This window comes from Silene latifolia, chromosome 7 (assembly GCF_048544455.1).
Source record: "Silene latifolia isolate original U9 population chromosome 7, ASM4854445v1, whole genome shotgun sequence".
Taxonomy (NCBI): domain Eukaryota; kingdom Viridiplantae; phylum Streptophyta; class Magnoliopsida; order Caryophyllales; family Caryophyllaceae; genus Silene; species Silene latifolia.
This window is the reverse complement of record NC_133532.1, coordinates 34,986,272-35,058,360: the sequence shown is the minus strand read 5'-3', so window position 1 is coordinate 35,058,360 and position 72,089 is coordinate 34,986,272. Positions and strand designations below refer to the sequence as shown.

Below are 72,089 nucleotides of genomic sequence, written 5' to 3'. Positions count from 1 at the left end.
AGATGTGAAAATTACCTCCGGATAATCATGTAGTTGCTCAACAACCGGAGTAGAAGTAATATTTTCCACCATAGGAGAAGTAGAGTCTTGAATTTCCATCCTTGCACTTTGAACCACCAAAGCCTTTGAAGCTTGTAGAGCTTGTTGCCTTTTTGAGAGATTCTTCTTTGGAAGTGCCTTGTTTCCACCTTTTGTCCTAGCCATCTTCTCCTTGTATGTAGTAACACCCAAAGATTTGCTTGAATTTCTCAAGTTTCAATAAGACCCAAATCGATTTAGGAAATTCGAATTTTGCCGTAGTACCCTAGAAAATCGATTCAAACTTTGAGGATTTTGGTGTTTTAATTGCTTGTTGTTGACAAAGGAGTGATTTGTTTGGGTTTTGAGGGAGTTTGGAATTAATTTGGATGAATTTGGTTGAGAAAGTTGATTTTTATGGGTGGAGGGATTGAGGGTTTTAAGGGTTTTGGAGATGTGTTTGTGTTTTGAATGAGTAAAATGAATTGGGAAAAGGAGGGTTTTAATCCCGTTATTTTTGAATACAGCAGGGGAGACTAGCGTCTTTGGGTCGGGACGCTCGGATTCTCTGTCAGCTTATTTTAGAAAAGAGAGCCCGTGGTAAAACGAGCGTCTTTTGCAGGAGATGAGCGTCTTTCTAAAGGGAGACGAGCGGATTCTTCTGAGGACGCTCGAATTCTTTGTCAGGGAGAAATCCCAAATTTTAATAGCAGCAGGACGAGCGGATCCTCAGTGAGACGAGCGTCTTGGCTGAGACGAGCGGATTCTATATGGAGATGCTCGGATCTTCAGTTAGACAAAAAATTACCTTTCCAGCTCTCTCAGGACGAGCGTCTTCTTCACAGGACGCTCGGATTTTCTTCCAGGACGAGCGGATTGCTGTCGGGCCGCTCGGATTGTCCTTGTACCTCACGGATTCAGTTCCACCCGTGGGTATTTCATAACCCGAGTCATTTACTCTTCATTCCTTTGGTCTTCATTGTGGGGGCACTATGAAGGCTTGGATAGCCTAGGCAATTGCTATCCCCACACTATGTCAAAACACTACACATCAATAAACATATAAGTCCCTCCCTCACTTTCTCTCAAAATGAAAATCTTGATCAAAGCATAAAAATACAAATCCAAAATTGACAAGAATGCAATACAATAAGTAAAATGCAAGTTAAGGGGTTAGAATATTTACAAATGGTGGTTTAGGGAGGACTCCACCAAACTCTCATCCATGTATGAGATGTCAAGGGGGCATCACCAAGGTGTTGTTGATGTTGCTCAACACCTTGAAGAAGTAGTCGAAGGCTTGTTCATTGTTATTATAAAGATCTTCAATAGACTTTTGCACACTTTGTTCTTCATTTTGGTGACTTGAGTGGAAATGGTCACCAAAGCCTTGGTCTTGGGTCATAGCATTACCAATATATGACTAACCCTTCAAACTCATCATCCCATAGACCGCATACTTCATCTACTTGTTCCCCAATAGTATCATGAGTTGATGAGAACAACTCCTCTTTCTTCTTGTCATTATGGCCAATGAGGCCTTCTTATTCTCTTGTCATGAGTGGTGTTGAGCTATTCAAGCTCTCATTCTTGTTGAAACATTCTTGCTCTTTGGATGGAGCATCTTGGAGATTACCCATTTTCTTCTCCCATATGGGTGGTGATTCTTTACCCATAGCTTGTTCTTTGCATTGAGATGCCAACTTCTTCCTATCACTTTCTCGGCTATAATGATCAATCATGAAACATGGCTCATGTAGTCGGGGAGCTCTCATTGTCTTGTCAAGATTAAAAGTGATCGTTTCATCTCCTACTTCGAGTGTGAGCTCTGCAAGTTTCACGTCAATCACCGCTCCCGCGGTGTGTAAGAAAGGTCTTCCTAAAATGATAGAAATGTTGGAGTCTTCCTCAATGTCAACAATAACAAAGTCCACCGGGATGAAGAACTTGCCAATTCTTACCGACACATCCTCCCATACCCCTAAAGGTGTCTTCGTTGATCGATCCGTCATTTGAAGTGTGATATTAGTGCACTTGAGCTCTCCCATTACTAGCCTCTTGCACACCGAATATCGCATGACACTCACACTTGCCCCAAGGTCACATAGAGCTTTGTTGATTGTGGTATCGCCAATGGTGCATGGAATAGAGAAACTTCCCGGATCCTTTAGTTTTGGAGGTGAACTTCCTTGTAGGATGGCACTACTCACCTTAGTGAAAGCAATAGTCTCAAGCTTCCGGATGGATTTCTTCTTTGTAAGAATATCTTTCATGTATTTCGCATAGGCCGGAACATGATTGATTAATTCCGTAAATGGAATTGAGACTTCCAAGCTCTTCACAATCTCCATAAACTTCCCAAGTTGTTCATCAAACTTAGGCTTAGCTTGACGACTTGGAAATGGAAGTCGAATCACAATAGGATCTTTCTCTTTAGCCTTCTCTTCATTCTTCTTTGAAACTTCTTGAATGGTGGGTTCTTCTTCCCTAGAGTTTTCCACAACTCTTCCCTTGTCACTAGCATTCACAACATCTTCATCAACGGGCGTCGTTGGACCTTCATACCTTGTACCACTCCTCAAATGGATGGCACTCACCGACTCATGTCTTGGGGAATTACCTTGAGGTGGTAATTGCCCCTTTTATCTTTGTGAACTAGAAGATGATAATTGAGACATTTGGGTCTCCAACATCTTTGTGTGAGCTACTATGTTGTTGATGGTGACGTCTTTTGCTTGACTATCCTTTTGCAGTTGAGTGAAAAATTCTTGTTGGTTCTTTTGCATTTGGAGGACCGCTTTTTGAACATCAAAACCTTGGTCATTTGTTTGATTGTATGGAGTTTGATTTTGATTACCTTGGTTTTGATTGTAAAAGGGTCTTTGAGCTTGGTTTCTCATTGGAGGTGGGGTGTATGTTGTTTGAGGGTTTTGAACATTTTGACTTTTATATGAAAGATTGGGATGGAATTTGGTGTTTTCATTATAATAGTTGGAATAAGGGGTGCCACTTTTGTATGCTTGGAAACCATTCACTTGTTCCCCTACATTCACTTTGGTCATGTCCCAAAGTTCCACAACTCTCACATACTCCACTTGGAATTGATGATGATGCTACCATAGCATTAACATGTTGCTTGGGGGATTTGGAGGCCTCTTCAAGTTTAGCCATGGCCTTCTCAAACTTCAAATTAATGGTGTCAATATGAGCACTAAGTTGAGCACCCAATTGAGTAATAGAGTCCACCACATGCTTTCCTCCTCTAGTAACCTTCCGAGGTCTACCATATTGTGAGTTATGGACCGCCATTTCTTCAATCTTGTTCCATGTTTGATTGACATCAACTTCGGTAAACATACCATTTGATCCCATATTGAGAATGTTTCGGGAGTCTTCATATAGACCATTCCAAAATTATTGTACAAGGAACCACTCGCTAAGTCCATGGTGTGGACAAGATCGACAAGTATCCTTGAATCTCTCCCATGCTTCGTACAAAGATTCCTCGTCCCTTTGTTTGAACCCGGTGATTTGGGCTCTCAACATGTTAGTCTTTTCCGGAGGATATAATTTCTTGTAGAAAGCAAGTGCCAATTTCTTCCAAGAGTCAATACCAAGAGTAGCCTTATCTAGGCTTTTCAACCATTATTTCGTGGAACCAATCAAGGAAAAAGGAAATAAGACCCATCGAATTTTATCTTGAGTAACTCCGGTTTGAGAAATCGCATCACAATAGTCACAAAAAGTCTCCATATGAGAATGAGGGTCTTCACTAGACATCCCCCCAAATTGACTTCTCTCAACTAGTTGTATAAATGCGGATTTTGCAATGAAATTACCGGTTAGATGTTGTGGGGTAGGAGTACCATTTGGTAGGTTCTCCTCGGTTGGTAAGGAATGTGATGAAAATTTAGGCATTGTGGGTTGATTTTGTGGTTGGTTTTGTGTTGGGTTAGATGTCCACAATCTCACCAATACCTCTCAATGTATTTCTAGCAAGTCTTCTATTGTTGGTCAAAGTTCTTTCAATTTCAAGATCAATGGATAACAAGTTACCTTGTGATCTCCTAGACATGCAAAATATCAAACAACTCGAAAATAATTAGAACAAACCTTGAGGAGTTTAACATCCCCAAGGTAAAGAAAGACACAACTAAAAACAATTAAAGAAAATCAAATCAAGTTAACACCGTCCCCGACAACGGCGCCATTTTTGGTTCGTCGGTTTTGTTACTCGTCGTCAAAAGTTACCTTGACCAAAACAATATTTATAACGTCACAAACTACTCTACTCTTAGTAAAGAGATAAGTAAAGGTCGGATCCCAAGGGACGAGTATTGATGTAGGATTTTCAATTTCAATTGGTTGTGTCTAAGGGTGTCACAATTTGGGTTGAGATAGGAGATCGACTAAACTAATCAACAATGTAAATAAAGTAATGAAAGCAAGCAAGATGATTAAAACGAGATGTAGACAATTGATTAAAAGCACTAGGGTGTCATGGGTTCATAGGGGATTCATGGGATTTGATCATACAAACATATTTTCTACTAGATGCAAGCACTTATTGTTGTGATGGGATCGAGTTAGTGTATATCTTACAATCCCTAAGAAGGTTTGGGTCCCGGAGCCGAATCGATTAGATTGTACAACACCTACAAGTCGACTTAATCCTTCCTATCCAACTATATGCACGGTCTAACGAGACTCGAGTTGGTTTATGTCTTACAAGTCTCATTGAAAAGGTAAGTGATGGGTAAAAAATGCAAGGATCCATAGGCTCTCATTTCATCAAACAAAACATGTGCATAAGTTGGAATCACAACAAGCAAGCAAATTAATTATGAAAACATATTAGATTAAGCATGAATCAATCCTCATGTTGGTTTTCCCTAATTCCCCATTAACCCTAGTTAAGGAAACTACTCACTCATTATCAAGTTTAACATGCTAACAAGGTTGTCAATCATACTAGCAAGGCAAAACATGATGAACAAATGAAAATGATTAACAATTATTAAAAAGGATTAAGAGAGAATTATACCTATGAAGATGATTCCAAATAATAAAGCAAAAAAAATAGAAGTACTTGATGATTGATGGAAGGTTATCAATCCTCCAAATAAACCCACATAATCTTCTGATTACCCAAAATAAATGATGAAAAATAGAGAAATTAAGGAAAGATTAAGGAATGAGATTTGTATTAATAATAGATTAAAAGTTGATTACAAGATTAAGACCAGATTAAGATAGGATTAAAATTTTATTAAGATGACATGCTAATCTAGGTAGTACAAAGGGGTATTTATACTAAAGATTAGGTACACAGATTAGGGTTACTAAGGGCTTAAGTGACTATTAAGACCCTTAAGAAAAATTGAGGAAGTGCTCCTCTCCATGGAGATGCGCATCTCCGTTTTGCTGGTTGGTCGGTGTATGGATTTCGGTTACTTGTCGTTAAGAGTTAACTAGACCAAAACAATATTTATAACTTCACAAACTACTCTACTTTTAGTAAAGAGGTAAGTAAAGGTCGGATCCCAAGGGACGGGTATTGATGTAGGATTTTCGATTGCAAGTGGTTGTGTCTAAGGGTGTCAGAATTGTGGTTGAGGTAGGAGATCAACTAAACTAAATAAAAATGTAAATAAAGTAATGAAAGCAAGCAAGATGATTAAAACGAGATGTAAACAATTGATTAAAAGCACTAGGGTGTCATGGGTTCATAGGGGATTCATGGGATTTGATCATACAAACATGTTTCCTACTAGATGCAAGCAATTATTGTTCTGATGGGATCGAGTTAGTGTATATCTTACAATCCCTAGGAAGGTTTGGGTCCCGGAGCCGAATCGATTAGATTGTACAACACCTACAAGTTGACTTAATCCTCCCTATCCAACTATATGCATGGTCTAATGAGACTCGAGTTGGTTTATGTCTTTCAAGTCTCATTGAAAAGGTAAGTGATGGGTAAAAAATGCAAAGATTCATAGGCTCGCATTTCATCAAACATAACATGTGCATAAGTTGAAATCATAACAAGCAAGCAAATTAATTATGAAAACATATTAGATTATGCCTGAATCAATCCCCATGTTGGTTTCCCCTAATTCCCCATTAACCCTAGTTAAGGAAACTACTCACTCATTATCATGTTTAACATGCTAACAAGGTTGTCAATCATACTAGCAAGGCAAAACATGATGAACAAATGAAGATGATTAACAATAATTAAAAAGGATTAAGGGAGAATTATACCTATAAAGATGATTCCAAATAATAAAGCAAAGAATAATAGAAGTACTTGATGATTGATGGAAGGTTGTCAATCCTCCAAATAAACCCAAATAATCTTCTAATTACCCAAAATAAATGATGAAAAATAGAGAAATTAAGGAAAGATTAAGGAATGAGATTTGTATTAATACTAGATTAAAAGTTGATTACAAGATTAAGACCAGATTAAGATAGGATTAAAATTTTATTAAGATGACATGCTAATCTAGGTAGTACAAAGGGGTATTTATACTAAAGATTAGGTACACAGATTAGGGTTACTAAGGGCTTAAGTGACTATTAAGACCCTTAAGAAAAATTGAGGAAGTGCTCCTCTCCATGGAGATGCGCATCTCCGTTTTGCTGGTTGGTCGGTGTATGGATTTCGGTTACTTGTCGTTAAGAGTTTGTTGGGAAATGTGTCCTCAACAATAGTGCGATCATATGATTTAAATATCATTATTAAATCTCATTTCAAGAATACGGAAGGGATGATACATTACATATATAGTCAACTGGTCCACACATATCGGTAATGATTGGTCTGGCTAGAGTTTGACATTACTGTCGTGCGACGGTGGTGATCAGTTGATCCCTTGAGGTCACACCTAAAGGACGATTCCCTTAATTGAAAAGTTTAATTAGTTGTATACCGATACAGATTAATTAATTCCTTAAAATTGAACGATTCGATTTCTGAGAGAGAATATTGATATCTTATTGTAATGGGATTAAATAAAATTTATTTTAGTAATAAAATGCTTTGTTGCTAAAATTGTTTATTGTTTGAGAAACAATAAAGATAAGAATGAATGGTTAATTATAATTACAAGAAGTTGTGAATTATAACTATATGACCCATTTTATTTATGTGATCAAGTATCACTTGTCAATTTGTTGTATGTAATTTAATTAATTCATGAAATGATATTTATGTGATAAATATGCATTAAATTAATTAATAACATGTATCATATAACATGTGACATATTGTGTGACAAATGACAAATTGACAAAAATAAAATGGTAGTCCATTTTAAGTAAATGGACCGAAAATGAAGGTGTGTTAGTGGGTTTTGGTTGTTTTATTTTATTTGATAAAATAAACATAATGATGCCTACCTACAACTAGTCTTACACATCTTACACACCTACTATTTTTGATAAGAGAAAAAGAAAAGCAATGATGCTCTTTGAGCATGAGTTGGGCGGCCACACTACTCTTAATTGAGTAGTGTTGGTTCTTTTCTCTTATTCTTACACTACCATTAAATTAACATGCAAAATGTTCATGAATATTCTCTCTTCTCTCTCCTTAATATTCATCAAAAAGATGAGTATTTTGATTCAAATTGTTCATATAAATTACTAAGATTACTAGAAGTAGTATATGAGTATTAGTAATAGATTTTAAGGTAAACTACATTACAAACATCTAGTACATGTTTATTTGTGGGATTAAGGGATTGTCTTGGGTGCTACTAATTGGAGAATCTCTACTTTGGAATTTTTGTATGTTCATCCATTATTGGAAAGCTCAAGAACTAACAAGAAGGAGATCTTGTTGGTGCCCAATATGACCGAAATTATTATGGTGAGAAAATGTTTTCTTATCTTCTTTTATTAAAGTTTGCATGCATAAAATCCACCTTTAATTTTATGACAAATTAATTTCCACATATATGAGTATGTTAGTATGTATATGAATCTACATTTCCTTCAATCGGTATCAAGAGCCATGGTTGTTTGCATGCAAATCGGTTAAAAGTTTTTCCGAGTTATAAGAATAACAAATAAAACTTGTAAAATTTGTGTTATTATGAGATATCACGAAATTAATCCATGCATGTTAATATTTCTGGTCCTAAAATGTTTTAGGATATTTTGGTTAATTTTACGGATTTTTATTGTTCATATTTTACAATAATGGCATTTAAATATGATTTTATGAGTAAAAATGTCATTTTTGGTCGAAAATTAGCTATACTTCGAATTTTCAGTTGGTTTTTGGATATGTTGTCACATATATTATTTTGAGATAACCTGTAAATTTTCATAATTTTTGGACTTGTTATGCTCGAAAAATGAATTTTTCATTATTAAATTCGGATTTAGGTGAAAAATAGGTTAATATGAGTTAAATTTCGAATCTGGTCGTAGAAAATTAATATGTTGTCACATGCAATTTTACAAGATGTGTGTAAAATAATTGGCTATAAAGAAGTCTTTTAGCATGATTTTTGGATTTTTGAAGAAAAATAGCATAAATAGTGACATTATTAGTGAAAATTAATAAAACATAATCTATGACTTAGGAAAAACGTCTAATGTTGCATTTTATTATCTTTTTCAGATCTAAAATTGAAAAGTTAGTGAAAATAATTTTTCCATGTTTTTATGATTATTTTATTAAAAATCGATAAACCGCAACATTGTTTTTCCGGAAACTTTTCGAAATTTTTAACCTAAGATTTTGAACATTATGAGTGTCATGGAATTTTTCCAGAATGTTCATAAATTTAAATTTTGAATTTTGAATTTATTTGAAATTTTGTGATTTATTTGAAGTTTATGGCTTATTTTTGTAATTTTTGGTCCATTTATGAACAATTTTATAAAATATGGGTTAATTATGGTCAAATTATTAGTGAAGACTATATTTTGAGTCCTAAGAGGTTAGAGTAATTAACTTATGCATAAATATGAGTTTATGTATTTTTGTGATTATAAAAATGTTGAAATCACGCAAATCCGTAAAAACCGAGTAATATACGATATTGGCTATTTAAAGGCGATTTAGCATAAAATTGAGCATGTTCATACATATTATAATGCTGCATTTTCTTTATGATTGTCATAATTTTAATTTATGTAATTTTGAATTATGTAATTTTACTTAGTATGGCCTTAGATTTTAATTGGTATTTCCCGAAATGTATGGGAATATCGATTCGGTTGTAATTTTTATTGTGATCTCGTATCACCGTTTTGTAATTTAATAGATTTATTTTAATTTATAAGTTACAAATGTATAATAGGAAATTATGTAATTTATTATGTAATTTTATTCATTCCGGAGTTCCCAAAGACGGATTTTTTCAAGAATGGCGATACATATAGACGGTGTTACCTCGAGATGCGTGCCACAACCGAAGTTCAAGGGACCAATGGAGTTGGTTTCCGAATATGTAATAGATAAATAGTTTTTCTATTTTAGGAAAGGTCATACTAGGATTTATTTATCTTTATGCTTGCATTTTATTTTATGTCACATGCATCGCTAAATCGCCATAACTAAAACATGCATCTTTATTTTATCGAGTTTATCGACCGTGTCAATTAGAATTATCGTAGTTCACCGCTTTAGTTCACTTAAAACGTGATAGATAATAAATTGACATGACCTCTCGCTAAAACAATTAATTGAGACATAGCCTTACCAAATAGTAGAAACCATGAAAACCTATTTCGCGAGGGAGTGCGCTCGGCCCCACCGGGGTACAAACCTTGTTACGTAGGGGAAGTGGGTGATAAATGTCTATCCACCGAATTCATGTTGATGAGGGATGTATCGGCCACACCGTGCCCAAGTTAATGTGGGTTTGGATCATGGACACATTTATTCGAAATTTGGATTGAACTCAACAAAAGTATTTGATAAGGGATGTATCGGCCCCACCGTGCCCTTGTCGATGTGTTTTGGGCTATAGATAATTGTTAATGTAATATTATCGACCAAGAGTTCTAAAAGTAGAATCGATTAAACGTTAATCCACCGAGTTATATTGATAAAGGATGTATCGGCCCCACCGTGCCTAAGTCAATATGAATTTGGGTCTTGGAATCATTTATCATAGTTGGGTAGAGGTCACTATGTAAATGCTATACTTGTTTTTCAAGTATTAATAAAACGATAAATGTTAAGTTTTCCACTATTCCGTTGTTATTATTGTTCTATTTCTTTACCACAATTCATATACGATATCATTTCGTTTTTGATTCAAATCTCCTTTAAAACATCGTAACTAAAGACAAATATGGATTTGCTTCTAAAACCTCAAATGAACCATTGCTAAGGATCTCTTGTAAAGAGTATAGATTAATGTTATTCATTATCAAATAGGTTTTTGATTCTAGACTAACACATCTACTTACAATGGATTGTTATTCATATACTTAATTGAATTAAGTACCTTGAAGCGATAAATTGTTTTGGTAACTAGATTTGTTGGAAATCAAAATTGACCAAAATAACGCAACCACTTCAATGAAAGTTTTAAGACTAAAACGAACAAATGAAGAGTAATCTTCATGAATTCAATTTTGCTTCTCAAAGCAAAGACTCATTGAAATGAGTGGGAGCATTCTCTTAAACCGTTAAGATGAGGACGAGGTTCAAGAAGTAATGGAATTGATACAAGGTAATGTTAAAGGTAAAGTTGTTGAGAATGACGATACTAAACCTATCAATCCCGACCGATAAAGTTTCCAATGTCTCAAATGTTGGACACAAGAAAGGAAACTACCCCAAATTATTGAAGAATCAACAAGTTAGTTGTGGGACATCTAATTGAACCTTCTTCTTTAAATGTTTATTTGATTAAACATAAATTTTGCTAGTACTACTTCGTCAATATTAGAAACCAGTGGAGGTTTTCATCATTGTACTTGATACATAGGATGATTAGAATATGACGACTAGCAACAATAATGTCGAGAGATAGAGTAATTGTATACTCAATCTAGTTTTTGGATTTAAAGTTGTACTTAATTATGACTATTAAGTGCATAAACTCTAAATAAGAATATAAACTTGTTAAGATACAAAAGAGGTTTTCACTTTTGTGACCCTATACACCACGATTTGATGTATGGCTAGCCCATTATCAAGGTGATTATATTCTAAACCAAACTAGAATGATATATCATGTAGATGATGTAAGATTCAAATTGGTAACCCAAGATTAAACCTTAAATTTTGGAATGATGAACGCAAAGAGTTATCGAGTACTCTTGAAACCATTAGATTGTTAATGGTATATGCGTATCTTGTATTCAAAGCAAAATGTCTCATGCCTTTTGGTTGAAAAGGAGATCGAGGTTGTAAATCATCTATCCAAAATAGGTTGATCATTATCTTTTACCAACGATTTAAGTTGACACTAATATGTTCACTTAATAAGGTAAATAGAGAAATCCTTGAAGAATTTCAAAGAGTTCAAGGAATCACGATTTAGTCGTGATGGGATTAACAAAGTGAAGACTTTGATATAAGCCAAATGAATTGTGATATAGTATCACAAATTAATCTCTCTTAACACGCATTATGGGATAATGTATGATTGGATAAGAATTCAAACGCTATTCGATAAGGTTTGGACTTCGATCAAGTTACTTTGAGTTACTTGATCCTTTTGGGGATTTTATCATTTTGTCTAAATTGTTTTTCCACTAAATCGAATCATATGAGATATGAAATGGTAAGGGTACCATGTTTGTAAGTTTTCACAAGAAACAAATGCTCATTTTTCTCTTCAATTATCACGAGTACGACGGGTTTGCGGCTCGTGAAGCTGTCTTTCTAAAATACAAGTTTATTTTTAGAAGACGGAGTGGGAGAAATTATTCAAGAGCCACAAAGAATGCCACAAAGAATGTTATGTCGCAAGAAACTGGCCTTTCTTGGCTACATGAGACGTTTTGTGTAAGACGTTGTTTCTTCAAAACCTAGGAGGTTAAATTCGTCACTTGTTAAAAATGATGAATTCATGCTACTTTTAAGAAAGTAAAGAGCTTATAACTTACAAAAGAAATTGTTTGATTCAAGTTGATTACTTCTAGAAAGTAAACATATGACTTACATAAGAGTGTTTAAGTCACAACTCAATACAAGGCTTAGAGCCATGAAAATCCGAAATTAAAGGGCTTGATTAGTGACAAAGGGTTTTGCACTAATAAAGAGATATTTCAAAGTTTGATTGGTTGCAAAGGGTTTTGCACCAGTTGAAATGCTTAAGTCTATTTGGATCTTCTTAGGGATTGTGTTTCATTATTATGAAATACACAGCAAGTGAATCTAAAACCCACTTCTTCAATAGAAGGAATGTATTCAATACATGTCAAGAGTTTTGTAGATTCTTGCAATCCTAAGATAATGAGAAACTTAAGAGAGAATCTTAAGTAGGACATCAGTGAGTTGGAATCAACATTTTGATCATGTGATAAAACATTTCTCGATAAGTCGAAAAGTTGTGTTTATACATGGAGTTTAGTGGGAGTTACGCAAGTTTTAATTAGTCCGATATGTGGATGACATATTGATCATTGAGAATGATTTAAGACTCTTGGAGTATTATAATACATCTTGAATATCCGGATTTATGAAGATAAATCCACATGATATTAGCGTCAGTAAGAAGTCTTATGTTGATAAGATTCATGACTAGTTCAATTATATTGAACATATTTGATTGATTTCATTTGCTTCCGCTGCCGAATCAATTAAAAAGAAATTATGTATAACACTTCATATGCTTTGAGTATGATGAATTGTTTTCAAAATCGAATTTAAGTAATTTTACCAAGTAAGCCATAAAGATTACCCTTAAATGCTTGTAGAAGCATTAAGGCTATGATGCAAAGTGTTTATGATGCAATTTTGTGTAAAGGTGTTACACAAGTGACAATTGACAATTTAGATTGCGCATGGTTCCCGACAAAACCATAATCAAAACACATTAGGATGGTTAAGATACCATTGTGGCAATGTTAATTAAGAAGTAGATTTTCTAGAATCGTTCTAGGCAATAAAGAACAATGAGAGATATTTATAACGGAAATTGAGTACACTTGCGATCATGAGATGTGCAAGAAGGATGAGTCCCGCACACTGTGAAAACAGTGGGAGCTATTCTTAGGCTAGAGGACCTATGTCTTGATTGGATCTTGACACGTACTCAGAAAGTTTTGTAATGCAAATGTATACATTACAAAGGAAAACGAGTATGTAGTAAGGTTGAGTAAGGTACAAGAAGTTGATAAAACCTACTAACCAAAGCCTTCTCATAGGCTTAACATGATGAGTCATGTCATTTCAATTAAATTGAGATGAATAACTACATAAAAGATCAAATTAGATTATAGAATATGAAGTAGTAATCAAGCATTGACTATTCATATGTGATAATCGCATTTGTCGTTTGAGTTTTACTCTAAAACTCTTCTTTTATACTTTGTTACATCCAAACGGGTTGTAGAGACAACATTGAACCCCGTTAAAGTGAACACGGATTAGCATTGTATTCGCCCATAGTCACTTGTATGAGGTGACGTCTCGAAGTGACTAGAGTGTGATGCGATTGATGGCAAGTTCAAGTGCCATAGAGTCATGTGAGATGACTAGTCGATCACATAGGCATCATTAGGAACACTTTGTCGGGCAGTGACCGCTTATAGAGTTCTGAAAAATTTATAAAGCCTGGTCGTGGCGAGAGCTACTATAGTATTCAAATGAGTCGATTCTTTTGACTAAAGACTATTCTCCTAAGATGGCACAGTTTCGATTAACTTTGATTTGTGTTACTACGACCTTCGTAAATGGGGTCAAATGGGCATATTTTGGGTTATGATGGTGTGGCTAGTCGAAGGGAATGAGTGCGATAGGAATTGTCCATCCCCTTGTCAGGGTTAAAACAATATCTCAGGGCCACTCGAGGAGTAATGAACTGGAAATGCGTGGCCACGCTCGGAAGGTATCCATGGTGGATAAATTCCGGTCAATCAGTTATTCTCCAGATCGAGGAAACCACTCTCGATATGATCACTTGCAAGTACGACCCGAAAGACACCTTGCATTGAGTGGGAGATAGTAATAGGACAAGAGAATTGGTGACGCACACTTGTCGAGGACAAGTGGGAGATTGTTGGGAAATGTGTCCTCAACAATAGTGCGATCATATGATTTAAATATCATTATTAAATCTCATTTCAAGAATACGGAAGGGATGATACATTACATATATAGTCAACTGGTCCACACATATCGGTAATGATTGGCTGGCTAGAGTTTGACATTACTGTCGTGCGACGGTGGTGATCAGTTGATCCCTTGAGGTCACACCTAAAGGACGATTCCCTTAATTGAAAAGGTTAATTAGTTGTATACCGTCTGATTAATTAATTCCTTAAAATTGAACGATTCGATTTACGAGAGAGAATATTGATATCTTATTGTAATGGGATTAAATAAGATTTATTTTAGTAATAAAATGCTTTGTTGCTAAAATTGTTTATTGTTTGAGAAACAATAAAGATAAGAATGAATGGTTAATTATAATTACAAGAAGTTGTGAATTATAACTATATGACCCATTTTATTTATGTGATCAAGTATCACTTGTCAATTTGTTGTATGTAATTTAATTAATTCATGAAATGATATTTATGTGATAAATATGCATTAAATTAATTAATAACATGTATCATATAACATGTGACATATTGTGTGACAAATGACAAATTGACAAAAATAAAATGGTAGTCCATTTTAAGTAAATGGACCGAAAATGAAGGTGTGTTAGTGGGTTTTGGTTGTTTTATTTTATTTGATAAAATAAACATAATGATGCCTACCTACAACTAGTCTTACACATCTTACACACCTACTATTTTTGATAAGAGAAAAAGAAAAGCAATGATGCTCTTTGAGCATGAGTTGAAGCGACCACACTACTCTTAATTGAGTAGTGTTGGTTCTTTTCTCTTATTCTTACACTACCATTAAATTAACATGCAAAATGTTCATGAATATTCTCTCTTCTCTCTCCTTAATATTCATCAAAAAGATGAGTATTTTGATTCAAATTGTTCATATAAATTACTAAGATTATTAGAAGTAGTATATGAGTATTAGTAATAGATTTTAAGGTAAACTACATTACAAACATCTAGTACATGTTTATTTGTGGGATTAAGGGATTGTCTTGGGTGCTACTAATTGGAGAATCTCTACTTTGGGATTTTTGTATGTTCATCCATTATTGGAAAGCTCAAGAACTAACAAGAAGGAGATCTTGTTGGTGCCCAATATGACCGAAATTATTATGGTGAGAAAATGTTTTCTTATCTTCTTTTATTAAAGTTTGCATGCATAAAATCCACCTTTAATTTTATGACAAATTAATTTCCACATATATGAGTATGTTAGTATGTATATGAATCTACATTTCCTTCAGAGTTAACTAGACCAAAACAATATTTATAACTTCACAAACTACTCTACTTTTAGTAAAGAGGTAACTAAAGGTCGGATCCCAAGGGACGGGTATTGATGTAGGATTTTCGATTGCAAGTGGTTGTGTCTAAGGGTGTCAGAATTGTGGTTGAGGTAGGAGATCAACTAAACTAAATAAAAATGTAAATAAAGTAATGAAAGCAAGCAAGATGATTAAAACGAGATGTAAACAATTGATTAAAAGCACTAGGGTGTCATGGGTTCATAGGGGATTCATGGGATTTGATCATACAAACATGTTTCCTACTAGATGCAAGCAATTATTGTTCTGATGGGATCGAGTTAGTGTATATCTTACAATCCCTAGGAAGGTTTGGGTCCCGGAGCCGAATCGATTAGATTGTACAACACCTACAAGTTGACTTAATCCTCCCTATCCAACTATATGCATGGTCTAATGAGACTCGAGTTGGTTTATGTCTTTCATGTCTCATTGAAAAGGTAAGTGATGGGTAAAAAATGCAAAGATTCATAGGCTCGCATTTCATCAAACATAACATGTGCATAAGTTGAAATCATAACAAGCAAGCAAATTAATTATGAAAACATATTAGATTATGCCTGAATCAATCCCCATGTTGGTTTCCCCTAATTCCCCATTAACCCTAGTTAAGGAAACTACTCACTCATTATCATGTTTAACATGCTAACAAGGTTGTCAATCATACTAGCAAGGCAAAACATGATGAACAAATGAAGATGATTAACAATAATTAAAAAGGATTAAGGGAGAATTATACCTATAAAGATGATTCCAAATAATAAAGCAAAGAATAATAGAAGTACTTGATGATTGATGGAAGGTTGTCAATCCTCCAAATAAACCCAAATAATCTTCTAATTACCCAAAATAAAGGATGAACAATAGAGAAATTAAGGAAAGATTATTAAGAAATGAGAATTGTATTAAGAATTGATTACAAGATTAAGAGAGTCTTAGGACTTGATTAAGATAAGATTAAGATCCTATTAAGATGACATGCTAATCTAGGTAGTACAATGGGGTATTTATACTAGAGATTAGGTACAAAGATTAGGGTTACTAAGGGCTTAAATGACTATTAAGACCCTTAAGAAAAGTTGATGATATGCTCCTCTCCAAGGAGATGCTCCTCTCCGTTTTGGTGGTCTCCAAGAAATATGCTCGTTCCGAGCGTCTAGGCAGCAGGGACGGTTGGTTCTGCAGGGGGATCCGAGCGGATTGTGGGAGGGACGCTCGGATCATTTGGCCTCAAGACGAGCGTCTTGACATCGGGACGCTCGGATTGTAGCAGGGCGACGCTCGTCCTGGGCAGGGAAACGCTCGAATTCCTTTACAGTCACTTCTCTTCTTTTCTTTCCTCAACAATCCTCGGGGATCTTGTTGGAGATGCAAGGATCCTTTCATCATTGCCCAAGCTACTTTATTTCCTACATAGGCCTTCTTGCATTGTCTTCCCTTTGATGCTTGGTCATTGAATTTGATCAATTTAGCTCCATTTTGCCATGAAAATGCAAGGTTTGCACTCCTTTCCTACCAAGGGAACAAAACCTCAAAGAATATGCAAAACGGGAAACTAAAGGTAGTAAATGACCTAATTATGAACTAAAAAGCATAGGAACGAGCCTAATTCGAGGACTAAATATGCTCAAATATGAGTCACATCAAATATCCCCAAACCGAACCTTTGCTCGTCCCGAGTAAAGAGGTGACAAAAACTAGGACCCTTATTCAAACTAACCTACTAATATAGCCGATGTGAGACAATTAGCGGGTCTCACTCCGCCCCTTCAACTCACAATAAGACAACCATGAGGTAGGATGCCTTCTTGCAAGGCAAGGTGGGGCTTGCGAAAATGGCGATACATCCAAGCATTAAAGCACACAAGATCAAGTAATGGATGCATCTACAAAAGAATAGCCACTTTCCTCATCTAAGTGGCGGAAATTATCTAAAGGGGAAGCAATTCAAGGGTACACATTCCATCATAGATACGGTTTCTTTAAACTACTAAGCCTAGAAGGATACCAATAAATCACCTCCAAGTTGTGTCAAGCTAGGATACCTTTGTCCTCAATCGTTAAATGCTTTGGTCAAGAGTAGACTCCCTATGGTGTTAGAAACATTGGAGGATCGCGGAATTCCTCTTCTTGCCTAGACAAGAAGAAGGGTCGTCCCCTCTCTACCATGCACAAAAGTGGATACGATGGAAAAGGGATCAATAGAATTTTGAGTTTCATGTGGGAGTTTCCTTTTGTTGTTGTTTTTCCCCCCAATTTCTTGTGGCATTTGACATTTTTGTTAACAATTTCTTTGTCATTTCTTTTGATGGTTGGCATTTTCAACACTTGACAATTTTTCAACTTTTTTCTTGCATTTCTTTTTGAACATTTTCAAAGCTACCCCATTTGTAGGGAGGGTGCTTATATTTGAAGCATAGGAGTTTTCATTTTTGTTACTCCTCTTTTCTTTTGATGCAATTGCAAACTTTTTCTTTTCTTTTCATTTCTTGAACTCAAATTTTGAACAATTTTTGTGCCCATTCCATTTGATGACAAAATGTGGTAGAACATGGATGATGGTTGCATGGTTTCAAGGGTCACCTTGGAATAAACGGTAGCCAAGGAGTTATCACACCACAAGGTACTCTTGACTAGGCCTTAATCCATGGGTCAAAGGATACTAGCATGACACATCCTAGGGTGTTTTACAAGTATTCTAACAAGCAATGTCTTAAGAAGAAAAAGTATCTACAAGGGCCTTATATACACTTGTCTGTTGGGGTTAGTGTCCTTAACAGTTAGTGCAAGGACTTATAAACCTCTAAAAGGATCAAAGGGTATACTTTGTATCATAATCAGTTGATCCACGTTTATCAATAACGATTGGCTTGCTAGATAAGTTTGACGTTATTGTCATACTGATGGCGGTGATCAACTGGTCCCTAAAAGTCACACCTATAGGATACGTCTTGAGTGATGTGACGGTATGAAAATACAGTCATGTAGATGCCAAATTTTGACTAACCAGTTAGTCTGAGTTATTTGACTAATAATTAGTCAAAATGTGATGTTGAGATATTATATTTAATACGGATTAAATATCATGGGCTAAAGGCGAATTAACCAGTTAATTCGTAAAATTAAATATGAGCGTTTATATTTAATTAAATGTGTATTGAATATAATTATACAATACTGTTTTGTCGGACATGTATTAAGAATTCAACTGACCCGTATTATTAGTTGATGCCTTAAATTCCGATAACCGATAACAGTTTATAATGAAACCGCGTCGTATACACTTAGCAAGTTTTGGACCGGATCATGAGTTTAACTTAAGGAGAAAATGGAAGCCCATTTCCCCCTAAGTCCATTCGGCCAAACCGAATTAGAGGAACAAAAGGAGAGCTCTCTCCTCCCTTCTGACCTAATTCATTTTGCAAAAATAATTAGGGTTTTTGGGAATTGTGCCTCCTAAATTCCGGATCTCTCATCCAACACAAATTGACAAAAACTAATCCCCTCGATATTGCAAGCCAATTAGGGGATTGTCTCTAGCACAAGGGCATTACTCGGACATCTTGGGTGCATCGTTTAGGAGGAGATTTGCTTTAATCTCTCATTGCCTTATTGCACTAGGACCGAAGGTTATTCCTACAATCTTTGTCGTTTCTTTATGTTTATCGTTTTATGACAATATTCACATGTAAATTTTGCGTTATAATCCTTAATTCGAAGGGTAGTATACGGATATTGACCCACAAGTGGTATCAGAGCGAGGCCACGCAAATTTTTATATGTGTTTTTCATTAAACGATTTTGAAATCGATGAATTTTGGTAAAAAAATTGTCTCGGCTGGTTTTGTTTTGTCTCGGCACAATTTTTTTTTTTCCGGCAATAATTTTTTATTGCTGCGTTTTTCTTTGTGTTGGGATCCGTGTCTAGTTTACACGGTTGTGATTTTGTCTTGTTTTCATTTTAATCTTTGCATATTGCATTGTAATCGATATTCATTGCGATATAAAGAAGATCCGTCAAAATGATTGCATCAAATTTCGTGTGGCAAATTTTTTTTTTATCTCAAAAATTCTGGAAAACCGTGCCTCATGTATCACGGCCTGTTTTTTTTTCCTGTTTTTGCTTTGATTTGCGTGCCACACAATTTTGTTAGATCGTTCGATCTCTTGTTTTCGTTTTGTTCTTAGCGATTTGTTGTTTTAATCGATAATTACAACAAAAATGTGAAGAACATGTCAATTGTATTTTTATTTTAATCCGGATTAGAGTAAATTACAATTGTGTTTTTATCAAACCGTTTTGTTTTGATCTTTCAATGCTCACAATTTGAGCCGTGTAATTTTTTTTTTTTTTTGGCCTTTAGAGGCTCTCGGCAATTCTGCATTTAAAAAAAAAAAAAAAAAATTTTTTTTGGCCCCTGGTACTGTTCACGTACAGTACAGAGAAGAAAAAAAAAAAAAATTTTCTTTTGTTTTTTTTTTCGGCCTTTTTAATGCATAAAATTTTTTTTTATGCTCTCGCTTGATTAGTGAAACGGTTCACCAACGTAAAATAAAGTTACATTAACATGATTTATTGTAACGGATTATCTCGGATTAAAATTAACTTGACTAGACGGTTTTGTCATGTAATTTTAATTATCTTTGGTGGTTTGGATAAAAATTAAACATAATTACGGAATTATGTCACGAATAATTTTATTTTTTAGTTGATGCATTTTATTTATCGTTATTGTTTATTTTGAATGTTTTGAATGCCTTTTAATTACGTATTTAATTATTTTGCAAACGGTTGTAACTTAGTGTGGCCTTAGTAGAACGTGTTACCGTAATGATGGAACACGGTCTTGGTTGTATTTTGAGATCTCGTATCTCCATTTTATTTCTTTTAATTACAGTTTTTATTTAGAATGTAAATAGGTTTATATTTGTAAATTTTAAATTGTAATTTTTGAGAAGACTAAAGTTGGAGACCGGATGCTCACTCCCGCTACTTGGATCAAGATGGAACATCAAGACAAGCTCCTCGGGTCCAACGGTGGATTCCAAAGTTGTTTTATGTTTTATTTTACTAGGATAGGCCACACTAGGAATTTTTATTTACGTATTGCATTCATTTATTTATTTTTCGTAACGATAATATGCATCATATTCCGCCTAAAAACCAAACCACCTAATTATTGCATGAAAACTGACACATATAGAGGTCACGAGTTAGTTTTCATTGACATTCTCATGTCACACGATTTTAAGCCATCACCTAAATTGATTCATTCATGCAGACGCTAGTTATTCGTTCACTTAAAATGAATTATAATTAAGTTGATGGGATCTTCCTCGTATAAACAAAAATTGAGAACGGTCTTTATAGGTCAAACTCCAATGAGTCCCTTCTTCGTCGGTAGGCATACTATGACCCCTTCTACGTCGGGTAAGTTGGAACTGATTGACCTATTTTATCTCAACACTATGGTCACTCGTACGATCCTGTGACTATGGTGGACTATAGATAGGATTTACGGAAATCTATCGACCAAGAGTTCTTCCGGAAGAATTAGCTAAACAGTTGGCTTATCAATTTACAGAAATTGAGTCTTGGGATCACTTGTATTATTCTTGAGGGAGATCAATTATACAAGTGCAATGAGTCTACACGATTAAAATGTATTTTAATAGACTTAAATCACCTCGATGAGTTGCTTATTTCGTTTTTGTTTTCTTTCTTTTTCAGTGTAGATCACGAAATTTTAAAACTGCTAATTACAAATGGTGGTTCTCGATAACCCAATGCCAAGTGCCACATTGGACCGTGAGTCCTGGCTTCGGATCTTCATGAATCGGATGAATCGGTCTACTCGATCAAGAATGATGGATCAAACTTCGCGGGACCGGGAGGCGGCATTACGGAATGCTGCCGCTGCCGATGGGAAGCTCAAATATTTATTAGAGCCCCTCCCGGCAAACCCAGTCCCACGGCTGAGAGCTCTTTGAAATCACCAAGTTTAATGATTTCCGTATGGAAGCGGGTGCGATTAAAAACGTACTCATTTTTGCAATGGAATCCAATTTGCAGAAACGCTTCATAGCCCATGGTGCGAACAAGATTTTCACCACGCTCACTAAGGAATTCTCGAAAGCACCGAGAATCGTGACCTATGAGCATACCACTCGCTTCTTTGATGCGAGACTCCAGAAGGGCCAACCGGTTAGCCCACACATTCTCAGCATGATTGAGAATGTCGAGAAGCTGGAGACCTTTGATTGTAACATCAGCGAGAACATTGTTATCGACCGCATGCTTCATTCACTCCACGATGGTTTTTCGCAATTCAGAGCGAATTACTATATGAATGATTTGAAGAAGACTCCCCATGAACTGCACTCCCTTCTCGTACAGACCGAGAAGGACATGAAGTTCAGTGGGAGCTTGAAACAGGATGTTCTCGTTGTGTCCAACAAAGGGAAAGGTAAGGGCAAAGCTCGAGGCAAACCTAGCGAGGTAAACCGAAGTTCAAGAAGTCGGTTCGGGTAAGAGTGGTCCTGGTGAGTCGAGCAACTCATCAGGCGCGACAAAGAGCAAGGATGGTAACATGGAGTGTCACCACCGCCACAAGATCGGGCATTGGAGGCGTACATGTCCATTATACCATGAGGACTTAAAGGCAGGTCGTGTTAAACCTGTTGGTATGTCTTCTTCCTCTACTACTTTTATTCATATGATTGAGATTAACCACGCAAGTTACGGAACTTGGGTACTTGATACTGGTTGTGGTTCTCATCTGTGTAATCATGTGCAGGGGCTCCGAAACATCGAACCCCTCGTAAAGGGTGAGGTGGACCTGCGTGTTGGGAATGGAGCAAGAGTAGCTGCCATCTCAAAGGGGACATATGTGATCCAGCTTCCTAGCGGATTTGAGTTGTCATTATATGATTGCTATTATGTTCCTAGTCTTTCGAAAAACATTATTTCGTTTTACGCTCTTGACAAACTTGGTTTTTCATTTGTAATAGAAAATAATGCTTGCATTTTCTCTTTACACGATATGATTTATGGCAAGGCAGTCTCCATGAACGGAATTTATGTTTTAGATCAGACCACGGAAATATTACACGTAATGAATAAAAAGTTAAAGGTTGGTGACAAAGATCAAACGTATCTATGGCACTGCCGTATGGGACACATTAATGAGAAACGCGTAAAACAGCTCATCAAACATGGAGCTATCTCGGCCTTTGGTTTTCAATCATTTGGCACGTGTGAATCATGTCTCATCGGTAAAATGACTCGTATTTCCTTCAAAGGTGTTGGAATGCGCGCTGACCTATTAGGACTCATACACACGGATGTATGTGGACCTATGTCAATCACCGCACGAGAAGGCTATAGGTATTTCATCACTTTCACGGACGATTTAAGTAGATATGGCTATGTCTACTTAATGAAGCATAAAAGTAAATCCTTTGAGAAATTCAAAGAATACCCCGAATAGGGTGCGAACCTATTGGGTAGAAAGATTAAAACACTACGTTCGGATCGTGGTGGCGAGTATCTTTCTCACGAGTTTGATCATCACCTCAAAGACGTGGGATTGCCCTACGATTAACTCCACCGGAACACCTCAATTGAATGGTGTGTCCGAACGGAGAAATCGAACACTACTTGATATGGTTCGATCCATGATGAGTCACACGGTTTTACGATTCATTATGGGGTTATGCTCTTTGTCGCCCGCTCTAATACTTAACCGAAGTCCGTCTAAAGCTGTTGACAAGACTCCATATGAACTATGGAAGGGAACGGTCCCTAACTTGTCCTTTATACGGGTTTGGGGCTGCGAGGCTTATGTCAAGTGGAGACACGAGGATAAGCTCGGCCCGCGATCGGTCAAGACATTCTTTATAGGTTATCCTAAAGGAACCCTTGGTCATTACTTCTATTCGCCAACCGAACAACGTGTTTTTGTTGCGGCTAGTGCGACATTCTTAGAGAAGGAATTTCTCGAGAATGCAAAGAGTGATAGAACCTTCGACCATCGGAGATTCCCGAACCAAATACCGAGCAACTATTGGAGGAACCTATTCCTTCAATCCCGGCTGCGGTTAACATTCCTGAGGAACCTAGGAGGTCGGGAAGAGTCTCTATTCCTCCGGACAGATACATCGGTATGGTCGAGGAACATGACATAGATGACGTTCTACTCTTAACGAGTAGTGAACCCGCAACCTATAAAGGTGCCATGACCAGTTCTGACTCAAAGCTATGGCTTGAGGCCATGCAATCCGAAATGGACTCCATGTATGAGAACAACGTGTGGGATCTTGTTGACTTACCTGCTAAGGTTCGTCCCCTTCAATGCAAATGGCTTTACAAGATAAAGCATTCTGTGGAAGGTCAACAAGATATCTACAAAGCACGACTAGTTGCTAAAGGTTTCACCCAAGTGCCAGGTTTGCACTACGATGAGATTTTTGCACCCGTAGTCATGCTGCGTTCCATTCGGATTATCTTAGCGATTGCCGCTTTTCATGACTATGAAATTTGGCAAATGGACGTGAAAACCGCCTTCTTAAACGGCTTTTTGGAGGAAGAGTTGTACATGGTACAACCCGAAGGTTTCATCGATCCAGAACATCCTAAGAAAGTGTGCAAGCTTAAGCGTTCCATTTATGGACTTAAGCAAGCATCAAGAAGTTGGAATCATCGCTTTGACCAAGTGATAAAAGAAAATGGATTTACTCGATCGGTCGAGGAACCCTGTCTATATATCAAGTCGAGTGGGAGCAAGATTGTTTTCCTAATATTGTATGTTGACGACATACTCCTGATTGGGAATGACATACCTCTCTTAACTTCGGTGAAAGTATGGTTGAAGAACCATTTCCAGATGAAAGATCTGGGTGAGGCACAAAGAATTCTGGGCATCCGTATCTATCGAGATAGATCACGACGGATGTTATCTCTCGATCAGTCTTACATAGACAAAGTCCTAGAGAGATTCAGCATGACTAACTCCAAGAAGGGGTTTCTTCCTATGGCTCCGGGGTGCATTTGAGCAAGTCTCGAGCACCGGAGACACCGGAAGAGAAAGAGCGCATGGCACGGATCCCTTATGCTTCGGCTATAGGATCAATCATGTATGCCATGATATGCACACGTCCCGACGTGGCATATGCATTGAGTATGACAAGTCGATTCCAGCAGCATCCAAGTGAATCACATTGGCTCGCTGTCAAGAACATTCTTAAGTACCTCCGGAGGACTAAAGATTGGGCATTGACTTATGGAGGCTCTCAAAAGCTATGCGCAACCGGTTACGCAGATGCTAGCTTCCAAACGGATCGAGATGACTCGAAATCTCAGTCTGGATTCGTTTTTACTCTTAATGGCGCTGCAGATCACCGGAAGAGTTCCAAGCAAACGATTCTGATTCTACGACGAGTCCGAGTACTATGCCGCGTCTGAAGCTACAAAGGAAGCGATATGGATGCGTCAATTCTTACATGGACTATCCGTAGTGCCTAGTTCGAATGACCCGATCACCATCTATTGCGACAATAGTGGTGCCATCTTCCAGGCTAAGGAGCCAAAGTCTAGCAACAAGTCTAGACATGTACAACGGAAAGCTCATCTAATCCGGGATTACGTGGAGCAAAAGGAAGTAGTGATAGAAAAGATTGCTACAGATGATAACATAGCAGATCCTCTCACTAAACCATTACGACAAGATAAGCATAAAGGGCACGTTAATTCCATGGGAATTAAACGTGTTCCCAAGTTGTAGTACTCTTTTATGGATTAGATTCATTCGCTTTTGTACTCTATACAACATCATCGTTTTGATATTTATATATTTTGTTTTTCATGTGGATTTGTACGACAAATTTTGAACACCACAAAGTGAACTGAACGAACATTATATTTTTCAGGTCCTTAATTGCCCTCATGAGCTGATAACTCGGCAATTATTTTGTGACGTTGGTTGATGGTGGGTTCAACGAGCCATAAGTCAACCGGTTGACTGACCAATCACAGAGGCGATTTATACGGATATTTCGTAGGACACAATTGTGACATCGACGTGGAGTCCTAAATGTTTTATAACATTCGTTGCCTGGTCGTGGATAGGACTTCCATGGTGATCCTAAGAGTCGATTCTTTGACTATCGACTGTCTCTTGAGACTAAGGCAGATTTTGGGTGACTTTGGTTTCTTTCTCACGGTCATCCGTAACAGGGGGCCAAGTAGATTTTTTTTCTGGTCATTTCATGCTTTGTGCTTAGATCGGAAGGAGTTCGAGTTGAAGGAAATATTCAGCCTTTATCGGTACTCGATATTTCTCGGGGCCACTCGAGGAGTCAGAATCGAAATGCATGGCCATGCTCGGATACGGATTCGTTTTATCAGTTAAGTTACTCTCTAGTCGGGGAAACCACTCTAGATACAGATCGATTGTAAAATACGACCTTTGCGGATCCAGATCTGCAAATTGTTTTACATTGAGTGGGAGAAATTTTAAATGAATATGAGAATCGGTTATCGCACATACACTTGTACGGACAAGTGGGAGTTTGTTGGAGCTTGTGTCCTCCAGTTAGTGCGGATAACGTCATTGCACATACACTTGTACGGACAAGTGGGAGCTTGTTGGGGTTAGTGTCCTTAACAGTTAGTGCAAGGACTTATAAACCTCTAAAAGGATCAAAGGGTATACTTTGTATCATAATCAGTTGATCCACGTTTATCAATAACGATTGGCTTGCTAGATAAGTTTGACGTTATTGTCATACTGATGGCGGTGATCAACTGGTCCCTAAAAGTCACACCTATAGGATACGTCTTGAGTGATGTGACGGTATGAAAATACAGTCATGTAGATGCCAAATTTTGACTAACCAGTTAGTCTGAGTTATTTGACTAATAATTAGTCAAAATGTGATGTTGAGATATTATATTTAATACGGATTAAATATCATGGGCTAAAGGCGAATTAACCAGTTAATTCGTAAAATTAAATATGAGCGTTTATATTTAATTAAATGTGTATTGAATATAATTATACAATACTGTTTTGTCGGACATGTATTAAGAATTCAACTGACCCGTATTATTAGTTGATGCCTTAAATTCCGATAACCGATAACAGTTTATAATGAAACCGCGTCGTATACACTTAGCAAGTTTTGGACCGGATCATGAGTTTAACTTAAGGAGAAAATGGAAGCCCATTTCCCCCTAAGTCCATTCGGCCAAACCGAATTAGAGGAACAAAAGGAGAGCTCTCTCCTCCCTTCTGACCTAATTCATTTTGCAAAAATAATTAGGGTTTTTGGGAATTGTGCCTCCTAAATTCCGGATCTCTCATCCAACACAAATTGACAAAAACTAATCCCCTCGATATTGCAAGCCAATTAGGGGATTGTCTCTAGCACAAGGGCATTACTCGGACATCTTGGGTGCATCGTTTAGGAGGAGATTTGCTTTAATCTCTCATTGCCTTATTGCACTAGGACCGAAGGTTATTCCTACAATCTTTGTCGTTTCTTTATGTTTATCGTTTTATGACAATATTCACATGTAAATTTTGCGTTATAATCCTTAATTCGAAGGGTAGTATACGGATATTGACCCACATTGTCAAGCTTCCCAAATAGATGCTTTCGCAAAATTTTTCCTAAATGCAACTATATGCTATGATGCAACTAACATTTATACATCCTAATGCATATGCTTCTACCAACTAGTATGCCAAATAATCTAAATGCAATCCTAAATTCACATTGTTTATACCGCATCAATCAAAATAAAGCCACATAGTCAATAACATAAAGAGGAAAAAGGAGATTGGAAAGATCATACCATGCGGTCTTCAATATCCTCATGTCTCGGATGTGGCGTAGTCGATCAATGTGAAAAAGGATAAACAAACACAATATATACAAAACAATATATACAAGACTACACTACAAAGGAAATGAACATGTTTTTGGATTTTTGAAATTTTCAAATTTTTATGGATTTTGTTTTAATGAAATTAAAAGACATGTTTTTGTATTTTTCAAAAATTTTCAATTTTTATCGTTTTTGTTTAAAAAGTCATGTTAGAATTTCCCATCCCCACATTAGTATGGGCATTGTCCTCAATGGCCAATACGATAGGAAATTATGCAATCTATATGAAAATGCATGATTTCTAAGCTAAATGCAAACTATATGACATATAAACAAGAGTGAATGCAAACTAAGCTATGCTATATGATGCATGATTTTTGTTATGTTGGAGAGCATAATTTAGATTAGCTCCCAATGCATATGCATAAACTTCCCCAAACCAAAATAGACACTATTTCTAATGTCAAAAATTGGGGGAGTTCATGCATAAGGATGCTATGCATGAAACTACATTTGTCATTTTGAATTTTGAAAAAGTGGGAACAATTAAATTAGCACCTTTAAAGTTGCCAAGGTTGGATAATAGTCCTTCAATTTTACAAGGACACCACAAGGTGGGAACAATAAATTTTGAAACAAAACATGAAATTCTTGTCATGAAAAAGAAAGAAATGAGGGGAAAGAAAAAGAAACTTCACTTTGGCCTTGATGGGTGCCTCGCGCCCGCTCCATCTAGCTCATGAAGTGTTCTTCAAAGGTCGTCATCATCCCCTCCCAAATCACTATCCCAAGCTTCCCTCGATGCATCGCTTTCATGGAAATCCATAAACTCATCCTCTTCACTATTTAGCTCCACCGTGTCTCCACCATTTGAGTTTTCACTCCCTTCACCTTCTTGACCATGTGCTCCCTCATTAGCTTTTTCCGAATTTGGGAAAAGAATATGCATTTGAGCACTAGAGGGAAGCATTCCCTCTTCACTAATGATTCCTTGCCGAGTCATTTGGTGAAATTATCGATACAAGTCATAATAGTTATCCACATTGGCTTCAAATTGTCGGAGATGCATATTTTGAAGGATTCCCGTCACAAAATCATCCCTAGGGAGGATGAAAGGATTCAGGTGGTTGTAAGGTTGGTATTGAAAGGAGTAGAATGGTATCACAATATTTTCATTGTCATTCTTTTGTTGTTCATGTTGTTGTTGTTGTGATGGAGGTGGTGCTTGAGTTGCTTGATTCGCACTTGTTGGGCTGAGATAAGATGGTATTGGAGAGAGAGGGCCTCGTCTTGGTAAAATTCTTGCTAATCCTTCTATTGGTAGGTAAATGGGGATGTTCCCCTTAGTAAGCCATTTGATCCTCTTTTCATATCCCTCATGGGTCATCCAATGGTGTTGCCTAAGGATTAGCTCTTCATTGATCCTTGTGTTGCCTGGAAGGGGTACATACTCATTGTTTTCATTGAATTTGGGGTTGAAAAACTTGGCAAGCCTTGTGATAAGTCCCCCATTGACAATGTGTTTTACACCATCATCGTCCCCATTCCGAAATTTAGCCCATTTCTCTAGAAGAACAAGGGGGGCATTTAAATGGTACCCGCTCCATCCTTGAATTTCGAGGTAAGACTCCATTAATACAAGGTCAAGCTCATTCACTATTGCAGGATCCCGACAGGCAAGAAGAGTGCCGGCTAGAAATCGATAAGTGAGCCTAATGATAGGATTTTGAATGTGAAAATCCAAGCACTCCTTGATGTATGAGAAATCCCGACCCGTCATTGCTCTCCAAAGGGGTGCTATGCTATACTTTCTTGGCTTTGATGTTCGGGTAGGCAAAACATCTAGCCCAAGCACATTAGCGAATTCAACAAGGGTCATCATCCTAGTGGTGTTTTCCAATCTAAATTCCACACATATAGTCTTGTTCAAGGTAGTAATTTTCAAGAAGCTCCAGAATTCAAGAACTAAAGATCGATAGGTGCGCTCATGCATGTGAAATAAGGTTGAAAGACCAAATAATTCAAAGAGAGCTTCGGTTTGATGAAAGATTCCAAGTTTCCTCAAAGTCTTATGGCACATAAATTTAGTGGGTAGAATGTTTTTACCAAGAAGACGATGGAAAACGAGCCTTTGTACATCATTGACAAACTCTATGTTAGAAAACTCATCAAGTTTTGTAAGATCAATTATCTCTTCATGTTCCCTCCTCAAAGTATTAAAGTGAGAAGTACATGAGCTCCCCTTACCCTTGGTCTTCTTTTTTCTCTAAATAATGATCTTCTTGGCCCCATTCTTGAATGTAGATCTAGAATTAGGCTTGTTGAAATATGGAGATGTTCTTTGTGACTTAGATCTTCTTTTGAATCTTTTGAAACCCTAGATTTTGGGTGTTTTTGTTTTTGAGGGGCAAATGAATGCTTGAGATATGATTTGAGTTATATGAGAGGGGGTTTTATGTTTTAAAGTGGAAGGAAGGATGAGGTGTCATGAAATGTGTGGTGGGGAGGTATATTAATTGACAAGAAATTAGAAGAAAAAGACGGTAGGGTGACGAGCGGCTCGAGCACGGGACGCTCGGATTGTGGCTCCTGGAGACGAGCGGATCCTTCACCGGACGCTCGGATCTTCAGTCATATCAGATCCCAAATTTAGGAGTAGCCAGGACGAACGGATTCTCGTCGGGACGCTCGGATTTCGGCATGGAGACGAGCGGATCCTACTGGGGACGCTCGGATTCTCTGTCAGGATCAAATCCCAGAAAATGATACAATCACGACGAGCGGATGCACGGTAAGACGACCGTGTTGACTGAGACGAGCGGATTGTCTGTGGAGACGCTCGGATCATCAGTCAGACCAAAATAATTGCTTCCCATCTCTCTCAAGACGAGCGTCTTGGCATCGGGACGCTCGGATCTTGTGTCAGGACGAGCGGATTCCTCACGGGACGCTCGGTTTGGTCCTGTTCCTCCTTCATTCCTCATTTGGTCGAAAGTGCTTCCCCACACTTGAATTTCTAAATCCTTTATTCATAACAAATGATTAGTGACCCTCCCTCACTTACTCTCATTGGCAAGAATCATGCTTATGATAAAAATGCAATGAAGTTAAAGATACAAGTTAGAAGAGTTAGTATATTTACAAGTGGTGGTTTGGAGAGGACTCCACCAAACTCTCTTTTTGATGATCTTCTCATGGAGATGGAGGCCCGAGGTAGGTGACCTCGACTTCTCCAATGAATGCTCCTTCATAATATGGTTTCAATCTTTGACCATTGACTTTAAACTTGCTTCCATCTTCCGACCTTATCTCGAAGTCCCTATATTTTCCTACTTCGGTGATCACATAGGGACCCATACATCTAGAGTTCAACTTCCCGGGAAAGAGTCGGTATCGGGAGTTGAACAGAAGGACTTTATCTCCCTTGTGTAAGGCCTTTTGCTTGATTCTCTTGTCCTGAAGCAACTTTGTCCTTTCTTTGTAGATTTTGGCATTCTCATAAGATTGTAGTCGGAATTCCTCTAACTCTTGGATTTGCATCATTCTCTTTTGACCACTTAGTTTGAGATCAAGGTTGAGAGCTTTGATTGCCCTAAAAGCTTTGTATTCAAGCTCAATTGGCAAGTGACAAGCTTTCCCATAGACAAGTTTGTAAGGGGAGGCTCCTATAGGAGTGTTATAGGTCGTCTTATAAGCCCAAAGAGCGTCATCAAGCTTCACGCTCCAATCCTTATGAGTCTTGTTGACAACCTTCTCAAGGATTTGCTTGATATCTCTATTTGAAACTTCAACTTGACCGCTTATTTGAGGATGATATCCCAAGCCGGTTCTATGTTTCACACCATATTTGGTCAAAAAGGTATGTGATCTTCTTTTCATGAAAATGTGTCCCTCCATCACTTATGATTGCTCTAGGGACTCCGAACCTCGGGAAGATTATTTTCTTGAAGAGTTTGGTGACCGTTTTGGCATCATCGGTTGGGGTAGCAATTGCTTCTTCCCATTTTGAAACATAGTCAACGACCACAAGGATATATTTATTTCCCTTAGATGTCACGAACGGTCCTTGGTAGTCGATGCCCCAAACATCGAAGATTTCCACCTCCAATATCCCTCTTTGCGGCATCTCCTTCCTCCAAGAGGTATTTCCCGTTTTTTGACAAGCATCATAATGGAGGATGAATTCCCTAGCATCTTGGAACATAGTAGGCCAAAAGAAGCCCGATTGAAGGATTTTAGCAATAGTCCTTCGTGTTCCATGGTGTCCACCATAAGGTGATGAGTGACATCCTTCCAAAATACCATGAATCTCCCATTGGGGTATGCACCTCCGGTAAAGTCCATCACTACACTCTTTGTAAAGATTGGGGTGTTCCCAATAATATCTCTTTACTTCGAACAAGAATCTCTTCCTTTGGTTGTAGCTCAAATTTTGAGGAAGAACTCCTCCAACAATATAATTGGCATAGTCGGAAAACCATGGAGTAGTATGCCTCTCAAGTTGTGAATTAATGGCCATCAAAATATCATCGGGGAAAGAGTCATTGATCGGTGTCTCTCCCTCTTCATCATGAAATCGGATTCTCGACAAGTGATCCGCTACCACATTCTCGGCCCCCTTCTTATCTCTTATTTCTAAGTCAAATACTTTGAGTAGCAAAATCCATCTCAACAATCTTGGTTTTGCTTCTTTCTTTATCAAGAGATGTCGAAGAACACGGTGATCTGAGAAAACAATCACTTTTGATCCAAGCAAATAGGGAAGGAATTTGTCTAATGCATAGACAATGGCAAGGAGTTCCTTCTCGGTAGTATCATAATTCACTTGGGAGGAATCAAGAGTCTTGCTTATATAATAGATAGCATGCTTAGCCCTTCCTACCCGTTGGCCAAGAACCGCTCCAACGGCGTAGTTACTCGCGTCACACATGATCTCGAATGGTAGTTCCCAATTTGGTGGTTGAATGATCGGTGCCGAGATTAGTGCTTCCTTAATTCTATTAAAGGCTTCAACACACTCATTAGTGAAGTGGAATTGGGCATCTTTAAGTAAGAGATGAGTGAGGGGTTTCGCGATTTTTGAGAAATCTTTTATGAAACGGCGATAGAAACCCGCGTGACCGAGAAAACTTCTCACCCCTCTAACATTCACGGGAGGTGGGAGTTTCTCTATCACCTCAACCTTAGCTTTATCGACTTCGATGCCCTTTACCGAGATAAATGACCCAAAACAATACCTTCATTGACCATAAAGTGACACTTTTCCCAATTCAAAACGAGACTAACATCTTCACATTTTTGCAATACAAGAGAAAGATTGAAAGATCATAGATCCATATTACACTCTCTAATAAAATTAATTTATCTTACATAAATTGTCATTTAGGTGATCTATGTAACATGCATGCTAATATGAAAGCATAAAAAGAAAGTATAAGGAAAAACAATTTCCTTACATTGAATTTGTGGTAAAAAGGGAACAAACTAGTTCACCTTACTAGCTTGTTCTTGAGCTTATTCCAAATGGAAGATCCTCCTTGCAAATCTTCAAAAAGAGGATCTCCTTCTTGTTGCACCCAAGAACTAACCCAAAATAATAACAAGTATTGACTAGTAACTTGTTAATTTTATACCCTTGATAATATTTTAATTTTACTAACTTTCTTAGTAAATATTAATGTATGTATACTAACAACTTAGTAGTGATTAATAATTATTTTAGAGAGATGAATAAATATTGTTCACATGCAAGAAGGTAGAGTGAAGAAGTAAGGTAGTGTAAATTGTGAACAATAGATGGAGTACATAGGAAGGGAAGTGGCGGGTGGAGGTGGAGTGAGGGAGTGGAGAAATTTTGTCTTATGTTTTTATCTTACATCACATGCAAACTTTTAAATAAGATAAATTATGGTAGTATACAAAATAAGGTGAAATGATTATGTGAGTAATCATCCACTACTCTTATTTTACACGGTCCACTAGACCATTTACCGGTCCATGTTGGTTCTTATATTTGTCGCACAAATCCGTGTAATTTGTATTTTAAACATCGTATCATGTTTAAATACTTCCATAATTAATTCGTCCAATTCACTCCGTAAATATACGTGTACCACTACACATATTATTTACGTACTAATATTAATCAATTAGTACAATTTTAGTAAATTAACAGTTAATTAACTAAAACCCGTCTCCCAAAACTTATTATTCAATTATCGCATAATTAAATAATAACTGCCGCTCCTCGAGTTCGCAACTCGAAATCTCTCTAAAAATAATCGACTAACCTCTTAGTCTACAAATCAAGGGACTAAATAAATTATATCTCATACAATTAATTAGTTGTCTATTGGGGTTCGTTCCTTTAGGTGTGACCGAAAAGGGGTCAGTTGATCACCGCCGTCTCACGACAATAACGTCAAACTCTAGTCAGCCAACCGTTATCGATTTACGTTAATCAACTGACGAGGATCAAATAATTAAATATCTGATGATATTCCATTAATGAGAATTATTATGTTAACGCACTATTGTGGAGGACACTAACTCCAACAATCTCCCACTTGTCCGACACAAGGTGTGCGCTACCAATTCTCTTGTCCGTTTTAATCTCCCACTCAATGCAAGGTGTCTTTCAGGTCGCACTTGCACACGAACACATCGCGAGTGGTTTTCTCGATCGGGATTGTGACTACCTGACCGGAAAAATCTCTCACAGATTACTTCCGAGCGTGGCCACGCATTTGTAGTCATTAACTCCTCGAGTGGCCTTAAGATATAGTTACCCAACGTGGGTGGACAATTCCTGTATGCCCTATCTATCCTATTGCACAATACAGCTCACCATGACCTAGTAAATGCCCTTTTGGCCTCCTTTCATGGCACGACCTAGGAAAAAAACCAAAGTCACTCGGAAACTGCACTTGCTCAGATAATAGTCTCCAATCAAAAGAATCGACTCATTAGAACATCTTTGAGATCCCCGCCACGACCAGGCGTCTATAATAGAACTTAGGAACTCTCTAAATGGTCACTGTCCGGCAAAGTGTCACACACTCTGCCTATGTAATCGACTAGTCATCACGTATGACCTTATGGTGTTGAATAACCATCAATCGACTTACAATCTAGTCACTCCGAGACGTCACCTCATTAAGTGACTAGGGACAAAATACAATGTTCATCTTATTCACTTGAATAGTGTTCAACATTGTCTCCACAACTTATTCAGATAAACAAGGTATTAAAATTTAGTCACACTAAATAAAAGATTCATAAAAGAATGAATGCGAAAACAATGAATGTGATTATCATATATATAATAAAATATACACTATCCAAATATTACATATCCATAATCTAAAGAAAATCTGGTACTCGTCTCAATCCCATAGCGACGACATGACCATCATGCTTAGCCTTTGATAAAGGCTTGGTTAAAGGATCAGCAATATTACCATCTGTCCCAACCTTACAAATGTCAATTTCCTTCCTTTCCACATAATCTCTAATTACATGGTATTTCCTTTCAATGTGTCTAGATTTGTTACTAGATTTAGGCTCTTTGGCTTGAAAAATAGCTCCATTGTTATCACAAAATAGAGTGATAGGATCTTTGGCGGAATGGACTACTCCTAGCCCCTCCATGAATTGCCTAATCCAAACAGCTTCCTTCGCAGCCTCAGACGCTGCAAGGTACTCAGCCTCTATTGTAGAATCCACAGTAACACTTTGCTTGAAGCTCTTTCAGCAAACAACTCCTCCATTTAGCATAAACACATAGCCGGATTGGAATTTCATGTCATCCCGATCGGTTTGGAAAGTTGCGTCCGTGTAACCTCTTACACATAACTCAGTTTCTCCTCCAAACACTAAGAACGAATCCTTAGTCCTTCTCAAGTACTTAAGGATGTTCTTTACGGCTATCCAGTGACTCTCACCAGGCTAGGCTTGATACCGACTTGTCATGCTCAACGCATACGCTGAAGGAAATGTAGATCTATATACACTAATATACTCATATATGTCTTAATTAATTTGTCATAAAATTAAATACGTATTTTATGCATGCAAACAATATGATAAAATAGAGGAGAAATCATGTTCTTACATTGGTGATTTCGGTTTAATGGGCACAAGAGAGATCACCTTTCTCTCTTGTTCTTGAGCTTTCCCTTATGGAAGAACCAAGATCCAAGTATAGGATCTCTCCCTAAGCTTAATACCCAAGGCTTTCTCTTAATTCAAATTAATATTATAAGTACTAGTATAATATTAATCTAGTAGAAAATTGACCCAAAATTATTATGAACACTTAATAATTTCGGTATTATGGAGAAGAATAAGAGAGCTTTTTATCTATCTAGAAATCTTAATTTTTGGATAATGGTTGAATGAATAATTCACTAACTAAAACTTAGTAGTGTATATGAGAAAAATATAAGACAAAACCCTTGCCTTTCTTTTTTGGAAAACCGGGTGGGAGGAGGTGTTTAGGGGAGCCAATGCATGCCCACATTTGTCTTCACTAGGTTTAATAGGGTTGCATGGCTACACTTGCTTTTTAATCATTATGTTTACCACTTATAATATAAACACAATATTAAGCCTAATACTCCTCCATTTTCGGCACTTTAGTTAATATGGATTCCATATTATTTTTGTCAATTGTCAATATGTCACATGTCACATGTCACATAAATTTGTTATGTATTTTAACATATTAAAATCAACGTATTTATAAAAATACGTCACATACGAAAATCGACTTAGTAATTTCATAATTACTTGTGCCAAAATATATTACCAATTCATAAATCGTATTTATAATAATTCATTCAAATTTAATTGTTTCTATAAACAATAATTTCATCCGAGTAATGATACGATTCAATTACTCAGACCGTATCTCATTTAATCACATTTCAATTTGATACGTAAATTTTACTTCCAAAATCGTCCGTCAATTTTCAAGTAATTTAATTAACTCGTAACATTATACGATTAATTAAATAATCAATTAAGAGTGTTGCCCTATAGGTATGACCTAGGGGGTCAACTGATCACCACCGTCGCACGACGATAATGTCAAACTCTAGTCGACAATCATTACCGATATATGTTGACCAGGTTGACAAGAATAACAATATTACTTCCCAATTGTATTCTTTATAATGAGATTTAAACATGTGATCATCATGATCAACAGTCGTGATCGCATTATTGTCGGAGGACACATATTCCAACAATCTCCCACTTGTCCTCGACAAGTGTGCGTCACCAATTCTCTTGTCCTATTACTATCTCCCACTCAATGCAAGGTGTCTTTCAGGTCGTACTTGCAAGTGATCATATCGAGAGTGGTTTCTCGATCCGGAGAATAATGATTGACCGGACTTATCTCTCATAGATACTTTCCGAGCGTGGCCACGCATTTCCGGTTCATTACTCCTCGAGTGGCCCTGAGATATTGTTATAACCCTGACTAGGGGTGGACAATTCCTATCGCACTCATTCCCTTCGACTAGCCACAGCCATCATAACCCAAAATATGCCCATTTGACCCCATTTACGAAGGTCGTAGTAACACAAATCAAAGTTAATCTGAAACTGTGCCATCTTGGGTGAATAGTCTTTAGTCAAAAGAATCGACTCATTTGAATACTATAGTAGCTCTCGCCACGACCAGGCTATATAAATTTGCCATAACTCTATAAGCGGTCATTAGGCCCGACAAAATGTTCCTAACAGTCTGCCTATGTGATCGACTAGTCATCTCACATGACTCTATGGCACTTGAACTTGCCATCAATCGCATCACACTCTAGTCACTTCGAGACCTCACCTCATATAAGTAACTATGGGCAAATACAATGTTAATCCATGTTCACTTTAACGGGGTTCAATTGTCTCTACAACCCGTTTGGATATAACAATGTACAAGGTGAGTTAATAATAACTCAAACGACAAATGTCGACATCACACCCGGGTAGTCAATATCATATTACAACCTTGTGATGTATATCGTCAGTGTAAACACTTATTGATTGCAATAGAAGTTTAACATCCCATGTGTCCATGTGTTCAAACTTCTTACACTTGCAATCTCCTTTACATTCATGTTCTCTCTCATAACATGAATCTTACCAAGTACACATCAAGGTTCCCGACCTTGGTTTTGGTTCTTTAACTTGAAAGAACTTTCTTATCGACTATCACATAACGAACAAATTTGTGATGAATGATATAACTTGTACTGATCAAGTATTCCATCCACACACAATGCACTAGGTATATGTTTTGTAGATTCTTGTAACAATTTGTCAAGATTATTAGCCTAGCACTTCTCACAAGTCCTAGCTTAACTAGGAAAGATTAGTTTTGAATAACCTCTTATTCAACTAAGCATCTTTCCAAAACTTCTTATTTCTCTTTCTAGGCTTGAAAGATTTGGGATTCTCATAAATCCTTACATGTGCTCGGACTTTCTATAATATGTGCAACCTCTTATCACATAATGGAGTATTCCGTCAAACACCGAAATCGCTCATCGGATTCTACTTGAGAATTCATGACGTTTCTATTATGGCTTACCAATCAATCATCATGCTCTTATGCATATGATTCATAATTTGACATGTACATGATCATTCTAATGGCGGAAACATTAGTTACTAATAATCATGAGATCAACCTTTCATAGATTCAATGAACGACCATGACTGCTAATGGCAATTCCATTTTCATCTATATGAATAACCTATGTGAATGTTGATATGATGTGTATCTCTTAATACTAATCCAACATCCCTTGATGTAATTGGATTCATCATTGTCCATTTTCATCCAGAATTGAAAACTCAAATGCTTCTTTATGAAAGAAGGTATTAGCTCGTCATTCTTTAATGAGTGATGAGTCATAAACATTCAAAGGATGATAGCTCCCACTAAATTCCATGTCTTCACATGAGAATTTCCTAACTACCACTCAATTCTACACATTTCGAATTTGACTTTTCAATCGAAATTTATCAAGAATTGAAATATAAATTGCATTGCCAAGTTATTAGGATAAAACCATATATGTTCCCATCATATCCTTTCAAAATACCTATTTTGAAGTGGTCTCATCTTAACCTTACGGAAAGAGATTTTAAATCTCCAACACACTCATGTCACAATGATGTGTAGCAATGTCATTATTCAAATATAAATAATATATAGAATACGTCCTTCGCAAATACCCTTTTGGAAGGAGGTTTAACCATTTCATAATGAGGTTAAGCAATGACATTTGCGTGGTTAAAATTTTGGCCATTGAAGATATCGGTATATCAATCTTTGCAACTCGATCATAACTAGTATGTTACTATGATTCATTTAGGCTCTTAAGTAAATCTCGGTTGAAACTATAGGTCAAAATTTATCATAAAATAGTCTAAACTTAGTCAAAACTCTTATTAAGACTTTACATTAGTCATTTCTTCCAAAACTTTCTTTTGGTGTCCTCACGTAGTTATCTCAAGAATACTTTCTTTTGATTACTTCACGTGGTCTCTTTAGTCATATAGAACTTGCATGAAACCATAGATCTCATCCATTGGCTATACTATGTAAAATAGACATACCTCTATTCAAATCATTTTTCTCTTGCGTAGATCTCATTTACACAAGTACACAAGTTTAAACTCCCCTCGTGTGTTGTGTCCTCATTTTTCTCCCACTCTATCTTTAGAATAAATACACTAGAGATTCAAAGATAGCATATGAGACACAAATAATGATTTTTTGAAGTATAAGGAGAACTACCTCATAGGTTGACTAATATTTTTAGATTTTTGTATGTGTACTTGGTGATTGACATACCTTTAAAAGAGTTCATAGACTCAAATTCACTTTATAAATGATCATACACAAGCCTTAAGCATGTGGACATATAATGAAACCCGTCATTATATTTGTCTATTAGATCACTTTAAGTGAATAATCTTATGTTTCTAAGATCAAGCATTTAAATACGAATTTTAGAACATAAGGATAAAATGATGAAACGGGTGACTTGGGTTGCAAACCAAGTCACCATTATCCAAAATACAAACCATTATCCAAAATACCTTTCCATGTCGAACACGGAAACTTAAGGTTCTAAAATCCAAAACATAATTTAAAGTAAGACAATGAAAAACAAAGCTCCATAAAAGCTATCCCTAGCTTCTTGATGGTTTCTTATGCTTGCTTTTCTTTTCCCTTGTCTTTGCTTGGTGGAGGCCCTATTTACAATAAAAAGGGAGATACATTATCACAACTTTGCATCATAATACCATAGTTGAATTAGAAACATAAAAGAAGGTTAGTCATTTACCTACTGGAGTGATCTTTCCAGCTTTGATATCACCAAGGTATTTGGAACAATTTCTTTTCCAATGTCCCATACCATTACAATAATGGCATTTGTCAAGAGGACCCTTCTTGATCTTTGAAGTGCTAGCTTCATTAGGCTTAGCTTTGGTGAATGTGGGATCTTGCTTCTTGCCCTTTCTCCCATTCTTCTTGAACTTCCCTTTACTCTTAGTGCTTATGTTAAGCACATCCTTGGGAGGGTTCACATTTAACCCCATGTCCCTCTCGGCTTGCACAAGTAACTTGTGCAACTCTTCAAGAGACACATCCTTGTCTTGCATGTTGAAATTCACCCGGAATTGCACATATGCCTTGACTTTGGACAAGGAGTGTAGAATCCTATATACGATGAGTTCTTTGGGCATTTCAACCTTTTGAATTTTCAAGGTCTCGACAAGCTCCATGAGTTTGAGCACATGAGGGCTAACCTTTTGGCCCTCTTTGAAGTCGAGATCAAAGAATTCCGCGGCCGCCTCATATTGGACGATCCGCGGAGTTTGTGAAAACATGGTCACAAGTTTGGAGTAAATCTCATTAGCATTGCCCATTTTAAAGGCTCTCCTTTGGAGGTCCGCCTCCATCGCAAATATCAAGACATTTTTCATTGCGGCGGACTCCTTTTGGTAAGCCTCATATGCTTCCCTAGTGGCCGCGGTGGACCTAGTGGAGGGTTCGGGTGGAGAGGCCTCGGTGAGGTAACGAAGTTTGTCGTCACCTTCGGCGGCTAATTTGAGTTGGGCATCCCAATCGGAGAAATTTGACCCATTCTTTTCAAGTTTACATCGATCCATAAAGGATCGGAGCCATGTTGAACTAGCGAGAGGTGTGGCATTAGGAGTTGGTGTTGGTGTTGCCGTTTGTTATGAAAAAGAAGTGGTCTACAAAACAAAATATAAGGAGTAAAACAAATGTCGTTTTAATAATACTCGTAAAAATGTATGATTTAAACAAGTTTTATGCATTTTTCTAGTGACCTCTACCCAACTAGATAAATGATTCCAAGACCCAAATTCATATCGACTTAGGCACGGTGGGGCCGATTCATCCTTTATCAATACAACTTGGTGGATTAACGTTTAATCGATTCTACTTTTAGAACTCTTGGTCGATAATATTACATTAACAATTATCTTTAGCCCAAAACACATCCGATAAGGGCACGGTGGGGCCGATACATCCCTTATCAAAAACTTTTGTTGAGTTCAATCCAAATTTCGAATAAATGTGTCCATGATCCAAACCCACATTAACTTGGGCACGGTGTGGCCGATACATCCCTTATCAACATGAATTCGGTGGATTAACATTCATCACCCACTTCCCCTACGTAACAAGGTTTGTACCCCGGTGGGGCCGAGCGCACTCCCTCGCGAAATAGGTTTTCATGGTTTCTACTATTTGGTAAGGCTATGTCTCAATTAATTGTTTTAGCGAGAGGTCATGTCAATTTATTATCTATCACGTTTTAAGTGAACTAAAGCGGTGAACTACGATAATTTTAATTGACACGGTCGATAAACTCGATAAAATAAGGATGCATGTTTTAGTTATGGCGATTTAGCGATGCATGTGACATAAAATAAAATGCAAGCATAAAGATAAATAAATCCTAGTATGGCCTTTCCTAAAATAGAAAAACTATTTAACTATTACATATTCGGAAACCAACTCCATTGGTCCCTTGATCTTCGGTTGTGGCACGTATCTCGAGGTAACACCGTCTTTATGTATCGCCATTCTTGAAGAAATCCGTCTTTGGGAACTCCGAGATAAATAAAATTACATAATAAATTACTTAATTTCCTATTATACATTTGTAACTAAAATAAATCTATTAAATTACAAAACGGTGATACGAGATCACTATAAATTACAACCGAATCGATATTCCCATACATTTCGGGAAATACCAATTAAAATCTAAGGCCATACTAAGTAAAATTACATAATTCAAAATTACATAAATTAAATTATGACAATCATAAAGGAAAAATGCAGCATTATAATATGTATGAACATGCTCAATTTTATGCTAAATCGCCTTTAATTAGCCAATATCATATATTACTCGGTTTTTACGGATTTGCGTGATTTCAACATTTTATAATCACAAAAAGACATAAACTCATATTTATGCATAAGTTAATTACCCTAACCTCTTAGGACTCAAAATTTAGTCTTCACTAATAATTTGACCATAATTAACCCATATTTTATAAAATTGTTCATATATGGACCAAAAATTACAAAAATAAGCTATTAAACTTCAAATAAATCACAAAATTTCAAATTAATTCAAAATTTGAAATTTAAACTCATGAACATTATGGAAAATTACCATGACACTCATAATGTTCAAAATCTTAGGTTAAAAATTTCGAAATTTTCCGGAAAAACAATGTTGCGGTTTATTGATTTTAACTAAAATAATCATAAAACATGAGAAAAATTATATCCATTAACTTTTCAATTTTATATCTGAAAATGATAATAAAATGCAACATTTGATGTTTTTCTTAAGTAATAGATTATGTTTTATTAATTTTTCACTAATAATGTCACTATTTATGCTATTTTTCTTCAAAAATCCATAAATAATGCAAAAAGACTTCTTTATAGCCAATTATTTTACACACATCTTGTAAAATTTCATGTGACGACATATTAATTTTCTATGACCAGAATCGAAATTTAACTCATATTAACCTATTTTTCACCTAAATCCGAATTTAATAATGAAAAATCCATTTTTCGAGCATAACAAGTCCAAAAATTATGAAAATTTACAGGTTATCTCAAAATAATATATGAGACAACATATCCAAAAATCAATGAAAAATTCGAAGTATAGCTAATTTTAGACCGAAAATGACATTTTTACTCACAAAATCATATTTAAATGCCATTAATGTATAATATGAACAATAGAAATCCGTAAAATTAACCAAAATATCCTAAAACATTTTAGGACCAGAAATATTAACATGCATGGATTAATTTCGTGATATCTCATAATAACACAAATTTTACAAGTTTTATTTGTTATTCTTATAACTCGGAAAAACTTTTAACCGATTTGCATGCAAACAACCGTGGCTCTTGATACCGATTGAAGGAAATGTAGATCTATATACACTAACATAATCATATATGTCTTAATTAATTTGTCATAAAATTAAATATGGATTTTATGCATGCAAACAATATGATAAAATGGAGGAGAAATCATGTTCTTACATTGGTGATTTCGGTTTAATGGGCACAAGAGAGATCACCTTTCTCTCTTGTTCTTGAGCTTTCCCTTATGGAAGAACCAAGATCCAAGTATAGGATCTCTCCCTAAGCTTAATACCCAAGGCTTTCTCTTAATTCAAATTAATATTATAAGTACTAGTATAATATTAATCTAGTAGAAAATTGACCCAAAATTATTATGAACACTTAATAATTTCGGTATTATGGAGAAGAATAAGAGATATTTTTATCTCTCTAGAAATCTTAATTTTTGGATAATGGTTGAATGAATAATTCACTAACTAAAACTTAGTAGTGTATATGAGAAAAATATAAGACAAAACCCTTGCCATTCTTTTTTGGAAAACTGGGTGGGAGGAGGTGTTTATGGGAGCCAATGCATGCCCACATTTGTCTTCACAAGGTTTAATAGGGTTGCATGGCTACACTTGCTTTTTAATCATTATGTTTACCACTTATAATATAAACACAATATTAAGCCTAATACTCCTCCATTTTCGGCACTTTAGTTAATATGGATTCCATATTATTTTTGTCAATTGTCAATATGTCACATGTCACATGTCACATAAATTTGTTATGTATTTTAACATATTAAAATCAACGTATTTATAAAAATACGTCACATACAAAAATCGACTTAGTAATTTCATAATTACTTGTGCCAAAATATTTTACCAATTCATAAATCGTATTTATAATAATTCATTCAAATTTAATTGTTTCTGTAAACAATAATTTCATCCGAGTAATGATACGATTCAATTACTCAGACCGTATCTCATTTAATCACATTTCAATTTGATACGTAAATTTTACTTCCAAAATCGTCCGTCAATTTTCAAGTAAGGCCTAAGACACTCCGAATCTCTGCAACATTCTTCGGCGATTCCCACTTGGTGACGGCCTCAATCTTACTAGGATCCACAGATACCCCCTTCTTAGATATCGCATGACCCAGAAAAGCCACTTCCTCTAACCAGAACTCGCACTTAGACAGCTTGGCATAAAGCTGATTTTCTCTCAAGGTCTACAAGACTATCCTCAAGTGCTCCTCATGCTCTTCCTTAGTCTTAGAATAGACTAAGATGTCGTCGATGAAAACAACCACAAACTTATCCAAGAACGGTGTAAAGATCCGATTCATCAAATCCATAAAAGCTGCTGGAAACTGCATGGATATGTTTGTAATAGGTTCATTTGGGTAAAAACCTGTAATTTTTAAAACCGAAAACGAAACCTGAACCTGTTATAAAAATATCCAAATGGGAAGGTGTCAAACATGCAAGGTCCAAAATAAATCTCATACATAAAACATCGCTAGAGTCGCGAAACAAAGTTATACAACCCAAATATGAAAAAGGGAGACATATGTCCCTAAAACGTATATGACATAAAAGTGTTTAAGGGTCACAATAATATAAAACCAATCTAGGTCCCAAGGTTACTTTGCTCGCTAGCTCGTCCATGTACCCCATATATGCATCACCTACCTGTCCATCGCATTTTATACAAATACGAAAGCCACAGTCAGTGGGGAGTAACTCCGTGTCCTCCCAGCCACGAAATGTCATAATTAATATAACATGTAAACATAAGAATATGAATATGGGTAACACATAGCCTTAGCATATAGATCCTAGACAATCGTGCTTATCATGTGAACAAGAATATAAACAACACATAGTCCTAGCATGTGAATACTAGACTGACTCATACTACACTATCATGTGAATCACATAACATCCAGGAATCCAAACTCTATCAACCATAGCCGGCTTGCATCTCACCTTCTATGATTCATAGAATCATCAAACAAGAAAGGACAATATATCTAGAGACAGGAATAAGTTCATGGGACGGTCAATAGTCACTCTGTAACTCGAGTCTATACCATGAGGTAAGTGATACGGACAAGAGTTGGTCGTCACACATCCAATCAAACACAATTTATAGCTTCACAAACAACTCTACAATTAGTAAAGAGGCAAGTAAAGGTCGGATCCCAAGGGACGGGAATTGAGATGAGATTTCTATCGTAACTAGTGGTGTCTTAGGGGTGTCACAATTTGGGTTGATGTAGAAGGTCACTAAACTAAGTAGTAATGAAAGTAAATAAGCAAGATGAATTGAAAGGGTTGTAAACAATTGATAAAAAGCACTAGGGTGTCATGGGGTCATACGGGAATCATGGGAATTGATCATACAAACATGTTCTCAAATTATAAGCAAGCAATTATTGTTGTGATGGATTGAGTTGGGTTATATCTTACAATCCTAGGAAAGTTTGGGTCCCGGAGCCGAATCGATTAGATTGTACAACACCTACAAGTCGACTTAGTCTTCCCTACTCAACAACATGCATGGTCTAATGAGACTCGAGTTGGTTTATGTCTTACAAGTCTCATTGAAAAGATAGGTGATGGGTTAAAAATGCAAGGATTCATTGGCTCGCATTTCATCAAACATAACATGTGCATGAGTCGAGATCAAAGCAAGCAAGCAAATAAACCATGAAAGCATATTAATTTAAGCATGAATCATTCCCCATGTTGGTTTCCCCTAATTACCCATTAACCCTAGCTAGGTGACTACTCACTCATTATCATGTTGATCATGCTAGCAAGGTTTTAATCATACCAACAAAGTAAAACATGATGAATAAATGAAAGTAATTAACAATAATTAAAAAGGTATTAAGAGAATTATACCTACTAATGATCCAGTAATAAAGCAAAGATAAAAGAAGTACTTGATGCTTGATTGAGAGGTTGTCAATCTCCCAATAATAACCCAAATAATCTTCAATTACCCAAAATAAAGGATGAACAAATGAGAGATTAAGGAAATAAAACTTGTATTAGAACTTGATTAATTGTTGATTACAAAACTAAAGAGAGATTTGATTGATATTTACTACACTAAAGATTGCTAAGAAGAACATGCTCTCCTAATTAGACTAATGGGGTATTTATAGTGGAAATTAGGTGGATGCATTAGGGTTAACTAAGGGCTAAACTAGTAATTACACTTTTTAGATTTGAGCAGGGAAACGCCGGTATTTTTCGAAGGAAGGGCATCTTTCACGGAGGCTTGAAGAAGACGAAATTGTGCTGGACTGGAATCCGTGCGTCTTAGGCTCGGGACGGGCGGATTCTGGGTCTGGAGGACGGGCGTCTTTGGGAGAAGACGGCCGTCTTCTGGTGGTTGCTGCCCGGGCGTCTTTGAAGGAAGACGGCCGGATTATGGAGTGGAGGACGGGCGGATTCAGGGCAATCCGCTCGGATTGTAGCTCAGCAATGTTTCTTCTTCTTTTCTTCCCTTTTCTTCATAAAATCCTTGGGGATTTCCTCGGGGATGCAAGGATCTTTCCTCAACATTGCCCATCTACTATAATATGTACAAAGGCCTTCTAATCTTGTCTCTCCTTGATGCTTGGTCATTGAATTCAATCAATTTAGTCTCATTTTGCCATGAAAATGCAAGATTCTTACTCCTTTCCTACCAAGGGATCAAAATCTCAAAGAATATGCAAAACAAAGAACTAAAGACAATAAATGACCCAAATATGCACTAAAAAGCATGGGAACAAGGCTAATTCGGGGGCTAAATATGCGCTAATTATGGTCACATCAAATATCCCCAAACCGAACCTTTGCTCGTCCCGAGTAAAGAGGTGACAAAGACTTGGACCATTATTTAAACTAACCTAATAACATAGCCGATATGAGACAATTAGCGGGTCTCACTCCGCCCCTTCAACTCACAAAAAGACAACCATGAGGTAGGATGCCTTCTTGCAAGGCAAGGTGGGTCTTGCCAAAATGGCGACACATCCAAACATTAAGCACACAAAATCAAATAATGGATGCATCTACACAAGGAATAGCCACTTCCTCATCAAGTGGCGGAGGCACTAAAGAGGAACAAATTTTAGAGCATGTAATCCTTCACAAATACTAGTTCAACAAATTACTAAGGCTAAGAGGATGGCACTAAATCACCTCCAAATGGTGTTAAACTAGACTACTTTCGTCCTCAATTTCCAAATTCTTTCGTCAAGAGCGATCGGATGGTGGTGGAATGATGATCCCTATGATGCTAGTAGCATATGACATGACAAGTCTCGAATTCTCTACAAAATTAAAGGTCATGGATCGTCCCAAGCTCGACAAAGTGGCTTGACAAAAAGGTTTTGTTTTTGGGAATGAAATGCTCAAATCGTTATAAACAAAGGGTGGATATGACTAGTATTCAAAAATTGGCCTTATTTAACTTTCACATTTCAAAAATTTAAGATGGGGTTTGTCCCTTCCGGGCTAATGTCCTTTTTTTTCGCCAATCGCTTATTAGGCAACCCGTTAACCTCTAGACAATAGCTTTTCGGGGTGATAGTCACTCTGTCTCTGGGCGGTCGAATTCACAACCGTGTGGGGGCCCAATTCAATTGATCCCTCTCCAAAGCACATGGAAGTGGTACGCCTCCATCAAAACGACTAAAATTTCTCAACATTTCATAACATTTGAGGTTTCCTTAGCAATAAATTACTTCCACATAACAAAATCTTCGAAATGAGCACTTCAAACTTATTGATAGAAAGTATTTTTGGGCTGCCTTACCACAAGGTCAATCAAGAACTCCTAGACAAGTTAACCAAGTCCACATCGCATCACGGGGTTGGATAGGTGACTCACATGCAAACCCTTGACTAGGCCTTGGGTCATGGGTCAAAAGACACTAGTATGACACAATCTAGGGTGTTTTACAACCATTCTAGTAGGCAAAGTCTTAAGTTGAAAAAGTATTTGTAATGGCTTAGTTGCTCTTGTCAAAGTTCCCAATTAGGCATTTTTCAAAACTTTTTATCTAAATACAACTACATGCCATGATGCAACTATTATATACATTCTAATTCAAGTGATTCTACCAACTAATATGACATATAAACTAAATACAAGTCCTAAGTTCACATTGTTATACCGCATCAATCAAAATAAAGCCACATAGTCATTAACATAAAGAGGAAAAAGGAGATTGGAAAGATCATACCATGCGGTCTTCAATATCCTCATGTCTCGGATGTGGCGTAGTCGATCAATGTGAACAAGGATAGAACAATACATGACTACACTACAAAAGAAATAAACTTGTTTTTGGTTTTTCAATTTTTCAAATTTTTATGGTTTTTTCGAAATTTTTGAATAAGAAGTTAAGTTAGAATTCCCCATCCCCACACTAATATGGGCATTGTCCTCAATGGCCAAAATGATGGGAAATTATGCAAACATGATGCATGATTTCTACACTAAATGCAAGCTACACTAATCTACACTACATGATGCATGGTTTTTGTTTATGACGGAGAGGATAATTTGAATTAGCTCCCGTTGTGTATGCATTGACTTCCCCAAACCGAGTTAGACATTATTGCTAATGTCCTAAGGATGGGTGTAGTTCATGCACACACTATGTAATGCATGAAATTAATTTGTCATTTTGGATTTTGAAAAATGGGAACAATAAAATGAGAACACCTCAATGGGGCCGAGGTGTTAGTCCTCTATGGTTTTAGGACTACTCCAACAATGATCAAGAAAAATAATTAAAACAAAGAAAGAAGTAGAACAAACCTCAAGAAGGTAGGAGCCTCCAAAGCTTGCTAATCTTCCATCATATCATCACTATCATCATCTTCCTCATTAGAAGTGGACTCATCGCCACTTCCCTCTTCACTTTCTTCTTCACCTTGCTCATCATCCTCTTCTCCTTCTTCACTAGCTTCTTCTTCAATGTTATCATCAACATCTTCATCACCAACAACCTCATTGTCACCCGGAAGCTCACCCCTAGATGCACTCGGAGAGAAGACTTCCCTATCCGCCCAACTAGGTAAAGCACATGAAGGATCAAGTAGTCCTTGCCTAGCTAAGTGTAGGAGGGGTGGATATTGAGCTAAGTAAGCATCTTTCCGGTCCTCAAAAGCTTGCTTGTGCATCTCTTGCATAAGAAGAGTCAAATAATCATTTCTTGCTTCAACACCTTCGGGCTTGAACTCTTGGTACGCGAAAGGATAGGGTGGTGTGACAATGGAAGAGGAGGGCATTTCAATTTCACCCTTTTGTTGTTGGATGATATACTCGGCCTCTTTTGATAGGGGAAGGAGATAATTGGTTCGGTGGACACTTAAACGACAAATCTTCGAAGGCAAAGTAAAAGATCTAGCCTCACTAGTGAGCCATCCATACTTGGTGTCAAGAGGGTTATGAGAGACCCACTTGTACTTGTGCATCATAGTATCAATATCAATGATATGAACACCCTTCTTTGCCTCATACTTGTTATCCTTGTTGAAGTTCCGATCAAAGTATTTAGCTAGAATAGTGACTAGACCGCCATTCACAATAACGGTAGTGCCTTGCTTCCCACAATCAATGTTTAGCCATCTATCCACCAAAAGCCTTAGAGAGTTGAAAGGCTTGGTGTGTTCCCTTCCAATGTTCAAAGCCGACTCAAGAAGAACAAAATCAAGTTTGGTGAAATGGTTGGTGTCTTTTCTTGCAATGATAGTGTTTCCTATGACCTTGTGCCATACTCTAATGCCCGGATGAAGGACTAATAAAGCACGACTAGCATGAAAGCTCTCAAATTTCCTTCCGGAAATCGCCTCCCAAAGAGGAGCGGGGTCATACTTGCCAACATTCTTAAAATAACTCGGTGAATCATCAAGACCCAAAGCTTCACCCATTTCCTTAAAGGAGATGCGCCTACTAACATTAGCTAGGCGGAACTCGATGTTTTCCATGGTCTCAACCTTGTTAACATTCAAAGAACTCAAAAATTCTAAGGTAAGGGAGGGGTATGTCATTTCTTTTGACTCAAACAATTTTTCCAACCCCATGGCTTTAAAGAAGGCTCTAGTTTGCTCAAGGACACCCAAATTATCTAAGGCATCTTCACAAATAAACTTGGTGGATAAAAATGCTTTTCTAGCATACTTGGCAAAAGTGTCCCTATGGGATTTGGAAATGAAAATTACATCCGGATAGTTCGAAAGTTGATCAATTTCCGGAGTAGTAGATGTTGTTGTTCCCATGGGAGGTTGTTGTTGTTTCACTTCCAAGTTTGGGCTAGCTACCACCATAGCCAATGCTTTCTTTGCTTGAAGACTCTTTTGCCTTGATGAGAGAGTCTTTGCCTTTGGTGCCTTTGCTTTTGTTACTTTTGTTGCTCCCTTTGTCCTTGCCATTGATGATTAAACCAAGAAAAGAGTGAAAAATCTTCAATTTGTAGTGTACCCAAATCGATTCAAAGATGAAAGGCTTTGCCTTTATGAATTCAAAAATCGACTCAAAGGTTGAAAATTTTGTGCTTGGTTTTGATTTTTATTGAAAGAGGAGTGATTGATTTGTTGTTAAAAGGATGTTTTGATTTGATTTTGGTGAATGTTGTTGAGGAATCTTGTTTTTGTGATGGAGAGGATGAGGGTTTTGGGGTTTATGAGTAGTGTTATGAATGAAGGAATGAAGAAATGAATGTGTGAGGGGGTTTATAAAACCCAAAAAATTTGAAATGCAGGGGCAAGACGGGCGGTTTTTGCTCGGGACGCCCGGATTTGGCCTGTTCTGGGTTGGGAAAAACTCGCCTAAAGATGGGCGTCTTTCAGTGAAGACGCTCGGAATTGCTAACACGGGACGGGCGTCTTTTACAGAAGACGGGCGGATTCCTTTACAGGGATTTTTCTTGTTTTCCTCAGCCAAAAAGACGGGCGTCTTTCAGTGAAGACGGGCGACTTTCTGAAGACGGGCGGATTCCTTTGCAGGACGCCCGGATTTGCTTACAGTAAAAAATTTCAAAAATTCAGCTCAGTGCAGGACGGGCGTCTTCTACCCAATATGCCCGGATTTTCTGAAGACGGACGGATTCTCCTGAATCCGCTCGGATTCTGCCCCTTTTACCCGGATTCAGTTCCATCCGTGTACTATGCATATCCCTTGTCATTCTTCCATTCTTCTTCATATCTCGTGTTCTTCATTGTGGGGGCACTACTAAGGCATGGATAGCCTAGGCAATTACTATCCCCACACTAAGCTAAAGCACTACACATCAATTGAAATCATTAGTCCCTCCCTCACTTCTCTCAATCATGACAATTATCTTGATCAAAGTATAAAAATCCAAAAATAACAAGAATGCAATACAAGAATTGAAATGCGAGTTAGGGAGTTAGAAATATTTACAAATGGTGGTTTAGGGAGGACTCCACCAAACTCTCATTCTTGATGAGATGTCAAGGGGGCATGTCCAAGGTGTTGTTGATGTTGCTCAACACCTTGAAGAAATAATCAAAAGCTTGTTCATTATCGTGATAAAGATCTTCAATAGACCATGGCCCTTGTTGTCGGTCTTGATCAATAGCATTGCCAATGTAGGGATTAAAAATCCCTTCAAACTCGTCGTCCCAAAGACCACATACTTCATCCACTTGATCACTAAAGAACTCTTGAGTTGATAGAGACCACTCTCCCAATTTCTTGTCTTGGCCAATGAGGCCATCCTCTTCTTCTTTCCTTGACTTTGATGAGCTTTGCAAGCTCTCCTTGTTACAATTCACTTGCTTTTTGAATGGAGCATCTTCAATTTTCTTCTTCCATTGGAGTTCCGACTTCTTCCTATCATCCTTCCGGCTATAATGATCAATCATGAAACACGGCTCATGCAAACGTGGAGCTCTCATAGTCTTGTCAAGATTAAAGGTTATACTCTCATCTCCCACTTCTAGAGTGAGCTCTCCATGTTTCACATCAATCACCGCACCCGCGGTGTGTAAGAAAGGTCTTCCTAACATGATTGGAATGTTGGAGTCTTCTTCCATGTCAACAATGACAAAGTCCACCGGGATGAAAAATTTCCCAATTAAATGCGGAACATCTTCCCATATCCCTAATGGTGTCTTCGTCGATCTATCGGCCATTTGGAGTGTGATATTGGTGCATTTAAGCTCTCCCATCCCCATCCTTTTACTCACCGAGTACGGCATAACACTCACACTAGCCCCTAGATCACATAAGGCTTTGTTGATCGTGGTGTCGCCAATGGTACACGGTATTGAGAAGCTTCCCGGATCCTTGAGTTTTGGAGGTGAACTCCCTTGAAGTATTTCACTACTCACCTTAGTGAAGGCGATAGTCTCAAGTTTCCGAATCGACTTCTTCTTTGTGAGGATGTCTTTCATGTATTTCGTATAGGCCGGCACGTGATTGATTAATTCCGTGAAAGGAATCGAGACTTCCAAATTCTTCACAATTTCCATAAACTTTCCAAGTTGGTCATCAAATTTGGGCTTGGCTTGACGACTTGGAAAAGGAAGTCTAATCACAATGGGCTCCTTCTCCTTGACCTTGTCTTCATTTTTCTTTGAAATTTATTCTTTTGATGATTCTCCAACCTTGGAGTTTTGCACAATTTCTTCCTTATCACTAGCTTCCACAACTTCATCCTCAACTTGCTTCCTCGGTGCTTCATACCTTGTACCACTTCTCAAGTGAATGGCACTAACCGTTTCATGTCTTGGGGGATTACTTTGAGGTGGTAATTGCCCCTTTTGTCTTTGTGAGCTTGAAGATGCTAGTTGAGTCAATTGGGTTTCCAACATTTTGGTGTGAGCTAGGATGTTGTTGATGGTGGTTTCCTTTGCTTGACTATCTTTTTGCATTTGAGTGAAAAATTCTTGTTGATTCTTTTGCATTTGGAGGACCGCTTTTTGAACATCAAAGCCTTGGTCATTTTGTTGATTGTATTGAGATTGATTTTGGTAACCTTGGTTTTGATTGTAAAACGGTCTTTGATTTTGGTTTCTCATGGGTGGTGGGGTGTATGTTGTTTGAGGATTTTGAACATTTTGGCTTTTGTATGAGAGATTTGGATGGAATTTGGTGTTTTCATTGTAATAGTTGGAATAAGGGGTACCACTCTTGTATGCTTGGAAAGCATTCACTTGTTCATTTGTTCCCCTACATTCACCTTGGTCATGTTCCAAAGTTCCACAATTCTCACATATCCCACTTGGGATTGATGAAGATGCCGTCATGGCATTAACATGATGCTTTGGTGATTTTGAGACTTCTTCAAGTCTAGCCATTGCTTTCTCAAACTTCAAGTTGATAGTATTGATATGGGAGCTAAGTTGAGCACCTAATTGAGTAACGGCGTCCACTTCGTACTTTCCTCCTCTAGTAGCCTTGCGAGGCCTACTATATTGTGAGTTATGGATTGTCATCTCTTCAATTTTGCTCCAAGTTGGGTTGTCATCAACCTCGGTGAACATCCCATTCAATCCCATATTAAGGATATTTCTTGAATCTTCATAAATACCATTCCAAAATTGTTGTACCAAGAACCATTCGCTAAGTCCATGGTGAGGACATGAGCGACAAATTCCCTTGAATCGCTCCCAAGCTTCATACAAAGATTCTTCATCCCTTTGCTTAAAACCCGTAATTTGAGCTCTTAGCATGTTAGTCTTTTCCGGTGGATAGAACTTTTTGTAGAAAGCTAGAGCCAACTTCTTCCAAGAATCAATTCCGAGAGTAGCCTTATCAAGGCCTTTCAACCATTGTTTGGCGGTGCCAATTAGAGAAAAAGGAAATAAGACCCATCGAATTTGGTCTTGAGTTACACCGGTTTGTGAAATCGCATCACAATAGTTGCAAAAAGCCTCCATATGAGAATGAGGGTCTTCACTAGGCATCCCCCCAAATTGGCTCCTTTCAACTAATTGGATAAATGCGGATTTGGCAATGAAATTTCCGGTTAGATGTTGTGGTGTGGGAGTACCGTTGGGTAGGTTCTCCTCGGTGGGTACGGAATGTGATGAAAACTTAGGCATTGTGGGTTGATTTTGTGGTTGATTTTGTGTTGGGTTCTCCTCACCTTCTCTTTCAAAAGGGTTGATGAACTCAATAGTTGGTTGAATATCTACAACCTCACTAATACCTCTCAAATTTCTCCTAGCAAGTCTTCTATTGATTGTAAAAAGGTCTTTCAATTTCACGATCAAAAGGTAACAAATCACCTTGTGACCTTCTAGACATGCAAAATATCAAACAACTCGAAAACAATTAGAACAAACCTTGAGGAGTTTTACTTCCCCAAGGCAAAGAAAGACACAACTAATAACAATATAAGGAAATCTAAATCAAGTTAACACCGTCCCGACAACGCGCCATTTTGATACGGACAAGAGTTGGTCGTCACACATCCAATCAAACACAATTTATAGCTTCACAAACAACTCTACAATTAGTAAAGAGGCAAGTAAAGGTCGGATCCCAAGGGACGGGAATTGAGATGAGATTTCTATCGTAACTAGTGGTGTCTTAGGGGTGTCACAATTTGGGTTGATGTAGAAGGTCACTAAACTAAGTAGTAATGAAAGTAAATAAGCAAGATGAATTGAAAGGGTTGTAAACAATTGATAAAAAGCACTAGGGTGTCATGGGGTCATAGGGGAATCATGGGAATTGATCATACAAACATGTTCTCAAATTATAAGCAAGCAATTATTGTTGTGATGGATTGAGTTGCGTTATATCTTACAATCCTAGGAAAGTTTGGGTCTCGGAGCCGAATCGATTAGATTTGACAACACCTACAAGTCGACTTAGTCTTCCCTACTCAACAACATGCATGGTCAAATGAGACTCGAGTTGGTTTATGTCTTACAAGTCTCATTGAAAAGATAGGTGATGGGTAAAAAATGCAAGGATTCATAGGCTCGCATTTCATCAAACATAACATGTGCATGAGTCGAGATCAAAACAAGCAAGCAAATAAACCATGAAAGCATATTAATTTAAGCATGAATCATTCCCTATGTTGGTTTCCCCTAATTACCCAGTAACCCTAGCTAGGTGACTACTCACTCATTATCATGTTGATCATGCTAGCAAGGTTGTCAATCATACCAACAAAGTAAAACATGATGAATAAATGAAAGTAATTAACAATAATTAAAAAGGGATTAAGAGAATTATACCTACTAATGATCCAATAATAAAGCAAAGATAAAAGAAGTACTTGATGCTTGATTGAGAGGTTGTCAATCTCTCAATAATAACCCAAATAATCGTCAATTACCCAAAATAAAGGATGAACAAATGAGAGATTAAGGAAATAAAACTTGTATTAGAACTTGATTAATTGTTGATTAGAAAACTAAAGAGAGATTTGATTGATATTTACTACACTAAAGATTGCTAAGAAGAACATGCTCTTCTAATTAGACTAATGGGGTATTTATAGTGGAAATTAGGTGGATGCATTAGGGTTAACTAAGGGCTAAACTAGTAATTACACTTTTTAGATTTGAGCAGGGAAACGCCGGTATTTTTCGAAGGAAGGGCATCTTTCACGGAGGCTTGAAGAAGACGAAATTGTGCTGGACTGGAATCAGTGCGTCTTAGGCTCGGGACGGGCGGATTCTGGGTCTGGAGGACGGGCGTCTTTGGGAGAAGACGACCGTCTTCTGGTGGTTGCTGCCCGGGCGTCTTTGAAGGAAGACGGCCGGATTGTGGAGTGGAGGACGGGCGGATTCAGGGCAATCCGCTCGGATTGTAGCTCAGCAATGTTTCTTCTTCTTTTCTTCCCTTTTCTTCATAAAATCCTTGAGGATTTCCTCGGGGATGCAAGGATCTTTCCTCAACATTGCCCATCTACTATAATATGTACAAAGGCCTTCTAATCTTTGCTCTCCTTGATGCTTGGTCATTGAATTCAATCAATTTAGTCTCGTTTTGCCATGAAAATGCAAGATTCTTACTCCAATCCTACCAAGGGATCAAAATCTTAAAGAATATGCAAAACAAAGAACTAAAGACAATACATGACCCAAATATGCACTAAAAAGCATGGGAACAAGGCTAATTCGGGGGCTAAATATGCGCTAATTGTGGTCCCATCAAATATCCCCAAACCGAACCTTTGCTCGTCCCGAGTAAAGAGGTGACAAAGACTAGGACCATTATTTAAACTAACCTAATAACATAGCCGATATGAGACAATTAGCGGGTCTCACTCTGCCCCTTCAACTCACAACAAGACAACAATGAGGAAGGATGCCTTCTTGCAAGGCAAGGTGGGTCTTGCCAAAATGGCGACACATCCAAACATTAAGCACACAAAATCAAATAATGAATGCATCTACAAAAGGAATAGCCACTTCCTCATCAAGTGGCGGAGGCACTAAAGAGGAACAAATTTAAGAGCATGTAATCCTTCACAAATACTAGTTCAACAAATTACTAAGGCTAAGAGGATGGCACTAAATCACCTCCAAATGGTGTTAAACTAGACTACTTTCGTCCTCAATTTCCAAATGCTTTCGTCAAGAGCGATCGGATGGTGGTGGAATGATGATCCCTATGATGCTAGTAGCATATGACATGACAAGTCTCGAATTCTCTACAAAAGTAAAGGTCATGGATCGTCCCAAGCTCGACAAAGTCGCTTGACAAAAAGGTTTTTTTTTGGGAATGAAATGCTCAAATCGTTATAAACAAAGGGTGGATATGACTAGTATTCAAAAATTGGCCTCATTTAACTTTCACATTTCAAAAATTTAAGATGGGGTTTGTCCCTTCCGGGCTAATGTCCTTTGCTTTCGCCAATCGCTTATTCGGCAACCGGTTAACCTCTAGACAATAGCTTTTCGGGGTGATAGTCACTCTGTCTCTGGGCGGTCGAATTCACAACCGTGTGGGGGCCCAATTCAATGGATCCCTCTCCAAAGCACATCGAAGTGGTACGCCTCCATCAAAACGACTAAAATTTCTCAACATTTCAACATTTCATAACATTTGAGGTTTCCTTAGCAATAAATTACTTCCACATCCTTACTCATTACTAAAATAATTTCTTTTTTCTTTTTTCTCTCTCTAAAAATCTCTAAAAAAATTTTCTCTCTAACAACTTTTCTAAAACCGTTTTATAACAAACTTTTTCTCTTCATTTCCATGGATTCTTTCTAGTTTCTCTTCTCGCCTTCTCCAATGGCGCGAACTAGGGGTCACATTTCTCGCTCTAAGGCCTCCATAGCTCCATCCATGGCGGTGCTTTCTACTGAATCTCTAATTGAAGAGAATGGTGGTGATTTGGGAGAGTTATCATTGGCGCCAAATCCTCCGAACACGGTGAATGTCTTGATTGATTCCGCCATTAAAGCAGCTGGAATTCCTCAAACTTCTTCTGTAATTCGGTCTTCTGGCCCTACTTCTACCTCCACAGGTCTTTCTCTTTCGGCTCAGTCCCCAATTTAAACTATTAACTGTTCGATTAATTCTATCTCTGTTCTGGATTCTTCTGTGGATAATACTGTAGAAAATACTGTTACTCATGTTTATACGGATACTTCGCATGTAACTACTACTGTTTTGCCTGTTGATAATACTGTTAACGATACAGTTAATGTTCCTACTGAAAATGCTATACCTAATTTGGGTCCTAATTCTTCTAAAATTGGGGAAAAATGGAGTTCAGTGGTTAATAAGTCTCAGAAGTTAGGTATGAACCTTTTTTACTGTGAACAAAGTGTTCAGTCATCTGAAATTGATCTTGAGGAATCTGACTTTGCTACTGAACTTAAAATCTGGGAAAATACTTTAATGGGTCATGTTCTTGGATCAAAACCATCTCTTAAAACTATCCCGGATTATGTTTCTGCTCATTGGGGTACTATTGGTACTCCGATTGTCCAGTATTTCAGAAGTGGCTGGTTCTCCTTTAGATTTAACTCTGAGGAGGAAATGTCTAATGTTCTTAGGAAAGGACCATGGAAAGTGGGTTCGAATTCTCTCATTCTTAAACACTGGTCCCCTTCTTTCTCCCTGGAAATGGAGAGGGTGGCTAGAGTTCCAGTTTGGATACTTTTTTCCTGGATTGGACCCCTATCTTTGGTCTGAGAAAGTCCTAAGTAAAAAGGCCAGTAAAATAGGCAAACCTCTCTTTGCTGATCCTGCAACAACAGAGAAATCCAAGCTTTCTTTTGCTAGGATAATGGTGGAAGTTGATGTCTCAAAGGATCTTCCTACCCATGTTGTACTTAATGTTCCTAACATTGGTCAAATCACTCAAAAAGTAGTCTATGAATGGTTGCCTTATTATTGTAGGGAGTGTGGTAAACTTGGTCATACCTCTTCTACTTCCAAAAAGTTGCAGTCCAGGCCCAAAAAACCAGCAGTAGAGCCTTTTGTGGAGCTAGGTGGTACCTCAGGATCATCAGGGAAGCAGCCTAGTAGGGTGGAGGAGAAAGTAGACTCACTAGGTCAGAGATCTCTTCCTCCTGCTAGCTCTATTTCCCAGAATGTTCCTGTAATGCACTCAGTAAGCTCCAGCACAGTTGTTCCTTCTAATGACCTGCTAACTACTAATTCTTTCCAAGTTCTCTCTGAGACTGTTCCTGTTACTGATGTGGTGGAGCACCAGCTTTTTCCCTCTAGTACTTTAGAGCAAGGTGATACCTCAGGTTCCTCTGGGCAGAAGACTAGCAATGTGGTAGACAATGTAGACTCAGGATGCTTAAAGCTAGGTCAGAGATCTCTCCTACATGATAGTTCTTCTACTCATGATGTCCCTGTAATGCACTCAGAATGCTCTCCAAACTCTGCAGCTTTAAAAGCTGGTCAGATTACTAATACTTCAGTTACTGTCATGAAGAGGGGTCCCCTTGTTACTGAACTAGGTGGTACTTCATCTCTAACTGCAGGGGGAGTGGTTTTAATGAGGAGGAATGTAGGCTCATAATGCCATGAGCTAGGCCAGAGATCCTCTTCCATTGAGCCTTCCTCTCCTGTAGCTACAAATGAGATGCATCGAGCATGTTCAGCTCAGCTTTTAGTGGTTATCCTTAGTGGTTCAGATCTCCCTGATATTTCCCAATGAAGGTTGCTTCCTGGAATGTTAGAGGGTTCAATTGTCCTATAAAGTAGTGTGAAGTTAAGGATTTTTTGGTGCATAATCAGCTGGATGTTCTTGCCATCTTGGAAACAAGGGTTAAAGAAACTAAAGCCAGGAAAATCATAAATAAGGTTTTTGCTAAGTGGAAGGTCATCTGTAATTACAATGCTCACTATAATGGCAGGATCTGGTTACTCTATAATCCTACTACTGTCTCTCTTAGTCATATTTTGAGTGATGCTCAGTGGATTAGTTGCCAGGTTCATCATCATCTTTCTAGTTCTGATTTCCAGTTGAGTGCTGTCTATGGCAGCAATGATGCTTCTGAAAGGATGCTTCTTTGGAATAGTCTCACTCAAATTTGCACAGCAAAGCCTTGGATTGTTTTGGGAGACTTCAATGTTATTAGAAGTCCTGAGGAGAAATTGAGTTCTAATCCTCCTATTTTGCAAGATATGTTGGCTTTCAATTCCTGCTTGGCATCTTGCTCTCTTGATGATATTTCCAGTTCAGGTACTGATCTGACTTGGACTAACAAACAGGATCAGCAGACAAGAGTCTGGTCTAAATTGGACAGGGTCCTTATTAATTCTAGCTGGGCAACTTCCTTTTCTTCTTCCAGTGCTCATTTTCATGAATCTGGGCTCTCTGATCATTCCCCAGTGGTGGTTACTGTGTTTACTGAAAGGAAAGTCCCTAAGAGATTTAGTTTTCTTAACAGTTGGATTGAGCACCCTGACTATGAGGCCGCTGTCAAGAGTGCTTGGAAGACTTCTAAAGCAGGTAGCCCCATCTTTTGTTTTTTTGAAAAGCTTAAGAATGTTAAAGCTGCTCTAAAGAAATTGCACCAGTCTCATTTCAGTGGTATTTCTGAGAAAGTTAAAACTGCTAGGCAAAATCTCAAAACAGTTCAGGCTAATTTGCTTACTGATCCTTTCTCCTCATCCCTCATTCTTGAAGAGAAACTAGCTGTTAAAGAATTTACTCGTCTCAAATCCATTGAGCTCTCTATCCTTCAGCAAAGAGCAAAAATTGCTCACTTACAACAGACTGATACTAACTCCAAGTATTTCTTTGCAAAAATTGCTGAAAGAAGACATCAACAATTTATTGGGTCAATAAAGGACAAAAATGGGGTAATACATTCTGGTCAGGAAGGAGTCACTCATGCTTTTCAAGATTATTATTCTAATCTCCTGGGTTCTAATCAACCAGTTTCTGTCCTGGATGCTGATATGTTAAGACAGGATGGCTGTGTTCCCACTGATCACATAAATCTTGTCAGAGACATTACTCAGCTGGAAATAAAGGAAGCAGTATTCAGTATTGATTCTAATAGCAGCCCAGGGGTTGATGGTTTCTCTTCAGGGTTTTTTAAGTCTGCCTGGTCTATTATTGCAAAGGATTTTTGTGCTGCTGTCCTTAGTTTCTTCAGAACTGGTCATATGGCAAAGCAAGCAAATGCTACTCTTCTTTCTCTAATTCCTAAGAAGCAAGTCCCTGAATCAGTCTTGGACTACAGGCCAATTTCTTGTTGTACAGTTTTCTATAAAACTGTTAGTAAAATCTTGGCAAATAGAATCCAACATGTCTTACCCTCTATTGTTGGCAATGAGCAGGCTGCTTTTGTGAAAGGAAGAAGTATTTTTGAAAACATCATGCTCTCTCAGGCCCTTGTTCAAGGTTATAATAGGAGGAATATTTCTCCCAGATGCTTAAGAAAGGTGGATATTAAAAAAGCTTTTGACACTCTCCAATGGGATTTTATCTCTCAAATGCTCCAGGTTCTAGGGTTTCCTCCTTTATTTTCAAAATGGATTATGGGTTGCATAACTAATACCTGGTACTCTTTCAAGATTAATGGTAATATATCTGGGTTTTTCCCTGGTAAAAGTGGTATAAGGCAGGGAGATCCTCTTTCTCCTTACCTATTTGTCCTAAGCATGGAAATACTCTCAAGGTCTCTCAGAAAGATTTGCACTAAACCTCAGGTCTCCTACCATCCAAAATGCAGTAGACTCAATCTCACTCATTTGATAATTGCAGATGATTTGATGATTTTTGTTAGGGGAGATATGCCTTCTGTTAATGCTGCTAAAACAGCTCTATCTGAGTTTGCTCTTCTCTCAGGATTGCATGCTAATATTGATAAAACTAATCTCTACTTTGGTGGAGTTGCTCCTTCTATTATGAATGAGATCCTAGCAGCTACTGGTTTTTCTCTTGGCAAATTTCCTTTCAGATATCTTGGGCTTCCTCTAGCAACTTCTAAGCTCAAACTGTCTATGTATGATTCTCTTATTACTAAGATTCAGCAATGCATTAACCACTGGTCTTCTCATACTCTTTCTTATGCTGGTAGGGTTCAGCTCCTAAACTCTGTGCTTTTTGGGCTGGACAATTACTGGTGTTCTAGTCTCCTTCTTCCCAAGGAGGTCATTCATCATATTAATAAAATCAGTAAAGATTTCTTTTGGAATATTCCTGCGGGTACTAGAAGACTAGTGTTCAAAAGTTGGTCTGCTATTTGTACTCCTTGGTCATATGGTGGCTTCAATATTAAGGACCTTCTCTCCTGGAATCAAGCCTTGTTACTGAAATGGGTTTGGAAGCTTTCCTTTCCTGACACTGGGTTGTGGGCTCTCTGGATCAAGACTTATGTCCTGAAACAGGATTCTATTTGGACAGTCATCAGTAAAGGTCAATTCCCTTCTTGTTTCAGAGACATCCTCAAAATCAGGGACCTCTTTATCACTCTCACAGGGTCTGTACAGCAAGCTCAGCTTCAGTTTAATACTTGGTGTGCTGGTTCCCACATTCCTGCTCATCTTCCCTACTTGTTCTTTAGACAACCTACTCCTGTTGGGGACTGGGCTATTAGCCTAACCTACTCTGGGATTATACCTAGTCATAAAATTATAACTTCTATGGCAGTTCAAGGACAGCTAGCAACTGTGGATAATCTCCAACGAAGAGGATTTTCCCTTGCTAATAGATGTTGTTTGTGTGAGTGCCATGAAGAGGATCATGCTCATCTCTTCTTCTCTTGTCCTTTTTCTAATCATCTTTGGTCATCAGTCCTTCAGTGGATGCATATTATTAGACCTGTTCTACCCTTGCATCAAGAACTTTCTCTTCAGGTTTCTATGCCAAGGTGGAGGAAGCATTGGTATCTCATCTCCATTGCTGTTGTGGTTCATTCTATATGGACTGAACGAAATCGTAGGATCTTTGCTCAAGAGAGGCTCTCCCACTCTGCTCTGTTCAGCAAACTTAAGTTTCAGATTGCAGTTCGTATGTATATGTGCCATTCTGAGCATTTTGTAGCTAGTATTCAGGCTGCTTAAAGGTTGTTTCTTATAGTTTTGTAATTCTTTAGTGGATAGTTTTGCAAATTGTAATTTCTTTTCTTTTTAAGAAATGAAATGATAACTTTTTTGCAAAAAAAAAAAAAAAAAAAATTACTTCCACATAACAAAATCTTCGAAATGAGCACTTCAAACTTATTGATAGAAAGTATTTTTGGGTTGCCTTACCACAAGGTCAATCAAGGTCTCCTAGACAAGTTAACCAAGTCCACATCGCATCACGGGGTTGGATAGGTGACTCACATGCAAACCCTTGACTAGGCCTTGGGTCATGGGTCAAAAGACACTAGTATGACACAATCTAGGGTGCTTTACAACCATTCTAGTAGGCAAAGTCTTAAGTTGAAAAAGTATTTGTAATGGCTTAGTTGCTCTTGTCAAAGTTCCCAATTAGTTATTTTTCAAAACTTTTTATCTAAATGCAACTACTGTTGGGGCTGGTGTCCTTTACAGTTAGTGCAAGGACTTATAAATCTCTAAAAGGATCAAAGGGTATACTTTTGTATTATAATCAGTTGGTCCACGTTTATCAATAACGGTTGGCTTGCTAGATAAGTTTGACGTTATTGTCATACAGATGGCGGTGATCAACTGGTCCCTAAAAGTCACACCTATAGGATACGTTTGAGAGATGTGACGGTATGAAAATACAGTCATGTAGATGCCAAATTTGACTAACTAGTTAGTCTGAGTTATTTGACTAATAATTAGTCAAAATGTGATGTTGAGATATTTTATTTAATACGGATTAAATAATATTGGCTAAGGCGAATTAAGCAGTTAATTCGTAAATTAAATATAAACGGTTATATTTAATTAATGTATATTGAATTAATTATACAATATTGTCTTTGTCGGACATGTATTAATATTTCAACTAATCCGAGTTTTTAGTTGATGTTTTAATAACCGATAACCGATGACGATTTATAATAAAACCGCGTCATATACATTCGAAGATTTTACGAACCGGACCACGAGTTAAAATTAAGAGGAAGTGGAAGCCCACTTCCCCATGTAGGCTCACGGTTGGCCGAGTGAGAGAACAAAAGGGAGAGCTTCTCCTCCTTTCTAACCTAATCACTCATTTTGCTAAAAATTTAGGGTTTTGAGAACATTGCCTCTCAAAATTCAGATCTCACATCGGAAAAACTCACATAACAACTCTCTCAATATTGCAAGTCAATTAGAGAGTAATTCTAGCACAAGGGCATAGTCTCAGACGGTCTTGGGTGCAACGATTAGGAGGAAATCTCTGTTGATTTCTGTTCTTTACGCCGCACTACAAAGGACTCGAGGTTGATACTTAATCTTTATCGTTTCATTGTTGTTTTTCGTTTATGACAATAAATTGCATATAAAATTTGCGTTATAGTCCTAATTTTATAGGGTTTTATACGGATATTACCCCACAAGTGGTATCAGAGCGAGGCCACGTAAATTTTTCTATGTGATTTTCATCAAACGAATTTTGAATCGATGAATTTTTGATTAAAAATTGTTGCGGCAGCCATTTTTTTTACTCGGCAATTTTTTTTATTGCTGCGTTTTTTTTTTAACCGTGACATGTTTACACGGTGTAGGTTGTCGTTTGTTTTGTTTTTCATTTTGATCTTTGCATATTGTTTTGTAATCGATATTCATTGCAATATGTTAAAGATGTATCAAAATGTTTGCATAAAATTTCGTGTGGCACAAAATTTTTTTTGTCTCGGCAATTTTTCTTTTGAAACCGTGCGGCCTCTTGTTAATCACGGCCTGTTTTTCTTTTTTTTTTTGCCTTGATTTGCGTGCCACACGTTATTGCTAGATTAAACGATGTTATGTTTTCAATCGTTCTTTGCATATTGTAATTTTAATCGATAATTATTGCAATATGTCAAAGTTGTTTCAATTGTAATTTCAATTCTATACGGATTAGATTAAATTACAATTGGGTTTTAACAAATCGTTTTGTTTTTGACCTTTTGTTGCTCACGATTTTGAGCCGTTTAATGCACTCGCTTGATAGTGAAACGGTTCACCCACGAACAATTTAGTTACTTTAAAACGATTTAAAGTAACGGATTATCACGGATTAAAATTAACTTGACTAAAGCGGTTTTGTCACATAATTTTAATCATTAAAGGTGGTTTGGATTAAATTTAACATAATTACGGAATTATGTCACGAATAAATTTAATTTAGTTAATGCATTTTATTTATCGTTATTGATTATTTTGAATGCTTTTAATTACGTATTTATTTATTTTTGCAAACGGTTGTAACTTAGTGTGGCCTTAGTAGAACGTGTTACCGTAATGATGGAACACGGTCTTGGTTGTATTTTGAGATCTCGTATCTCCCTTTTTTATTTCTTTTAATTACAGTTTTTATTTAGAATGTAAATAGGTTTATATTTTGTAAATTTTAATTGTAATTTTGAGAAGACTAAAGATGGAGATCGGATGCTCACTCCCGCTGCATGGACAAAGATGGAACATCAAGACAAGCTTTTCGGGTCCAACGGTGGATTCCAAAGTTGTATTATGTTCTTTTTACTAGGATAGGCCACACTAGGAATTTTTATCTACGTATTGCATTCATTTATTTATTTTATCGTAACGATAGATTGCATCATATTCCGCCTAAAAACCAAACCACCTAATAATTGCATGAAAACTGACTCATATAGAGGTCACGCGTTAGTTTTCTATGACATTCATATGTCACACGATTTAAGCCATCATCTAAATTAATTCATTCACGCAGTTGCTAGTTATTCGTTCACTTAAAATGAATTCAAACTTAGTTGATGGGATCTTCCTCGTATAAACCAAAATTGAGAATGGTCTTTATAGGTCAAACTCCAATGAGTCCCTTCTTCGTCGGTAGGCATAATATGACCCCTTCTACGTCGGGTAAGTTGGAACCGATTGACCTATTTTATCTCAACGCTATGGTCACTCGTACGATCCTGTGATCATGGTGGACTATAGATAGGATTTACGGAAATCTATCGACCAAGAGTTCTTACGGAAGAATTAGCTAAACAGTTGGCTTATCAACTTACGGAAATTGAGTCTTGGGATCACTTGTGTCATTCTTGAGGGAGATCAATTATGCAAGTGCAATGAGTCTAAAATGAATTTTAAATAGACTTAAATCACCTCGATGAGTTGCTTATTTCGTTTTTGTTTTTCTTTCTTTTTCACCGTAGATCACGTTTTTAAACTCGCTAATAACCTAATGGTCGGCATCCTCGATGACCCAATGCCAAGTGCCACATTGGACCGTGAGTCCTGGCGGATCTTTATGAATCGGATGAATCGAGTCTACTAGGCGAAGAATGATGGATCAAACTTCGCGGAATGGGAGGCGGCATTACGGAATCGCCGCCACCGCGACGGGAAGCTCAAGTATTTGACTGAGCCCCTCCCACCAGCCCCAGGTCCCACGGCTCGAATTAACGAGGTCTCCACGTATAGCGACTTCGTCATGGAAGCGGGTGCGATTAAAAACGTACTCATTTTTGCAATGGAATCCAATTTGCAGAAACGCTTCATAGCCCAGGGTGCAAACAAGATTTTCACCACGCTCACCAAGGAATTCTCGAAAGCACCGAGAATCGTGACCTATGAGCATACCACTCGCTTCTTTGATGCGAGACTCCGAAAGGGCCAACCCGGTTAGCCCACACATTCTCAGCATGATTGAGAATGTCGAGAGACTAGAGACGCTTGATTGTAAAATCAGCGAGAACATCGTGATTGACCGCATGCTTCATTCACTCCACGATGGTTTTGCGCTCTTTAGAGCGAATTACTATATGAATGATTTGAAGAAAAGCCCCCATGAACTGCACTCCCTTCTCGTACAGACCGAGAAGGACATGAAGTTCAGTGGGAGCATGAAACAGGATGTTCTCGTTGTGTCAAACAAGGGCAAGGGTAAGGGCAAAGTTCAGCCAGGCCTAGCAGTAGGCAAACCGAAGTTTAAGAAGTCGGGTTCAGGTAAGAGTGGGCCTGGTGAGTCGAGCACCTCATCAGGCGCGACAAAGAGCAAGAATGAAAACATGGAATGCCATCATTGCCACAAGACCGGGCATTGGAGGCGTACATGTCCTGTTTATCATGAGGACTTAAAGGCGGTCGCGTTAAACCCGTTGGTATGTCTTCTTCTTCTACTTTTATTCATATGATTGAGATTAACCACGCAAGTTACGGAACTTGGGTACTAGATACTGGTTGTGGTTCTCATCTGTGTAATCATGTGCAGGGGCTCCGAAACATCGAACCCCTCGTAAAGGGTGAGGTGGACCTGCGTGTTGGGAATGGAGCACGAGTGGCTGCCGTCTCAAGGGGAACATATGTGATCCAGCTTCCTAGCGGATTTGAGTTATTTTTATATAATCGCTATTATGTACCAGTCTTTCCAAAAACATTATTTCGGTTTCGCACTTGACAAACTTGGATTTTCATTTGTAATAGAGAATAATACTTGCATTTTCTCATTACACGATATTATTTATGGCAAGGCAGTCTCCATGAACGGAATTTATGTTTTAGATCAGACCACCGAAATATTACACGTAATGAATAAAAAGTTAAAGGTTGGTGACAAAGATCAAACGTATCTATGGCAATGCCGTATGGGACACATTAATGAGAAACGCGTTAAACAACTCATCAAAAATGGAGCTATCTCGGCCTTTGATTTTCAATCATTTGGCACGTGTGAATCATGTCTCATCGGTAAGATGACTCGAATTTCCTTCAAAGGTGTTGGAATGCGCGCGCTGCGACCTATTAGGACTCATACACACGGATGTATGTGGACCTATGTCAATCACCGCACGAGAAGGCTATAGGTATTTCATCACTTTCACGGACGATTTAAGTAGATATGGCTATGTCTACTTAATGAAGCATAAAAGTGAATCCTTTGAGAAATTCAAAGAATACCGAGAATAGGTACAGAACCTATTGGGTAGAAAGATTAAAACACTACGTTCGGATCGTGGTGGCGAGTATCTTTCTCACGAGTTTGATCAACACCTTAAAGACGTGGGATTGCCCTACGCTTAACTTCACCGGAACATCTCGGTTGAATGGTGTGTCCGAACGGAGAAATCGAACACTACTTGATATGGTTCGATCCATGATGAGTCACACCGTGTTGCCGGACTCATTATGGAGTTATGCTCTTCAAACCGCTGCTCTAATACTTAAATCAAGTCCGTCTAAAGTGTTGACAAGACTCCATATGAACTATGGAAGGGAACGGTCCCTAACTTGTCCTTTATACGGGTTTGGGGCTGCGAGGCTTATGTCAAGTGGAGACACGAGGATAAGCTCGGCCCGCGATCGGTCAAGACATACTTTATAGGTTATCCTAAAGGAACACTTGGTCATTACTTCTATTCGCCAACCGAACAACGTGTTTTTGTTGCGGCTAGTGCGACATTCTTAGAGAAGGAATTTCTCGAGAATGCAAAGAGTGATAGAACCTTCGACCTGTCGGAGATTCCAGAACCAAATACCGAGCAACCATTGGAGGAACCAATTCCTTCAATCCCGACTGCGGTGAATATTCCTGAGGAACCTAGGAGGTCGGGAAGAGTCTCTATTCCTCCAGACAGATACATTGGTATGGTCGAGGAACATGACATAGATGACGTTCTACTCTTAACGAGTAGTGAACCCGCAACCTATAAAGGTGCCATGACTAGTTCCGACTCAAAGCTATGGCTTGAGGCCATACAATCCGAGATGGACTCTATGTATGAGAACAACGTATGGGATCTCGTTAACTTACCTGCTAAGGTTCGTCCCCTTCAATGCAAATGACTTTACAAGATAAAGCATTCTGTGGAAGGTCAACAAGATATCTATAAAGCACGACTAGTTGCTAAAGGTTTCACCCAAGTGCCAGGCTTGCACTACGATGAAATTTTTGCACCCGTAGTCATGCTGCGTTCCATTCGGATTATCTTAGCGATTGCCGCTTTTCATGACTATGAAATTTGGCAGATGGATGTGAAAACCGCCTTCTTAAACGGTTATTTGGAGGAAGAGTTGTACATGGTACAACCCGAAGGTTTCATCGATCCAGAACATCCTAAGAAAGTATGCAAGCTTAAGCGTTCCATTTATGGACTTAAGCAAGCATCTCGGAGTTGGAATCATCGCTTCGACCAAGTGATTAAAGAAAATGGATTTACTCGATCGGTCGAGGAACCATGTCTTTATATCAAGTCGAGTGGGAGCAAGATTGTCTTCCTAATATTGTATGTCGATGACATACTCCCGATTGGGAATGACATACCTCTCTTATCTTCGGTGAAAGTATGGTTGAAGAACCATTTCCAGATGAAAGATCCGGGTGAGGCACAAAGAATTCTGGGCATCCGTATCTATCGAGATAGATCACGACGGATGTTATCTCTCGATCGAGTCTTACATAGACAAAATCCTAGAGAGATTCAGCATGACTAACTCCAAAGGGGTTTCTTCCTATGGCTCCGGTGCACTTGAGCAAGTCTCGGGCACCAGAGACACCGGAAGAGAAAGAGCGCATGACACGGATTCCTTATGCCTCGGCTATAGGATCAATCATGTATGCCATGATATGCACACGTCCGGACGTGGCATATGCATTGAGTATGACAAGTCGATTCCAACAACATCCAGGTGAATCACATTGGATGGCTGTCAAGAACATTCTTAAGTACCTACGGAGGACTAAAGATTGGGCATTGACTTATGGAGGCGAAAAAAAGCTATGCGCAACCGGTTACGCAGATGCTAGCTTCCAAACGGATCGTGATAACTCGAAATCTCAGTCTGGATTCGTTTTTACTCTTAATGGCGCTGCAGTCAGCTGGAAGAGTTCCAAACAAACTGTTACAGCAGATTCTACGACTGAGTCCGAGTACTATGCCGCGTCTGAAGCAACAAAGGAAGCGATTTGGATGCGTCAATTCTTACATGGACTATCTGTAGTGCCTAGTTCGAATGACCCGATCACCATCTATTGCGACAATAGAGGTGCCATCTTCCAAGCTAAGTAGCCAAAGTCTAGCAACAAGTCTAGACATGTACAACGGAAAGCTCATCTAATCCGAGATTACGTGGAGCAAAAGGAAGTAGTGATAGAAAAGATTGCTACAGATGATAACATAGCAGATCCTCTCACTAAACCATTACGACAAGATAAGCATGAAGGGCATGTTAATTCCATGGGAATTAAACGTGTTCCTAAGTTGTAGTACTCTTTTATGGATTAGATTCATTCTCTTTTGTACTCTATACGACATCATCGTTTTGATATTTTATATATTTTGTTTTTTCATGTGGATTTGTATGACAAATTTTGAACACCACAAAGTGAACTGAACAAACATTATAATTTTGGTCCTTAATTGCCCACGTGAGCTGATAACTCAAGGTAATTATTTTGTGACGTTGGTTGATGGTGGGTTCAACGAGCCATAAGTCAACAGGTTGACTGACCAATCACAGAAGCGGGTTATACGGATATCTCGTAGGACACAATTGTGACATCAACGTGGACTCCTAAATGTTTCATAACATTCGGTGCCCGGTCGTGGATAGGACCTCCATGGTGATCCTAAGAGTCGATTCTTTTGACTATCGACTGTCTCTGGAGACTAAGACAGATTTTGGGTGACTTTGGTTTCTTTCTCACGGTCATCCGTAACAGGGGGCCAAGTAGATTGTTTCTGGGTTATTTCATGTTGTGCTTAGATCGGAAGGAGTTCGAGTTGAAGGAAATATTCAGCCTTTATCAGTACTCGATATTTCTCGGGGCCACTCGAGGAGTCAGAATCGAAATGCATGGCCATGCTCGAATACGTATTCGTTTTATCGCTTAAGTTACTCTCTAGTCGGGAAACCACTCTTGATACGGATCGATTGTAAGATACGACCTTTGCGGATCCGGAACGCAAATTGTTTTACATTGAGTGGGAGAAATTTTAAATGAATATGAGAATCGGTTATCGCACATACACTTGTACGGACAAGTGGGAGTTTGTTGGAGGTGGTGTCCTCCAGTTAGTGCGGATAACGTCATTGCACATACACTTGTACGGACAAGTGGGAGCTTGTTGGGGCTGGTGTCCTTTACAGTTAGTGCAAGGACTTATAAATCTCTAAAAGGATCAAAGGGTATACTTTTGTATTATAATCAGTTGGTCCACGTTTATCAATAACGGTTGGCTTGCTAGATAAGTTTGACGTTATTGTCATACAGATGGCGGTGATCAACTGGTCCTTAAAAGTCACACCTATAGGATACGTTTGAGAGATGTGACGGTATGAAAATACAGTCATGTAGATGCCAAATTTGACTAACCAGTTAGTCTGAGTTATTTGACTAATAATTAGTCAAAATGTGATGTTGAGATATTTTATTTAATACGGATTAAATAATATTGGCTAAGGCGAATTAAGCAGTTAATTCGTAAATTAAATATAAACGGTTATATTTAATTAATGTATATTGAATTAATTATACAATATTGTCTTTGTCGGACATGTATTAATATTTCAACTAATCCGAGTTTTTAGTTGATGTTTTAATAACCGATAACCGATGACGATTTATAATAAAACCACGTCATATACATTCAGCATTTTACGAACCGGACCACGAGTTAAAATTAAGAGGAAGTGGAAGCCCACTTCCCCATGTAGGCTCACGGTTGGCCGAGTGAGAGAACAAAAGGGAGAGCTTCTCCTCCTTTCTAACCTAATCACTCATTTTGCTAAAAATTTAGGGTTTTGAGAACATTGCCGCTCAAAATTCAGATCTCACATCGGAAAAACTCACATAACAACTCTCTCAATATTGCAAGTCAATTAGAGAGTAATTCTAGCACAAGGGCATAGTCTCAGACGGTCTTGGGTGCAACGATTAGGAGGAAATCTCTGTTGATTTCTGTTCTATACGCCGCACTACAAAGGACCCGAGGTTGATACTTAATCTTTATCGTTTCATTGTTGTTTTTCGTTTATGACAATAAATTGCATATAAAATTTGCGTTATAGTCCTAATTTTATAGGGTTTTATACGGATATTACCCCACAACTACATGCCATGATGCAACTATTATATACATTCTAATGCAAGTGATTCTACCAACTAATATGACATATAAACTAAATACAAGTCCTAAGTTCACATTGTTATACCGCATCAATCAAAATAAAGCCACATAGTCATTAACATAAAGAGGAAAAAGGAGATTGGAAAGATCATACCATGCGGTCTTCAATATCCTCATGTCTCGGATGTGGCGTAGTCGATCAATGTGAACAAGGATAGAACAAACACAATATATATACATGACTACACTACAAAAGAAATAAACTTTTTTTTGGTTTTTCAATTTTTCAAATTTTTATGGTTTTTTCGAAATTTTTGAATAAGAAGTTAAGTTAAAATTCCCCATCCCCACACTAATATGGGCATTGTCCTCAATGGCCAAAATGATGGGAAATTATGCAAACATGATGCATGATTTCTACACTAAATTCAAGCTACACTAATCTACACTACATGATGCATGGTTTTTGTTTATGACAGAGAGGATAATTTGAATTACCTCCCGTTGTGTATGCATTG

At 37.8% G+C, this 72,089-nt stretch overlaps 1 protein-coding gene and 2 non-coding genes across 3 annotated transcripts; all 3 read left to right on the top strand.

Moving 5' to 3' along the window:
• The first annotated feature begins 3,457 nt into the window (after positions 1–3,457).
• LOC141593213 (small nucleolar RNA R71) lies at positions 3,458–3,564 on the top strand. Its single transcript, XR_012521316.1, has one exon. It is a non-coding gene; the product is annotated as a small nucleolar RNA R71 (small nucleolar RNA).
• A 49,984-nt stretch (positions 3,565–53,548) lies between these two features.
• On the top strand, positions 53,549–53,655 carry LOC141593462 (small nucleolar RNA R71). The gene has a single exon (XR_012521543.1). It is a non-coding gene; the product is annotated as a small nucleolar RNA R71 (small nucleolar RNA).
• A 3,532-nt stretch (positions 53,656–57,187) lies between these two features.
• LOC141589949 (uncharacterized) lies at positions 57,188–62,437 on the top strand. The gene is made up of 4 exons (XM_074410569.1): positions 57,188–57,422; positions 57,516–57,875; positions 57,958–58,925; positions 59,156–62,437. The coding sequence occupies exons 1-4, from the start codon at positions 57,188–57,190 to the stop codon at positions 62,435–62,437; spliced, it is 4,845 nt and encodes a 1,614-aa protein (XP_074266670.1).
• Positions 62,438–72,089: the final 9,652 nt, after the last annotated feature.

Coding starts and splice junctions, on each gene's coding strand:
- LOC141589949 (XM_074410569.1), top strand. CDS start 57,188: ATGGCGCGAACTAGGGGTCACATTTCTCGCTCTAAGGCCTCCATAGCT. Junction 57,876..57,957: donor TGCTCATTGGGGTACTATTG/GTACTCCGATTG, acceptor TAATGTTCTTAG/GAAAGGACCATGGAAAGTGG. Junction 58,926..59,155: donor TGGTTTTAATGAGGAGGAAT/GTAGGCTCATAA, acceptor GTGCATAATCAG/CTGGATGTTCTTGCCATCTT.